The 72,089-nt window shown below is 35.7% G+C and overlaps 6 protein-coding genes across 7 annotated transcripts; 4 read left to right on the top strand and 2 right to left on the bottom strand.

Moving 5' to 3' along the window:
- Positions 1-20,814: 20,814 nt before the first annotated feature.
- On the top strand, positions 20,815-26,569 carry LOC127085992 (histone acetyltransferase of the MYST family 2). Its single transcript, XM_051026605.1, has 9 exons — positions 20,815-21,170; positions 21,939-22,027; positions 22,305-22,367; positions 22,852-23,061; positions 23,723-23,791; positions 25,069-25,230; positions 25,550-25,643; positions 25,731-25,873; positions 26,086-26,569. The coding sequence occupies exons 1-9, from the start codon at positions 20,882-20,884 to the stop codon at positions 26,287-26,289; spliced, it is 1,323 nt and encodes a 440-aa protein (XP_050882562.1). The 5' UTR covers positions 20,815-20,881; the 3' UTR covers positions 26,290-26,569.
- A 9,215-nt stretch (positions 26,570-35,784) lies between these two features.
- LOC127085991 (60S ribosomal protein L11) lies at positions 35,785-39,077 on the top strand. The gene is made up of 5 exons (XM_051026604.1): positions 35,785-36,041; positions 36,136-36,243; positions 36,793-36,835; positions 37,676-37,871; positions 38,722-39,077. The coding sequence occupies exons 1-5, from the start codon at positions 36,039-36,041 to the stop codon at positions 38,912-38,914; spliced, it is 543 nt and encodes a 180-aa protein (XP_050882561.1). The 5' UTR covers positions 35,785-36,038; the 3' UTR covers positions 38,915-39,077.
- Positions 39,078-45,129: 6,052 nt separating this feature from the next.
- LOC127085989 (inactive protein RESTRICTED TEV MOVEMENT 2) lies at positions 45,130-46,126 on the bottom strand. Its single transcript, XM_051026601.1, has 2 exons — positions 45,910-46,126; positions 45,130-45,750 (listed from the first exon to the last, which is right to left on the bottom strand). The coding sequence occupies exons 1-2, from the start codon at positions 46,010-46,012 to the stop codon at positions 45,230-45,232; spliced, it is 624 nt and encodes a 207-aa protein (XP_050882558.1). The 5' UTR covers positions 46,013-46,126; the 3' UTR covers positions 45,130-45,229.
- Positions 46,127-56,141: 10,015 nt separating this feature from the next.
- LOC127085988 (uncharacterized) lies at positions 56,142-59,755 on the top strand. 2 transcript variants are annotated; one of them, XM_051026600.1, is made up of 2 exons: positions 56,142-57,194; positions 58,586-59,755. In XM_051026600.1, exons 1-2 carry the CDS (start codon positions 57,188-57,190, stop codon positions 59,608-59,610), a joined length of 1,032 nt encoding a protein of 343 aa, XP_050882557.1. In that variant the 5' UTR covers positions 56,142-57,187; the 3' UTR covers positions 59,611-59,755. The 2 variants fall into 2 exon arrangements, with proteins under 2 accessions (XP_050882557.1, XP_050882556.1); XM_051026599.1 differs by lacking the exon at positions 56,142-57,194 and adding an exon at positions 57,739-58,509.
- Positions 59,756-60,102: 347 nt separating this feature from the next.
- Positions 60,103-62,457, bottom strand: LOC127081757 (uncharacterized). Its single transcript, XM_051021977.1, has 2 exons — positions 61,039-62,457; positions 60,103-60,765 (listed from the first exon to the last, which is right to left on the bottom strand). Exons 1-2 carry the CDS (start codon positions 62,455-62,457, stop codon positions 60,103-60,105), a joined length of 2,082 nt encoding a protein of 693 aa, XP_050877934.1.
- A 6,059-nt stretch (positions 62,458-68,516) lies between these two features.
- LOC127085990 (60S ribosomal protein L11) lies at positions 68,517-70,780 on the top strand. The gene is made up of 5 exons (XM_051026603.1): positions 68,517-68,683; positions 69,354-69,461; positions 69,540-69,582; positions 70,063-70,258; positions 70,429-70,780. Exons 1-5 carry the CDS (start codon positions 68,681-68,683, stop codon positions 70,619-70,621), a joined length of 543 nt encoding a protein of 180 aa, XP_050882560.1. The 5' UTR covers positions 68,517-68,680; the 3' UTR covers positions 70,622-70,780.
- The last annotated feature ends 1,309 nt before the right edge of the window (positions 70,781-72,089 follow it).

Genomic DNA, 72,089 nt, shown 5'->3' with positions numbered 1-72,089 from the left:
AACTAAACCTAACTTGCACAGGAAGCAAGTCAAACAAACACACAAGCACAAGTAGCACACACTATATGCAAACAATGGGCTCAATCAAGGTTAGGTTTTAGTTGAGGGGTCATATCAACCTCAACAAACAAACCTCTGTAACTGGGTTAATGGTGCTCTTAACCTTGACATTGAGAGCCAAGGTGAAGCAGATGAAAGGATATGAGGGGTGTGCCTCATTGCTCTTATCCCTGGTCAGGGAGAGCATTTGAATATCAGAAGGTGTGGGAGTTCAGAAAGTAGGAACTCTCTCCACAGATTATTGACTCGATAGATCTTGGGTTAGGATCTCAATGCTACAACCATGTCATGGGAGCAAGGAGAAGACTCACAGAATAGTGGGAGATAGACTACATATCTCTTATATCCACCAATTGCCTTATTTAAAGGACTTTTCCTGCTTGGGACAAATGTAAACACACACAAGCATTGCCTCTTAAGGAGGACTTCAGACAGTTGCCTGGCCAAGTAACAGGCCAGGTCTTCCAGACTACATGGAGTAAGGAATTATACCTCAATGCAAATTGCTTATCAAGCAAAGCAAAGCAAAGTTCACAAGGAACTAAAAGCAACTAAAGTACCTGAAATCAGTCAAGCACAGTTAGTATATCAGACACAAAGTTAGAACAAACAACATAAACCAAACAGATAATACAGTCAATCAGTTGTGCAAAGCACAAGCTCAAAGCAAGTGAGCTAAACAACCTACAAAACACACAAGTTAGTCCATGATAAAACATCAAACTCAAGCAACTGGTATTAATCTCTTTGAAGCATTTGTTGCTTAACCTGAAACAACAAGCTTAAACATGAGCAACAAGACCACTAGGACAAGCCTAGGGTCAAAAAGAGATAAGAAAGTCAAAACAGCAAGTGGCAAGTGCCCAAAATCAAGTTCAAACAATCAAGAAACAAACTCAATTGGTTTCACAATCATATCATTCATCATCATCATTTTATAAGCAAAAGAAGTCAAAGCATGGCATATGGAAGCTCATAGAAGTCAGCAGCAATACTCAACTCAAAACCAATCATAAACAATTCCAAAAATCATCAAATAATTCATGCTCAAACATAATCCATAACATGATATGCATATCAAATTTCATCTCATTTGGATCAAAGGAAGGTGGTCAATGAAAATCAGAAAGGCAAGGCAAGTTCAAGCATACTCAAAGAAGTCAACCAAACATGCACCAACTTGAATAATTCATAAAACAGTGATAGCATATGAGAAATGAATGGGATCAAAACCATGGCAAATCTTAAGATGTCTACTAATCACATATCAAATTTCATGTCCATCTAATAAAGTATGAGGATTTCACAAATGAAATGGGAGCATGTGTCACAAACAGTCAACATATGACTAAACAGGGGAGAAAATCCCAAACAATTAGGAAATGCCACAAATAATTCCAAGAAAAATCACATGTAAACTAGACATACTCAAGTGCATTCATGCAAAAATTCAAAGCAATTTGAGGTCAAGAAGCATGGTAAAGAAAATCGTGAAGTTGCACATCAATGGTGTGACACAAATTGTCACACCCTGCTTCAAAAAATCATAACTCACAATCCAGATAAGATAAATTCATAAAATCTACATCAAAATCACCATGAATGTGTCTAGTTTATGCACAAAAAATTTCAAGGGCAAAGGATAAAGCACCAACATTTCACAAATGATTTGGTAAAAGGTACAAAATATGGTCACATGAACAAAACCCTAATACCAACTAAAATCCAATTATCAAAAAAAATCAGGAAAAATCATGACAAATAAGTAGAGGTCCAGATGAACACAATGCAAAAATTCCCATGAATTTTGGATTAAACATGAATGAGATATGATTTTTGCAAATTGGTGAATCAAAGATGAAATAAAATTGAAAACAACATGAGTTTAATAGGACAAATGGCACGGCCGATGGCAATTTTGTAAATACCAGGGCCACTTATCAAAACGCAACGTACAGGCCATTGGAACGAAATAACGTGATTGGTTGATGGTGAATGGAACAGTGATACGCCCATGCAATGCACGTGAAGAATCTGGGCAGCAGCATGAAACTAGGGTTTTGTGGTAACAGTACATGCGTTCATCTTCATCATCCAACTCAAAAAATTTTGTGCCCAGAAAATGCAATTAAACACATCAATCGATTCAGCAAGCATCACACAACACGAATCCATCATTCATTTACACTAAATCAACTTAAATAACATGAATCGAGCAAGAAACTCATTTCAACATCAAACTTTAAAACAGCATAACTTTCCAAATACACAACCATTTCATGTGATTTAAAGCTCATAATACTCATGGCAAGGAGATCTTTAAGAAGCATATCATGGTTTTGGAAAAGGTTGAAGTCGAAAACTCACCTAATTTGCAGAACAGTTGTGTTGTAGTTGTTGTTTGGCTTGGTTTGCTCGAAACAGGTGCTCAACAAACTTCCACAAGGTGAATGGTGAAAGAAGCTTGGCTCAGGAAAGCTTGAAATGGTCCAGAACTTGAACTGCCATTGATGAGTGCTTGGATGAAACAGTAATGGAAGGGCTTTACAGTTGAGAAAGAGTGCTCAAAAATGCTTCCAAATGGTTGCAAGATGATGAAACAAGCAAGCAAGACTCGAGTTCTTTGGTGTTTTTAGCAGAAATTCCAAATGAAGAAAAGTAGGGTTTTAGAGAAAATGGTTTTTCTGTTTTGTGTCTGAGGCTGCTAGGGTTCTCTTCTCGCAGAAAAAGTGATATATATTGGCTGTTTAAGGTTGGCTAATGGAATGCTAAACATAATTAACTTAAATGAAGTAAATTTTGTCATTTGCTAAAATTCAACCAAGTTGGTAATGGGGTGTAAGTCTGCACGAAATGGGCTTTGTAACAAGTTTCAAATATCATTTCAGACCTTATTCAAATGGCAAAGTGGATTGGAAATGGTTATTTGGAAAATTCACTTTTGTACCACACTTGAAATTAATTTATGCAAGTTCAAAAATGCCATTTTGATTGGTGAAGTTTTGATGAATGATGATGACATTTTTGGAAAGAGGGGATCAAATGTGACTTGTTGCAAAAAACCCCACCCAATTTGGCCAAATGGTTTGAGAGATATGGCCTTTTGAAGTTCAAAAATTTCTGAAAATGATTTGATCATAACTTGCCAACCATACATGGTAATTGAGTGTTCTTGGACTTTTTGGAAATGGGAAAACAAGATCTTCAACTTTCATGTTGGGCAAAAATTCATTTGAAGCTTGTATCATGATGTAAGTTTGAGGATCAAGACTTTCCATTTTTGGCAAATTCCAATTACAGGTCAACTTTCTATTTTTGGAAATTTCTTGTCTGGCTTCAAATTCTTCCATGATGGTGTTTGACATGTTATATGAGGCCTATATGGACATGAATGAGACCTCTCAAACCAATTCCCACCTTCAAATCCCTGATCAAATGCACAGTTGACCAACAGTTGACTTTTTAGGGTTTCTGGTGAACTGAGCCATGACTGATGACTTCTGAGCAATCAAACCTTGACCAAAACACTTCAAAAGGACCCCTAGGTCATGTGAACATGTTGGACCAACCCTAGGGCCTTGGCTCAATGAAAATTGCACTTGCTTGCTTGATTGACTGATCTCCTGACCAGTTTGACCTAACTTGTCAGCTGAACTTGCACTTGGGCAAATGGACAATGCAATGTTATGCAGTGGACTATATTATGTTAATGAACTAATGATGAAAATGTATGTACAAAATGTAGGTGCAAATTTGAGGTGCTACAGGTCTAGGTTGATGATGAGAAGGACTAGGATAGCCATACAACTTAAAGCAGAATGGTTTTATGTGGCCAAATTTTCCACAGTAATGACACCTCCATCTTTGATGTTTTCCTTTATGATGTTGTGACACATGATGTGACTTGTTTAGTTTGCTACCAGTGTGACTACACTCAAGTTTGGATTCATTGAACCCAAGGCCAGACTTCCAACTTTGGTGTTTTCCTTTATGTTGTCTTTCCTTATGATGTTGTGACACATGATGTGACATCTTTGGTTTGCTACCAGTGAAACTACACTCAGGTTTGGATTCATTGAACTCAAGGCCAGACTTGTCTCCTGCCATTTTTCCAGTCTGGAGAATTTCGTCTAAGGTTTCAGATCCATTCTTTAGCATTCTGACATACTTTGTCATCTCATCCAGTTTGGAGTTCAAGAACATTGCTTCAGTCTTCAACTTAGAGATGGTTTCCAAGTGTTCTATCTTCTCATCCTCCAGTTGTGCTATCAATTTCTTCTGACTTTCCACTTGTTGACACACTTTTTCACTTTTGTGACACAACTTTCTGTAGGTAGTGGCAAACTCATCAAAGGTTACTTCATCATCACTTGAGTCTTTATCAGAACCCCATCTTCCAGTCAAGGCAGTCACAAGATTTGCAGACTCTCCTTCTATTTCACTTTCATCAGACCAAGTAACAACAAGACTCTTCTTCTGTTTCTTGAGGTAGGTCCCACATTCAGCTCTGATGTGTCCATATCCATCACATTCATGGCACTGAACTCCTTTTCCTTATTTGGACTTTTCATTAGACATGGTTCTTCTTCCAGCATCATTGGACCTACTGATGTCAGATGAGATGTTCTTGACATTAGACTTAGACCTCACATCCATCTTTTTCAGAAGTTTTTTGAACTGTCTCCCTAGTAATGCTACATCATTTGCCAGATCTTCATCAGTATCTTGACCACTTTCTTCCTCTTTCTCTTCAGTGTTTGACATGAAGGCTATGCTTTTGACTTTCTTTTCAGATCCATCACACATTCCCAACTCAAATGTTTGGAGGGATCCAATTAGCTCATCCACTCTCATATTGCAAATGTCTTGAGATTCTTCTATGGCTGTCACTTTCATGGCAAATCTCTTGGGAAGTGACCTGAGTATTTTCCTCACTAGTTTTTTATCTGACATCTTCTCACCCAGGGCTCCTGAGGCATTAGCAATTTCAAGGATATTCATATGAAAGTCATGAATATTTTCATCTTCTTTCATCCTTAAATTTTCAAACTTGGTAGTGAGCAGCTGCAATATAGACATCTTCACTCTAGAGGTGCCTTCATGAGTGGTTTTAAGAATATTCCAAGCATCTTTAGCCACCTCACAATTGTTCACCAGTCTGAAGATGTTCTTATCAACCCCATTGAATATAGCATTCAATGCTTTAGAGTTTCCAAGGGCTAGTTCATCCTCTTCCTTGGTCCATTGTTCCTCAGCCTTCTTATCAGTTGTAACTTCTCCTTCCTTAGTAATAACTGGATGTTCCCAGCCTGTTAGAATAACCTTCCAAGCCTTATTATCCAAAGATTTCAGGAAGGCTACCATTCTAGGTTTCCAGTAGTCATAGTTAGATCCATCCAGAATTGGTGGTCTGTGAACAGATGCTCCATTTCTATCCATAGTACCAGAAAGTAAGTCCCTAGATCTCACCCAGAACCAGAGCAGGATGCCTGCTCTGATACCAATTAAAATTCTGGTATTAGATATGAGATGTCGAAGGTAATGTCACGACACTAATATCTGAATAATATAAACATGATAAAAGATAAAGAATAATAATGCAAGTGACACAAGTAATTGTTAACCCAGTTCGGCGCAAACTCACCTACGTCTGGGGGCTACCAAGCCAGGAAGGAAATCCACTAAACAAAATTAGTTCAAAGACTCTCAGTAAACAACTTCAAGTTACAGTCTTTTCACCTAATCTCTACCCGTGTGACTTCTATCTAAGAACTCTTAGATATGAGATCCTACTCACCCCCCCCCCCCCCTCAATCACAGCAGTGATGTAAAACAAATATTACAATGAAAAGAAGACACTCTTCAAGAATACATACTTAATCTTGCTTAAAAGCTTCAACTAAGTAGACACACACTCATGCTTCAAAGTTTAGAGTGGACAGATTACAACTCAAAAGTCAGTCCAATTCAATCATCTATGGATGAATGAATGGCTCATAATACACACAGCCACACAAGACTAAAACCCTTATTCTCTCTCAATATTTCGTTCGTTATTTCTTGTGTATTAAAACCAGGTTTTCCATGCCCTTTATATAGAAGTGTTTGGCTGGGCTTGGACATCATAAAACCCTAAAACTATTTTCTATTCATATCTTCTCATGACAACTGATTATATCTCGTTGGAAAATAAGTCAATCTGGTTGTAATTACTGATTGAATGACGCGTTCAATCATCACATCAATCACACAGAGATTAACATAAAAAGCGCAATCACACAATACATAACATTCAGACTGAATATTCTGTATATAGATGTCATGACATCGGGTCTGACATCTCAGTAAAATCCTGCACATTCACATTTTAAACACCCTGCAGGAACCTGTTATCTTATGTCAAGACAACACCTGTGATAACTTGTGAACACTCTAGGTTTTACCAAAATTGATGCCAACACATAGAACCAACATAAGATGCTAGACCATTGGCTACTGCATTTTCATAGGTGACTCCCTCATTTCTTGTAAGTCCAAGAAATAGCCAACGGTTTCAAAGTCATCCGCCGAAGTCGAATGTCGCCCAATAGCCACTATAGTTTTTGAAATTTAATGGCTCACTTACTGTTTTCAAGATTTCAAATTAGATTTCATTTCCCCTGATCAACTTTAAGGTATGTCAATCTGCCCTCCATATAACTACTGACACGACATTCCACGAAAGGACAAATTAGAGCTTAAATGTCATACTTTCGCAAAAAAAAATGGAGGAGAATTTATTCCACCTCCTATTTGTTTCTTCACATCAACAATTGACTGATCTTCTTATAAAGCCACTTGATCCTTTAACTCTTTCTACTTATGTATCCAAGCTGGGTCTAAAGGACATTTATACACCAGCTTGAGAGGGGACTATTAGTATATAAAGAAAAGCCTTGTTTTATTTTTATTTATTAGGCCTTGTATACTATAAGCCCATTTCTCCTTTTATTTAAAGGGGGTTTCTTAATGTACCATATAGGTTACTTACACATCATACAAAAATACTAAAATGCCCCAATATTCCAGAGATGCATATATGGACGCATCAAATTCTGATTGAACGTTAAAATATTCCGGAGATATATTTCCGTTTATTTTATGGAGTTACATTTTCGTAACGTCTCATAACATAATGTTTCATGTTATGTTTTGATTACGTGAAATAATATGAAGATTTATAAGTATTACATACCAACTTATGTGACGAGATTTAAACCATTCAATCGATATACAAAAAATGACGTACATAAATTCAGATGGTCCAAAAATATCATATATAAATAAAATGCCAATAAATGTCAAAAAAGTCGAGAACAACGATAAAGTAGCATGATGTCAAAATAAAATACAATCCATGGTACTAATACTATATACTAATGCATTATTGTGTATGTCGGACTAAATCTTCTCTATATCCTCTAGCCCATCTGCCTCATCGGGCTCTTCAGCAATCAATCACCCCCGCCCTCCAGCACTATCTCTGATACATATATGCCCCCCGTGCCTCCATCATGATGGCATATAGGACCTGCCTCACATCAGACCCATCGGGGAAGATACCGTTGTCAATGCTTGCCTGTGTAATCTCCATTATGTGATGATATCTAGGAAAGACATCATCATCATGGTCTAATTATGTATGTTCCTCCTCTAGTATCTCTTGATGATATGACCTCGGCGGATCTACTAGATGAGCATGCACCATGTACGGATGTGACATCCTGAAGAACCGTCTGATATACCCGTTGACATAGCTCCAGTAGCTCACAGTTATGGTACTGTGTGCCTCCTCCGGTACCAAATGACGCTCATAATCATCAAACATGACATCCATTTGTCTATGTGCCAAAGCAGGAGGAGCAGAGACAATAGGGTGTCTGGTAATGATCTAAATGTAGCCGAACTTCCGCATGTCGCGCTTGGGAAGATGAGGAGCAGTTAGGCGTGATTTATAAGTCATTCATCCAGAGTATAACATTATCTCGTCAAATGGCCGCTTCTTATGGTGATCGACATAGTTGATGAAGTGCATGTCCTCGGAAACTAAGTGGTAAAGATATACTTTGAACGACTCAGTCATATGGTTCCCTTTGAGAGGAGCAAATGCAGTAGCGCGCGACATATCCTTAGTGCAAGTCAGTACACTCGCCCATTCAGAGATGCGCGAGAAGTGCTGAAGGATCCAAGCTTGAAAATTTTGGAACACATGAATCATAAGTAATGGCATTGTAAAGATGAAATGAAAATGACACATAAAAATTAAAAGACCAATAAATATTACTGTCGGTAGTGTGATATTGCATGTGGCATGCTTCGTCTTCCACCTACAATCCTTTGATAAATTTGAGTACAGGTAGACCAACACAAGTGATCCCCTGGTTGTACTCATGAATCCTCTCGAAGTACCATGGGTAGATGACATTTGTATAAGTGTCACTCTTGTCCATAAAAATCGCAAGGCCAACCAAATATAGCAGGTATGCTCTCATAACATGCGTTATATGGGGCTCACCTGCTTGTCATCACTTACAGCATGGTGTGCTTTCTGAATATCATATGTATATATCTGCTTCAGGTATTCAAACCTAGCATGAGCCCCCTTGGTCTTATCCAGCTCCTCATTTGCCTTCGCTGGGTCACCCCCAGATAGCCAACCATTATCACGAGGGCCTCATCTTTGGTAATCCTCCCAGGACCTATAAGTCTCCCCAATGATCGAAAGATGTAGCAAATATGACATATCTTTGAGTGTGATAGACGTCTCACTAAGTCGGGGGTGAAATGACGAGGTCTCAAAGTGTCATCTCTCCATGAATGCATTAAGCATATCGTGGTTGATTCTAGTATAATCGACCATGCATAAGTCCTTCAGGCTAGATAAGGACAAAGTAGCCTAAAAACATTCCTCATTCGGCTGGGGCAAGCCAGTAATCTTCTGCATGTGGTTAATTAAAATAATGAAAACAACTAATGATATCTCTGTCCTAGATATGTCTAGCAGTATGGTCTGGGTACAAAGGCAGTAGTAACAAATCTACAAGGCCTCCTCCAAATTCCTCTGGCTCAGCATCCGTAGCAACCTCACCCTCTAGAGGTAGCACTAGTATAGAAGCATCTACAATATCAATAGTAGGAGGTGACAGTGGTGTCTCCAGTACCATTGGTGACTTGGGTACCTCAAGCGCCTGAATAGGTGAAACCTGGCGCCTGCGGAAGGATGAAGGGAGTGATGTGACTGTAAGTGAAACCCTTCTCCTAAGGGAATAAGAAGATGGAGAAGCATGAGGAGAATCACGATCCCCAAAAGTAGATGGCTCTGCATGGCCAGAGGGACCAGGACCCTACAAAATCTGTTGACTCCTCTCTCGCTGCACTGATGTGTATTGTACAACCCTCTTGTGCCTCAGTCTATAGTGTATATCAACCATCATGCCTACAAGTTAAAGTAAATCAGACAATTAATAGAAGCAAAAAAACACAAAGAAAATTCCAGAGATGCATCTCCGGTTGCTGGGAAAGTAAAACGTTGAAAAAATCCGGAGATGCATCTCCGAATTTTTTTGCAACTCAGACTTGCGTTAATGGAGGCAATGCAGACATGGAAACCAAAAAATATTGCATTGATCGTCATTTTCATCCAACTATCATATTTTACATTATGTATAAACTATCGATCATCCAATTTCTACTCATTTTGTACCTTAATAATCAATTTCTACTCATTTACATAAAAACTCAAAAACTATTCAAAACATAAAAAAAACTTACAGTTACTTATATGACTTAATTGTTGGATTATGTTTCTGGTGTTGATCGAAGTTCCTTTGACCTTGGTTGCTTGATTTTGGACTTGGTGGTGAAAAACAAATTGAGAGAGATTGGAGAAGTTTTGAGAAATATGAGAAATGAGGAAGGAGAAGGATTCAGGCACAATATAAGCTCCAAAATAAGTGTGAAGATGCATCTCTGAAATATTTTAACATTAACTGAAAATTGGGTGCGTCCTCAGACGTATTTCCATAATTTGGGGGCATTTAAGTATTTTTTGCATGGTGCATAAGTAACATATAGGGTGCATTAAGAAATCCCCTTATTGTAAACTTATCATACCAATCCTTATATATAGGCCTATAATTAATATTGTGAAAGAGAATGATAATAATTGAGGATTTCTTAATGCACCCCACAAGTTTCTTAGCCACCATGCAAAAATACATAAATGCCCCCAGATTTCGGAGATACGTCTCCTGACACACCAAAAGGTCATTTAACGTTAAAATATTTTGGAGATGCATCTCCAGAATATTTTAGAGGTTAAATCGCGTCATACCCTTCAATCAACATCTTTAACATCAAATTCAACATCAGAAACATCAATCTCTTATAAGTTTTTTGAGTTTTTGATTAAAAAATTATTTTCTGTGTAAATGAGTAGAAATCGATGATTAAGGTTAGAAATGAGTAGAAATAACATTTAAGATAGTTTATACATAGTGTATTAGACGTTTGTTGGCTGAAAAGGATGATCAAAGCATGTTTTTTTGGGATTGCATGGGGTACATTCACACCATTGGCGCATCTTCTGAGTTGCAAAAAATTCTAGAAATGCATTTTTTTTGGAATTTTTCAACATTTTAGTTTCCCAGATTCTGGAGATGCATCTCAGGAATTTTCTTAGTATGTTTTTTTTCATTTTCTTACTTGTGGTGTTGTTTTCCTGCATTAATTGACTACTTTACTTGAACTTACAGGCATAATGGCTGATAGACATGATAGACTGAGGCATGAGAGGGTTGCTCAACATGCATCAGTGCGGTAGGAAAAGAGTCAACAGGCTCTAGAGGCTCATGGTCCCTCTGGTCATGCATATCCATCTACTTATGAGGCTCGTGCTTCTCCTCATGCTACTCCATCTTCTTCTTATTCCCGCAGGAGATGAGATTCACCATCTGACGCATCACTTCATCCATCCTCTCGTAGGCGTCAGGTTTCCCCTATTTAGGCGCATGAGGTGTCCGATTCACCAGTGTAACCTCTTGTTATATATGCTTCTGAGTATGTGCCACCTCCTAATATTTATGATGTTGATCTAGTGCCATCTCCAGAGGATGAAGCTGTTGTGGATGGTGAGCCAAATGCATTTAGAGGAGGCACGTTGATTTGTGATTACTGCCTCTGTATACAAACCATACTGCCATACATATTTGGGACAGAGAAGTAACATTAGTTGGATTTATTATTTTTTTATTTACATTAATTTTAAGTTACAAATTTCTTACATTGATTATTACTTTTTTAGGAGCGTGATCTGCAAAATTTTATTAACCACGGGCGGAAGATTACTGGTTTGCCTCAACTGAATTAGGATTAGTTCCAGGCAGTTTTTCCTTTATCTGGCTTGAAAGACTAATGCATGATCGGTTATACTAAGGTCAACCACATGATGCTTAATGCATTCATGGAGATATGACACTCAGAGACCTCGTCATTTCATCTCCCACTTGGTGAGATGTCTATCACACTCGACGATGTCTTGTGTTTGCTATATCTTCTGATCAGGGTAGACTCCTAGATAATGGGAGGATTACCAAAGACGAGACACTCAAGATAATGGTAGACTATATGAGGGTTGACCCATGAGATATGAAAGAGGAGTTGGACATGACCAAGGGTGCTCATTCTAGGTTTGAATACCTAAAAAAGATGTATACAAATGAGCTACAAAGAGCACATCATGCCATAGGTGATGATGAGCATGTAGGACTCCATATAGCACATGTTATGAGAGCATACATGTTAAATTTGGTTTACACTATCATTTTTATGGACAAGAGTCCCACTTATATAGATGTCGTCTACCTATGGTACTTCCTGGATTTCAAGCGGATCCATTAGTACAACTGGGGGGCCCTTGTTTGGTCTACCTATACTTGAAGTTAAGAAAGAGTTGTATGTGGAAGACAAAGCAGGTCACAGGCAACGTCACACTATTGACTGTAATAATTTTTAGTCTTTTAATGTTTCTTTATTATTTGTATTTCATCTTTGCAAAGCCATTACTGATAATTCGTGTGACCCAAACTTTTCATTTCAGGCTTGGATCCTCCAATACTTCTTGCGCATCTCCGGTTGTGCGAGTGTTGAGACTTACATTGAGGATATGCCACATGCTATTGCTTTTTCCCTATTTACAGGGAACCAAGCAACTGGTCCTTTCAGAGTGTATCTTGACCGTTTGGTTACCGAGGTCATGCACTTCAACAATTATGCCGATCACCGTTAGACGTGGCCATTTGAAGAGATAATGTTATACTCTAAATGGTTGGCATGCAGATCACATTTCACTACTCCTCATCTTCCCGAGCGCGTCATGCGGAAGTTTGGCTACTCTCAGACCATTCTTGGACACCCTGTTGTCTCTGATCCTCCTGTTTTGACATGTAGATAGATAGATGACATGTTTGATGATTATGAGAGTCATTTGGTACCAGAGGAGGTATGGAGTATCATAGCCATGAACGACTAGAGCTACGTCGAAGGGAACATCAAATGGATCTTCAGGGTTACGTGGTGCATACTACTCTAGGAGACCCACCTAGTCAAACTCATAAGGAGATACTAGAGAAAGAGTAGGTATAGTTAGATCATGTTGAGGATGTCTTGCCTAGATGTCGTCACATTGTGAAGATTCCGTAGACAGGCATTAACAGAGGTATCTTCTCTGATGGGTTTGATGTGAGGCATGTCCTAGATGACATCATGACAGAGGAACGAGGGGCATTATGTATCGGAGACAGTGCCAAAGGACATGGGGGATTAATAGCAGATGAGGCAGAAGAGGCATGAGAGGTAGTCAAATATTCATAATAGTATATTAATATATAGCGATAGTACTATGATATGTATTTTATTTTGACATCATGCTACTTTATTGGTCTCGGTTGTATGGCATTTTTTACATTTATTGGTATTTTATACATATGTGGAATTTTTGGACCATCTAGATTTATGTACGTCTATTTTTTATTTTCGATTGTATGATATGATTTATATCTGCATCTAAATACACGTAAACTAACATAACATGAGAACTTCTGTTATGATTCATTACAGAGATGTATCTCCGAAATATTCACGGAGATGTATCTTCGATCAAATTTACGTGTATAATAACTTCTAAGTGTGATTTATAGTATGTTTTAAATTATTACGAAGATACATCTCCAAAATATTTCAACATTCATTCAGAATTTGGTACGTTCAGAGATATGTCTCTGAAATCTAAGAACATTTAAGTAATTATGTATGGTGGCTAAGAAACATAAACGATGCATTAAAAATTTTTATAATAATTTCTTTTTGAATCCATTTTGTTTCGTTTGCGTTGAGCAATGAAATATTATATAAGATAATTTCATTATAGAGAATGGGTATCAAATTTTGTAGTTGCATAGTTGCTTATGCATTGTTTTATTTGTATTGATATACAAAAGTGATTAGGATTTTTGCAACGACATTCTATTACTAATCAAAAGATGTTTTTGAAAATTATTAATTTTTTATAAAAATGAAGTAAAAGGAATCATTATAACTAAATGATATTTAAACCATATTGGCAAGAAAATTATTGAGTTGGTGAATGTAAGAAATGGAGGTTGAATTGTGTTGACATTTAAAACTTTTTTTATTTGTTTAAAATAAAATCAAGTCAATCACAAATGTTAAATATAAAGAGATAAAATAAAAAAAGATTTACTAAGAAATTTATCTTAAGTCACTCCACAACTTGGAATTATGTCCATTACCTTCACACTTTCACATTTGAGAGATTTTAATTACAGTTCAATTATATATAAATTAACTAAGGTATCACCTAATCCAACTGACATATACATTTAATTTCTCAAACACATAGAACTAAGTCCAACTCTTTTTCTTAAAGAAAATGACCATAACTTAACCCTTTGAAAATGCACAATCAAATAATAGATACTTGATTGTATTTTGAAATATGAATCAACAAAGAATATACATAATATTTAGAACAAATATAAGTGTTTAAGCTTTCAATACAATGTTTATACATTGAAATCACTCATTTTTGTAGTTGATTCTTTCTTTCTTTGAGTAGAAATTTTTCTCTAAATATTTGTTCTTGAAAGCTTTTTTATTTTCTTAAATTAATTTTTAAAAGATCATTCGGATATTGAAAGCATTGATTAATGAAGTGAGTAAAACAATGAGAAGTTAAAAAATATATTACCTTTAGTTAACCATTGCTTGAGGTTGGAAAATAAATCGTTGTACTGTTTTCACTATTTAGTGTTGGCTAATTCGACAATCTTATACTCACAACAAAAATTATTGTAATATCTTGTACCATATTTTTGTGCATACTTTTTACATTTTGTACTAATTGTTAGAGGTATTTAAATTTGAATTATTTATTTTGAAAGAAAAATCATCAAATTTATTATTTTAAAAAAAATCTAAATCTTTGTTGATGATCACCGGAGAATTATACTCAGCAAAGAATGACAATATGATCTTCTAATAGAGGATCAAAGTATTGACTTATAACAATAAGTTTAACGTATGAATATGATGATAATTGTACTAACTCTTATTTAGAAGGTATCATTGAAAGCATTTATTAGAAGGGAACATAACAAAGTCTTCAATGTGTTTAATCAAAGTATTTAATGATCAATATGTCATATGATATTTTATATATTTATTTTGTGTTCGGATGATCATTGAGTAGAAGAAGATTTTTTTTACTCTTTTCAGATGATATATTAGTTATAATCTATTTAATTTTTTTACACATGTGATGGGTTTTTGACAAATGAATAAAAGAGTTGTCAAATAATATTTTCAAATGATTTGTCTCCATATAAATTATATTAATTCCTAAAAGGAAATGATAAAGTTACTTGATTTAACAAAAATGTGATGGATAAAGAATTGGGGGTACACGCAACATGTAAGTAGAGAACAACGAGTAAAATTGATGGCTTAAAAATATATATATTGATTAGGATAATTAGGCCCATTTCTAATCTTTTGCCTACCATGTTTGGTAATCTAGTATAGACATATAATTGCTTTCTTAATTATCATGATTTAGTAACAAAATAGTTACACCTAGTTTTTTTTTGCGTAATCATCTTCTTCAATTGCAACTCCATAATGTCTTAGGTGAGTTTGCAATCGATGAAGATTTGATCGGTAGTTAATTATTTCACCATAAATAACTAATACTCTATTTCTAGTAGAAAAATAAAGGTTGAACAATGAAGTGAGATTTGTGAGTGCAACGTATGTTAAATGTATTTTACATGATGTCAAAACTAGAATATTTTATTGTTAATGTATATTGGATGGTATCCTCTTATGCTCTATGTGCATTTTCACATTAGAAAACATAAAAACATTTGAAAACAAGTTGGAGAATGTCTCATGCATCAAAATGCATGAAAATTTATGAAAAATTGCATTATAGGTGGACACATACGACTACATATCGACATATCGGGAAAAAAATCCTGCTATAGGTCGACACATCTATTCCACAGGTCGACAACCATGCTACATTATTAAAGCATGTAGGTTCCGTTCCATGTGTCGCCTCTTTAGGTTGACACATAAACAGCACATGACCTTCACAGGTCGACACATGACCTTATACAAGTCGGCCTATGCGTCGAACAGGTTGGCACATGACTTTTATAGGTCAATCTATGCAATAAAAAATTCTAAAATTTCACAAATTTTCAAATCTTTTGCATTCCTTTTACCTCCAAACATGCATGCATATAAATACTTCATACATGCATCATTGACTAGTAAGGTTTCTAGTGAATAAAACCTATACGAAACCAGGATTTTAAAGCATTCTCATCATCTTCAACCTTTCTTCTATGTATACTCATAATCAAACTACACATAATCATTTTTTGATTGGGTGTCATCTAGATTAGGTTTGATAACATCCAATTTAGGTTTGTTGTGCCGTATATTGGGTTGAGAGCTTTGAGGGTTTCAAATCAGAAAGTCAATGTGGGGTATTCCTTCAAGATCTTTTAGGGTTTAAAGATTTTGAACAAGATTATTCAATTTGGATCCGACCGAGTGAAGTTTTTGAAGAACGAGAGGTTCTTGGCAAGAGAGTAACGTGAGACGATGAATCGCTAGTAAATCTTGGGTTTCAACAACTGTGTGCTTGGAATTAATTCGACCGAGTGAAAGCTTTGAAGAACAAGGGATTTCGTACAAAGAAGTAGCGTGAGGCAGTGAATTGAAGCGACATTGTTGGTTACTTGATCAATCTTTGATCAAGGTAAGAGAAGGTGGTAGAATCAATATCAAGCATATGGTTTGTAGGGTTAGATTGCTAAATCTCTCTTGTATTCATTCATTTACAAAGTAAGATATATTATACCATCTCAATTTGCATTCAAATTGAGGGCAGACGTACCTATAACGTGGTTGATTGGGGAACTACCTAAACAGATATGTGTGTTCTCTCTCTTTCTCTCTCTCTCTCTCTCTCTCTCTCTCTCTCTCTCTCTCTCTCTATATATATATATATATATATATATATTATATATATATATATATATATATATATATATATATATATATATATATATATATATATATATATATATATATATATAATATATAATATATATATATATATATATATAATATATATATATATATATATATATATATATATATATATATCTTTATTTTCGATTTGCAAATTGTCGATTACATTAGTCGTTTGATCAATTATGTTTGGATCATATTTTTGAAAACATTTTGAATTGGTGTTGTTGTGTAGATCACAAACCATTTGATTGTGATTGGATTTTTAGAACAACAATACCACATAGAATTCCAAAAATTATTAATCACACACTAAGTGTTCGATAAATTGCTTCACTTGATTTTTTTTTTTGTGAATTTTAATTGGAGATATATTTTCCCTATTACTATGCATTCAATTAGTTGTTATTAGTTGTTGTTGATCAATTTGTGAATCATTATCATATTGTTTTTGTTAATACACATATCATAGCTTTTTGATAGCGAGTTCGGTTAGACGATTTTTGATCTGGAATATTTGTAATTTGCTTTCGTGCCATAAAATTTTCAAACTATTTTTTTGTCAAATTTTTTTTAACTCGGGATTTATTCAGCCCTATGGATTTAGGCCTATCATCTAACAAAATTCAATAATGTAAGATAAAGTTAGTATTAGTGCACAATTTGGGATCAATATACTCACTTGTCAATGAATAAGTGCATTAGACATAATCTTAATTGAAGGATAAAAAGTAGCACAATTATATAGAAAAGTACTCAATAAATTACATCGATCAAACAAGTTCAAGACAAATTTTGCTAAAAGGGTCTAACCTAACATGTTGCAAATATTCATAATAAAAAAATTAAGAAAGAAGAGAGATCACATTACAATCAAAGAAATTGACTCTGAAGTTGATGGATCATCAACCTTAGACCTCTAGCGCCTTGCAACAACTTTCTTCACTCAAAATCTAAAACTCTAGCCTTTGGAATCATTTCACATTATAAAGAAAACATTATGAATTACATGAATTACGTTGCATCATTAGCATTGTGCGACGCGATCCATAAGTTACGTTGATGCGACAAGCACATCAAAACTCGACGCATGTTGCGATATTCTCACATTACGCCTTCAAAAACCTTAGGTGAAATTATTGATTTCTTCATAATTCTTATTTTATTCAATTTTTTTGTTTAAGTCTCACTCTACTTCTTGACACTATAACTTCCACCATGAAAATATCATAGAATTTGTCAAGATATAATGTTTTTCAATCCAAATGAGATTTTTCGTAATATCCCAAATCTCTTTTTTCCCTCAATTTCATACAAAATTAACTAAAAATTAAATTAAAATATTATGAAATATAGTATGACTTGACCTCATCCTAATCTTAAACTTGAACTATTATTTGTGGATCTATGTGCTTGCAGGTACAACATGCAACATAGAGATGACCTTGGTGATTTTGATGATGACAAAACCTAATGTCAAATGGAATTCGATGAAGTCACTAATGATTTATGTTATATAAACTTTTAATGATGACGTTTATCAAATAAGTTATATCAAGTCTCATTATTAGAAGAATCGAGTTTCAAATGAAGTGTTAAATTAATGATGAATTAAGCAAATGAACATGAAACTTCAAAGTTGTGTGTGTAAGAGAGAGAGAGAGAGAGAGAGAGAGAGAGAGAGAAGAGAGGAGAGAGAGAGAGAGAGAGAGAGAGAGAGAGAGAGAGAGAGAGAGAGAGAGAGAGAGAGAGAGAGAGAGAGAGAGAGAGAGAGAGAGAGAGAGAGAGAGAGAGAGAGAGAGAGGAGAGAGAGAGGAGAGAGAGGAGAGAGAGAGGAGAGAGAGAGAGAGAGAGAGAGAGAGCTCGTCTATTTCTTTGTTTGAGTAATAAGTTAAAAGTAAATGTATAAGAGTAACTCTCAATATACTAAGGCAACTCACATACATACACATAAAAATTTATTACAAGTCTCTTTCTTTATAAAACACTTTAAAAAAATTTATGCACGTACCTAGGTAATTACTTGAAATGGCTAAGCTTTTTGGAAACTCTAATTTTAAAGAAAACATTTTTTGAACATAAAACCTTTATTCAAGATAATAAAAGATTGGTTTCTTACACCTTTGGGAAGTTCATCCATGTTCAAGATTAAAATACTAACGGGATTTTAAAGTTGTACCATTATTGTTATTTAAGGAGGAATTCTCCATTCTGAAGACTTGGACCTTGCATAATCAAGCTTGGCGTGTTTGTTTGTTTTGAGGCTTCTTGCAAAGGTATGACCTAACTTTATATGAGAATTTTTCATCACTAGCAAGACTTGAGATAATTAAAATTTTAGGTCCATAAATGCACATAAAGGTTGGTCCATGTATTGTGAAGTCATAATTTTGTAATAAACCACTAAAGGAGGAAATGTATGTGAGTAACCACATGGTTTTGAGCTCAAAGGAAAGGAATGAAAGGTGTATAGGTTGATAAAAGCTTCAAGCATACATCTAGTGCATGAAACAAAATGATTGACATTTTCCTTATTCAACTTGACTTCACCAACTACATATTAGTGTGAAATGTATGTTAAACATACAAATGAAAATGAGTAGTTGATCATTTGTCTATATATTAACAATATTTTATTCACATGCACAAATGAGTCAGAAATGCAACAATTCAATAAAATCATAGGGCATGAGCTTGAAATGTTTGATATTGGAAATCTCTCTAACTTTTTTGGAAAATGAGTTCAAGAACACAAGTAAATGAATTTTCTCTCACTAGAAGAAATATGTAGAATGTGTATTAAAATGGTTCAACGTGATCAATTGTAATGCATGAATGACCCATATTGCAACAAGAGTTAAACTCGGTAAGAAAAAAGATGAAGAGCTTTTAGATGCCATTCGGTTAAAGAAAGTCATAGGATCATTAAAATAAATTTGTAATATTAGATCTAAACTATGTCAAAGTGTTGATATGATTAAAGTAGCCACAACTAAAAATTGTGAGAGAATCCTAAGATTTGTGAAAGACACTACTGATTACAGTATCCTTCTGATGCATAATAATGAAAATCGGTAGTTTTTAGCTATTTTGATTTAGATTGCGGGAAGGTAAAGATGACATAAATAGTATAATTTGATATTTGTTTATGATAGTCAAAGCTCTAAATTCTCGGTGTTCAAAAATCAAAGACTAAGTTGTTAAGAATAATTTAGGTTAAATTTGTTACACTTTTTTTGTTTAAAAATTCTATTAAGCCTATTATGAGAGTTTGTCAAGATTGTTACTAAGTTATTAAGAATAACTTATACCATACATAATCATCTTCTATACGTGTGCACGATTTTTCATTATTCAATAACATACATTGATTCCATCATTTTCCTTTAGTGAATCTATCACATCTTTAATTCTATACTTGATTAGTCTATTATTTTCTTTCAATTATCCTTTCTCTTTATCAATTTATATGTAATTGTTCCAATGTCAACATTAACAATATCAAAAGGTCATTAATCAAAATTAAAATTAAATTAATTAATCATATTTCACTAAAATTCTATAAAAGAAAATTAAAAACTAAAAATTAAAATATAAAATAGATTAACATAATTTAGAAAGAGATGTAAAAAAGATAAAAAATAATACGAAAGACTTTATTCCTATGTCAAGTGATAATGACAATCACCGACACAATAACATTTTTCTTCATTTCCTAATTCTCTTTACTCTTCAATTCCCTATAGTTTCATTAACAATGCGCTTTGAACGGAACTTCAATTAATTATATATTCTTTCTAATGTTCCCGCGCAATTTAGTAAAGAGTATTCGGTTATTTAATCAAAAATTAAAAGTGTAGTGATTTTTAAAAAAGATAGAATCTTACCGTTAAATTCGTTATTTCATTAATATATATACCAAACATTAAAACACATAATACACGTAATGATGAGATTAAACTATAAAAAAGATTAAAACAGTTATGCACCTCTAAAATATATTTAAACTGCTCTACAAATTGCATAATATAAGTTTAAATAATTTTAAAATAAATTAAACATTTATAGAGTTTTTCATTTTCAAATTCTTAACAAAAATCTAAAATCAATCCTAAACCTAATAAAAAAAACCGGCTCAACGAAATATCAAACAAAATTGTTCATGGGTTCTCTCGATACACCAATCAGCGCGGAAAACGGTTCCGCACACGCCTCCGGCCACGGCAAATCTCCGTTGACTGATGGCGGTGCACGCGCCGCGCCGGCAGATTCGGTGCCGGAGTTTGAACCGTCGAAGCGGAGGAGATCGTCTATGCTTCCCTTGGAGGTTGGGACGCGCGTGATGTGCCGTTGGAGGGACGGGAAGTACCATCCTGTCAAAGTCATAGAACGCCGCAGAGTCCATGGCTGTGGACCCAACGATTATGAGTATTACGTTCACTACACTGAGTGTATGGACCTAATTTTAACTTTTTTTGTTCGATTTCTGAAATTTCAATTGTTAGGGTTTTGAATTGTGAAGTGTATGTTTGAGAATTGGAATTGTTAGTATTTATTAGAATGCCAATTGAATTGATTTTTGTAAAATGTTTTGTTGTTATTTTTTGTTGGTAAGTTTCAAGATACATGGGCTAACACCCCTGCTGAACAAGCCCAGTTGCTTGAAGGAAATCTGACCCTATCACCGCAGTTGAAAAACCTTTCTCAAAAGTTCCCATAAGTTAGGATGCAAAATGTTATGTTGCGAAATCTGTTTCTGTTTATTTGAATAAAGTGTAGTATACTATCACAAATAGTGTGAGCCTTTTATTAGATTTTTTTGTTTGTTTTGGGGTAACCGTGCTATTTGTGCGAAGTATCTATCAGCTTTATTAATGCCTAAAATATGTTGGTAAACATGAATGAACACCTCAGCAGGGTCTCCCCTAAGCCAAGTTCTAACAAGAGACCTTATTCCACTAGAACGAGCATGATGTTTGTTCTGTTATTAGAACTTGTGACTTATTATTTGTGAACATTGCAGAATCAATTTATGGATAACATGTTTTTGGACAGAATGTATGGATTATGTTTTTAGGCTTTGTTTATGTTTTGAATATTCATAACTCCTTCCAATATATTTCTAGTTGCCTTTTGTTATGTTTATTTCTTTGCTGTGTGCAGGGAGGGATGCTAAGATGCTAATTGTTTTTGTTTTTTTTAAATGTATATTTTGGCAGTCAATAGGAGGCTTGATGAGTGGGTGAAGCTTGACCAGCTTGATCTTGATTCTGTGGAGGCAGTTGTTGATGAGAAAGTGGAGGAGAAGGTAATGGTTATACCTTCAAATGGCTTGCTTGCATTTATTTTGGACTTTCTCTATTATTTTTCAAATGGCATTGAAAACTTTAGCCAAGTTTTAGAATATTTCTTTTACGGTGCTTTGAAATTAAATATGGACAAGTAGTCATTAGTCACTTGCACCGACAGTTATTCATTTTAATACCACGAGCAGTGTTTGCTTTTTCTTCTATATCTGTCTTATTTCAAAACATGCGTTCTTTGTGAATAAACTCATTTTGAAAGCTGGACTTGTAATTTTCCAGGGGGCATCAGGTTTGAAGATGACACGCCACCAAAAGAGAAAGATCGATGAGACACATGTAGAGGTATTGAATGGTTGCTTTTCAATTATAACTAGAACATAGGCTGTTAGACAGAAATAAACACAAAAGAACACTTGCTAGATTTCAAATGTTTTAGTCTTTCTTTCTACATGTGCGTCAAGTGTGAGTTGTTTCTATTTGAACCTGAGGTAATCTGTAGTTAAGTTGAGGTAAGCAAGTATTTATTCACAGTGCTCTGACTGCATAACTTGTCAGTATTTAAGTGATACTTTAAAATGATGCATCAAGACATCTCATGCTTAGTAACTGCCAAAACAGTACACCAGTCTTCATACTAGCAGCTTTACTAATCATGAAATTGAAGTCACGTGAAACAAGTAATTGTGATATTATTTAGTTGGAGATTGATGCTTGTGATTGCTTTCTTGAATGTGAAACCTGCGTACTCTTTGGACTGATCTTTCTTTTTCAAACTGCATTTTATCCCTTATATTTTTAATTTACATTCTTACTGTTAAATTTATAGGGCCATGAGGAGCTTGATGCTGCAAGTTTGCGAGAACATGAAGAGTTCACAAAAGTGAAAAATATAGCTACTATTGAACTTGGAAGATATGAGATTGAGACGTGGTACTTCTCCCCGTTCCCATCAGAATACAATGACTGTTTGAAGCTGTTCTTTTGTGAGTTTTGCCTTAATTTCATGAAGCGCAAAGAGCAGCTTCAGAGGCATATGGTGAGTGGTGCTTGAAATAATCTCTTTTCATCTTCATTTCCCTTTATTTTGGAAGTGTCTATTTTCTGATGTGCTATCCTTGTTTGTAGATGATTTACATTTGTCTAATGTTTTCAGTATTTTGTTTGCAACACCCTTATCTTTTTTCTTCAGTAATTGTCAGCAATCCTTGGTATTGCTAATAAGGATTGTAGTTTTTTTTTTTTAATCTGATTATTTTATGATACAATGTTATCGTGTATTTTTATCGATGCAGCTGACTCCACTTAGTAAGATAAAGCTTAGTTGTTATTTTTTTGTATTATCATTTCAAAACAATAAGATAGTAAACTTGTATTTGGAGAAAATTTGTTTTTTCTTTAGGTTTTTTCCATTATCAATTTTACTGCAGTTGTCCTCCTTATGATCCCTGTATGACTGACTCAGGCTCTGAGTTATTATTTATCATATAACATGCTCCTGTCATGCTCATATTTTGTTGCAGTTCTATCTGCTGTATCTTTCTATATTTATTGTTATTGGTGTTTCTTCCATCCTCCCCCCAGGGCTTAAAAGATTTTCTCAAGAAATTTTTTTGAAGAAAAATGTCATGGTTTTATATATTGAATACCGAAACACCACTTATCCCCCTTTTACCAACACCGCCTTCATGTTCTTGCAGAAAAAATGTGATCTTAAGCATCCCCCTGGCGATGAGATATACAGAAGTGGTACACTGTCAATGTTTGAGGTACAAATTTAACTAATGTGTTTTTCACTAATACAGGTTTCTCCTTTATTTTATTTTTCTTTTTCTATCTTGTCAGATGCCACTCTCTTTCATTATTTTTCTTATTCTATCATTTATCATGAATGCCTGGTTTGTGTAAATTAAATAATATTTCTCTTTATCTTGTTCTTTTTTTTTTGTGATTCAAGCCTAAGCCCAAAAAAAGGAAAAATTACATTCTAACTAACCTACTAAAAGAAATCCCTGTAAGGTCATCTAAGTAAATATCGTATATGTCTTGAGGGCACTCCTCATAGTAAAGAAATCCTTCACTATGATTCATTCCTATCTTTGCAAGCGCGTCTGTACACCTGTTTGCTTCACGGAATCACGGTAAATATGTGATACATGAATTTCCCATTCTTGATTTGCTAAGCTTTTAATTCTTTGAAGGAGGCTCAGACATGTACCCATGTTATTCTTAGTTATTGCATCAAAACCTGCTTGCTATCAACTTGAACCTCCACCTTACTGTAGTCTTTTTCTTGAGCAACTTTTATTCCTTCCAACACTCCCCACAATTCCGCAATAATGGTAGTGCTTCTTCTTACATTCTTCAAATATCCTCCTAGCCAATTACCATTTTTATCCCTGAGAACTCCACCACACCTGGCCCTTCCTTCGAATATCTTTATCTTGTTTATTGATGCATGTAATGGACATACTATATATATTTTCATCGTGCTGTTGCAAATGAGATGTTTTTCCTTCTCCAAATGCTCATCATCTCATCATCTCTACATTCATATTTGCTATCTTTAAAAACTTAATACCCATCTTCCAGATTTAAATGGTTAAATCTTCTAGTATCCTGTTTTGAAAGTTTTTTTTTTTTTAAATCTTAACGAAATGAGTTTTGAAATAGCTGGGTTATTTGGCAGGCAGTTGTGAATTGCAAAAGGGTCAGTGTGCAGTTTGAATTGGCTATTGTTTTTAATTATTACTGTGTCTGAAAACAGGTTGAATAACGGACTTAATATATCTTGTTTATTGATGCATGTAATGGACATACTGTATCTTTTCATTGTTCAGCTATCAACTTTTTATTTATTTTGGTATTGGCCTAGTGACCAACACATACATGAACACACACAGGGAGGGGAAAATGTGGTGACACGGATTCGAATCCGAGATTCCACATAAAATGTCTTCTCAGACAAACCATTAAACTGTAACAGTGAGGGCTGTCTCAGTTACGATTTGCTATTGTTTTTAATTATTACTATGTCTGAAAACAGGTTGATGGCAAGAAGAACAAGGTTTATGGGCAGAATCTTTGTTATTTGGCCAAGTTATTTCTTGATCACAAGACCCTCTATTATGATGTTGACCTGTTTCTTTTCTATGTTTTGTGTGAATGTGATGAACGGGGATGCCACATGGTTGGATATTTTTCCAAGGTAACAATGTTTTTTTATCATCTTTCTTTGCTATTAGATATTTGTAAAAGCACATTGAACTATGTACTAGTACACTGCCTTTGAAGTAGCAGGGCCAGTTATCTTGTTCTATTACTATAATTTTATTTATTATGAACTGTCTACTTTATGAGCTAAGTTCTTTACAGTCATTACTGATAGTTATATGAAAAATGAACTTTGTTCGAACATTAAATATCTTCAACTTCGGTAATCCTACTGGTTACTGTAATAGTTTAATCATTATTTGTTTGACATTGTGGACAACCTTATTGATATTGATTGCTTTTTTATCATAAAGGAAAAACATTCCGAGGAATCTTACAATTTGGCATGTATCCTCACCCTTCCACCTTACCAAAGGAAAGGCTATGGAAAATTTCTAATTGCTTTCTGTAAGTCCTCCTTCTGAAAAATATGCCTCTTCATATTTATATGTGAAAATGTTAGCAAAATTATTTACGATTTCAAACATATAACAGCATATGAACTTTCGAAGAAGGAAGGTAAAGTCGGCACTCCTGAAAGACCCCTTTCAGACCTTGGACTGCTAAGTTACAGAGGATATTGGACCAGGGTTCTTCTAGACATTCTGAAAAAGCACAAGGGAAACATTTCTATCAAGGTAAGCCTCTTCCATTTAACTCCTTTAATGTTTGGCAATGGCAAATTGGACTTTATATGCATACAAGTTAAGTTTATAATATTTTGCTTGCTGGGATATATGACATGTTTGGATAAATGGCTTAATTAAGCGCTTATCATACGAGTGTTATGTTGCGTTCATGTATTAGTTAGCTCTTTCTACTTGTCAATGTTGAAGGTGTTGTTTTGCAGGAGCTGAGTGATATGACTGCCATTAAAGCTGAAGATATATTGACAACTCTTCAGAGCCTAGAACTGATTCAATACAGGAAAGGACAGCATGTCATTTGTGCAGATCCAAAAGTTTTGGATCGCCATCTTAAAGCAGCTGGCAGAGGAGGTCTCGACGTTGATGTTTGCAAATTGATCTGGACACCTTACAAAGAACAAAGTTGATCCATCAGAGGACTACTATGGTGTAACTTCTGCATGTGTATAGAGTGTAGGATAGGTTTACTAGTTTGTAACATTACCCCTTTGATGTAATGTGTATTAACATCTTAGATTAGATGACAATAGGAATGCAAAAGTGATTGATTTATATGCAGTGTTTGGTGTCTGTCTGTACTAATCTGTATCTTCTATTCGACAGTTGCGACATCTTATTATGTGCTAACTTTTAACATTTTTTTACAAGTATAAAAATGAAAATAAGGATGAACAAATTTTGTATCAATTAGGGTGTGCTTGTTTTCAAGTTTAATATAGACATTTCTGAGAAATTGAAGTTTAACCTAAACATTTCCGAGAATGTAACAGTTTCATGTTTGTTAGATTTATAAAAACGGTTCTCTATGTGAACGATTGGAATTATATTTTTCATGATAGAAAAGTTGATCTTGTTTGGGTTTGAGACAAGATAAGTTGTTCTATATATTTATCTGTTCATCACATACTATCTGATATAGAAAAATTGTCTCATGTGTTTCAATTATGTTTCCTGCATACAACAAGTTATAAGTTTAATTTAAAACAGGTTATGTGTCTCAATACTTCAGATTAACCATTTGTGTTAGCAATGTAGTATAGAAAATCTAGGCAGAGTGGATTTTTGGGTTTTTTGAGGAATGACCATGTTGACCTTCTTGCAATTTATCACGGCCTTAATTTGGTTGAGTATCGGACAAGGAACATTCTGTGTGTGTGTGTGTGTATATTTAGGTTTATCTAGCAAGTTATTAGTAAGTTTCTCTTATAATATGTTCTCAATTAAAATGGATAATTGGAATTAACACTTAGAACACAATACATAAAAAGATGATGATATTCTTGAAGAATAAATAAGTTATACAAAGGACCATGTAGAAGTAGACTTAATGAACTAATATGGATTCAAGAAAGATTACAAAAATATTTCATTAATTGTTATGAGACGTTTTAAATAAAGGAAATTGTTTTAATAAATGTGGTTTAAAATGTCCTCCAAATATATTAAACAAGGAGATCCTAGTCCTACACATTTCAAAGTTCAATTTCGCTTGAAATACTTATCTCAAAAGTCCAGTCTCGATTGACGCACATCTCAAAAGTTCAATCTCGCTTGACACATATCGAAGTCCAACTTCACTAGGCGTGCACCTCTCAAAAGCTTAACCTCGCCTGACCCTTTTCAACAAAAGAAAACTAAGCCTTGCTTGACATACTTACCTCGAAGTCCAATTTCCATTGGCGCATATTCATTAACTCATTACATGCATTGATCAATCATTACATTTCATGCATCAGTTCATCCGTATCATATTCACATATGTGGTGTATTGCGTCGGGTAACCAAAAATATGTCTTGCACCAGCCTCTCATGCATCAAGCAGAGCAGAACATGACCAATCATATAACATAACTTAAACCTTGTCCAGTTCAAGCTTATCCAAAGCCCTATTACTTTAGACATCTATCACACGATTGTCAAATCCCTAGTAGATTGTCTAAGTTAATCCCCTGCAGAGTCAATAATTATGTGTCGATCTACCTTCGACGAAAATGACTGAATTAGATCATCTAATATGGATGTTGAAAGTAAATACTGACTCCCGAGTTGGCGCTAACCTTTCATAACCCCAATAAGTCTCCTTGAATTTTCCATTCTTCTACGAGTCTCCTATCTATCTTGATCTAAGCATCGACCTTCGGGTTGACGAGGATCAATTTTGTCTTGATCTAAGCATCAACCTTTGAGTTGACGATGATCAGCTTTGTTTGATCTAAGCATCGACCTTCAGGTTAACGACAATCCGTCTTGTTTTAATCTAAGCATCGACCTTCAGGTTAACGATAATCTGTTTGTCTTGATTTAAGCATCGACCTTCAGGTTGACGATATTCAGTCTATTTGATCTAAGCACCAACCTTTGGGTTGACGATGATCAATGTTGTCTTGACATAAGTATCAACCTTTGGGTTGATGATGATCTGTTTCTTGATCTAAGCACCAACTTATGAGTGGACGATGATCAATGTTGTTTTGATCTACGCTTCAACCTTTGGGTTGACGACGATCTGTTTCTTGATCTAAGCATCAACCTTTGGGTTGACGATGATCAATATTGTTTTAATCTAAGCATCAACCTTTTAGTTGACGATGATCTGTGTTGTTTTGATCTAAGCATCAACCTTTGAGTTGACGACAGTCAATTTTATCATTAATCTAAGCATCAACCTTTGGGTTGACGACGATCAGTTTGCCTTAATCTAAGCATCAACTCTTGAGTTGACGACAATCTATTTCACCTTGATCTAAGCATCAATTCTTGAGTTGACAATGATATATTTTCACCTCGATATTAGCATCAACTCAGTTGATGATGTTCTTTGTTTTATCTTTTGATCTAAGCATCAACTCTCGAGTTGAAGACAATATTGTCTAATCTTTTTTATCTAAGTGTTAACTCTCGAGTTGACGACGATCTTGTCTTATATTTTTTATCTAAGTTTTAACTCTCGATTTAACGACGATCTTGTCTTATATTTGGATATAAGCATCAATTCTTGAGTTGAAGACGATTTTGTCGTATCTTTTTTATCTAAGTATCAACTCTCAAGTTGACGATGATCTTGTTTAGTTTGATCTAAGCATCAACCTCTGGGTTGACGACGATCAATCTATCTTGATATAAGCATCAACCTTCGGGTTGACAATGATCAATCTATCTTGATCTAAGCATCAACTCTCGAGTTGACGAAGATATTGTTTATACTTAATTACCTTTCACAAAGATTATATGAATACTTTGATCATTCATATTCTCTAAGTAAGAGATAATTAAGTAGAGGTAACTGTCATACCCTAAATTTTACCTCTGTGTCATATAGTCATTTGCATCACCATATGCATTGAATCCCCTTAGATCACAAATCAACCAAAAGTCAACCTTTTGAATTGCTCAAAGTTGAATCCTCATTCATCTCACATTTCTTTCATTATCCATTTTTCATATGCATTGGCCATGTTAATTTAGATGGTTTTGGCCATTTTTTGTTTTCTTGCATTAGAAGTCATCTCGTAGAAAGTCAAACAAAAGTCAAAAGGTTTAACTTGTCATTCAAAATTCAAGTTTTCATTTACCATGCCTAAGTTTTTATCCATCATATTTCATCATATATCAGTATAACATTAATCGTCACCATACATCATGTTATCACATTTGAAAATCATAAAAGGACTGTTTGCATTGTTGTTACTATATGTCATTCACATTTTTATTTTTTATTTTCTTAATATTATCTACATTTACTTTTTCACCAAGATCTAATTTTGGAACTAAACATAAGTTCAAAATATCCTTTATGATAATATCACACACATGGTCATCTTATGACTTTATGCCATTTTTATACCATATCACTACATTGGCCACCTTTTATTATTCACTAAGTCACCACAAAAATCATAAACCAAAAATGATTTTTTTTTATAAAATAATCACTATTTTCAAATTAAATACCCAAATAATCATATTTTCAAACTATTTACCAAACTAACCATTTTTCAAACAAAAAAATTACACGACAAGAGCAGACGTCAATGCCCGTGGGGCATGCATTGCTTATTTGCACTAAGGTGTCATTGCTCATGGCGCATGCAAAAGGCTAATATTGCATGCATGTGCCACTTCTCATGGCGCCACTGCCTATTGCTTTTTACCAATATTGCGTGCATGTGCCACTCATCATGGCGCATGTTCAATAGTCTTTTGCATGCATACGCCACTCCTCATGACGTCTCCCCTTAGTACATGCATAATATATTTTTTAAATAAAAATAAAATAAAATAAAACATGCGCCACTGATAGTCGTGCCTGCTCTTATTGCATCATGTGCATGCATGCGCCACTAGGGTTGGCGCCTTAGTGCAAAAAAGCATGCATGCGCCACAGACAATGGCGTCTGCTTTTGTCGTGTAATTTTTGTTTGTTTGAAAAGTGGTTAGTTTGGTAAATAGTTTGAAAATGTGGTTATTTTGGTATTTAATTTGAAAATAGCTGTTATTTTAAAAAAAATCACCAAAAATACACAAAAGACAAAAAAAAATGAATAAAAATAAAATACCTTACATAATCCAATCGGATTCACATCATCATCATTCATGTAGAATTACACATATACATACACCATGCATATTTTTACATCAAAAGGGAAAGTTCACGTGGACTACTATTGATGACCTTACAATTTTCACGTATTACTATCAAATGCATACATACACATACACATCCATATTTCCCCATGTGAATTACAACAATTCAATAACAAACTTTTCAATTAATATCACACGATTTACACCTTCTTTTGCACATGAGAGTCCCACAAAATTACACTACAAATTTCACTAACAACTCACACATTCTCTACCCTCAAACTCACACGTTTTTTTTCAATTCTCACTCACAATTCACACACTTCTAATCCTCACACGCTCACCAAGTTTAACCTAATTGATCACTACAAATCCTAAATGAAATTACACTACTCAGCAACCAACAACTCTCTAATTCAGAGCTCCAAATTCCAAGCTTCACCTCACAAAATCCATAGCCATGAGTTAGAGAAATTATGAGCATTTGTAGTTGAGTTGTGAATTTCTTCTTGTTGATGAAGAAACTCTAATTATAGCTTTGTGTCTCAGCAAGTCACTCCTTCCATTATCTCACTTTAAAAAACCAAAAATAAAGTCGTGAATTAAAGGATGTTTAAGGCACGGTTCTAAGAAGATTTGAAGGAAAAGAAGGCCAGAAGAAGAAAGAGAAGAAGGAAACAAGAAGAAAGAGTGGAAAAAGCAAAAAAAAAAAGAGTAAAACAAATGATACTAACCAAATTTTGGATTTCTTCATCGAAAAAATCATATTGCCTCCGTGAACTTCAACCAGAATATGGAAATCTCCAGTTTCCGATAAAGTAGTTTCTTCATTTTCAGCATTTTATTGACATGATCTTATTGTTGCACTTGCGTTGAGTTATTACCATATGCTTATTTGACCCAATTCTTGCTATGTGGCGTTTAATTTAAGAATTAGGGTTTCTTGTTCCTTGTGTTCATAACAGATTACTTCAAAAATCATGATGTGTTTGAACTTATAACTTGCCTACCATGCTTGATTAAGGATCGATAAGTTGTGTTAATAGTAATTTCATGCTAACCATGATGATGTTGACGTTGCTGTTTGTGAGAGTGAGGAAAGAACGAGAGAATGAGAGGAAAATTTGGGTTTTCCATGTGGATTCTCAATCGTTGGATGTAATATGATTGATCCTTCCTTTTATTTGTTTTTGCTTTTTTTTAAGTAGACTTTCCACGTGTCGTCTCCTAATTGGTTTGTTTTAGATATTTGGAAGGGGATCCTGTACAAATTAGAAGTTTGAGCCCTAACCACTTGATCTTGTTTGACTGTCTAGTAGTCAGATCTGAGGGTCATGGTTGTGTTTGATCTTAGCTCAATGTAAGCCATCTGAACAATCCAAGGGCTATGAGTGAGTCAACTTCCATTCCCGCTGACTCCTCTGTCTTGAATCTTACAGTGTTGGACCTTGCCCATTTTTGTTTTCACCATGCACCTTTTCCCTCCTCACACCCCTTGATGTTGTGAGGGAAGGCTTTTGAGCCTCTCATGCTGGGCTCAAGCACTCATTTTGGGTGCCACCTTCCTGGGTCTATTTTACACCCCCTCTAATTTTTTTATTATATTCTTTAATGTTGGGCCTTAAGCCCATATAGTGTTTTATAATTTGGGCTCTAAACCCATTGCTCTTTTTCCCACCTTTGTATTGATAGCGTACGCCTTCCTTTTATTTTAATTTTTATGCTTTTTATTGTTTTTATTAGTTATCTATTTAATTGATAGTTGTTACTTCAAAAATATAAAAGGTCAAATAAAATCATTTTTTTCCAAGATAAACTCAAACACTTGATCAACATAAAGTTATTTTCAAAGAAATAAAACACTTCACAAATCCTTTACCATTTCACAATCAAACCATTCCAAACCAAATGTGAATCAAACACTTGGTCAACATCAAGTTCTTTTTCAAACTCAATCAAAAGTGCTTCAAAATCTTCTCATAATAAAATTAGGATTGAAAAGGACAATTGGATGCACACCCTTTTGATTCCCGAATAATAGGACCCGAGGCGCATGCCATGGTCCAACCGATCATTCGTCTTCCGCAAGTAATTTTTATAAATAATTGGATTAAAAAGGACAATTGGGTGCACACACTTTTGAAACCCCGAATAATCGGCCTCGGGGAGCACGCCTTGGTCTAAGCGAGCATTCATTTTCCAGCTAAAATAAACTCAACAATCAAACTCATTTTCCGCCCTAGCGTGATCGCAAACTTTTTCACAAATGAATGACGTTTTATCCATTCTACCATGATACAAACAAACACTTAATCCCCCCACGCACAAGCATAAAAACAATGTTTAACCGCTAGAATATGATCTAAACATCATTCAATAAAATCAACTAACAAACACTTATTTGCTACCCAGAACTATGTAACTTTGAATTCCTCATCGCACTAGAGGATACGTAGGAGCGAGATTCAACGTCTAGTCAAGCACTATAATAAAAAATCCAAAAATATATTTTTTTGCTAAAAACTACGTAGCTTTGAATTCCTTATCGAACCATATGTAGGAGCAAGACTCGCAATCTTGTCAAGCAACCTAATAAAAAATTTATTTTTAGTCTTTTTTTTCTTTCTTTCAAACTTTTAATAACTAGAAGAAAACAAATTAATGAAAGCTAACACTTTTATTCTCAAAACTAACTAAATGGTTCCCATTGAATACAACTGATGTGAGGGGTGTTAATATCTTCCCCTCGCATAACCGACTCATGAACCCAATTTTGGTTGCGGCAACCATTTTTTTTTTTTTGGGTTTTATCGATATTTTCCCTTTCCTTTTGGAATAAATGAAGTTCGGTAGAGACTCTGTTATTATTTCAAGTATTAATTATACTCTGGTATTTTTTCGCACCGCGATAGGGGCAGGCGCTGTCGGGATATTATTTAAGTGGAGCCCCTCACGCCAAATATATTATCAGCTGGTGTTCAAGGGCGTGAAACTCTCTGTCGCCTTTCCTGCCCTTTTGAACATGGATTTATCCTTCACGGGCGAGGTGTAGATACGCTTCTTCGAGGGATGAGAGCTTTCGAAGCTGATGACCCGCTCTTTGGCATCGCAGGCATTCTTTTCGACATTGCTTTCCTCATCTTTTATGTAGCATTCCACCCTGGAGACTACTTCGGCCAGCGAGAGCACCAACTTTTGGATGAAGGACTCATTGAAGTGTCCCGTCTTGAGTCCGTTTTGGAAATCCCCAACGAACATCTCTTGGTTCAAAGGGACTACCCTGATTGTGGCTTCGTTGAAGCAGGCACGATAGTCCCTTAGCGACTCTAATGGGCCATGGCGAATGTTGAACAGGATGGTTATGGACATCTTCTTGTGACGACTGACAACGAATTGGTGTACCAAATTTCTCATCAATTCTTGGTAGTTGTTAATAGAGGCCAGGGGGAGGCCCATATACCACCAAAGGACGACTTCCCTGAATGTGCTTGAAAATATCTTACACTTTTAAGAGAATCTGATGCTCCTATGATGGCCATCTGGGTGTTGACGGAGGCGACATACTCGTAGGGGTCACTACATCCATCAAATTTGGTCAGTGGTGGAGGTTTGAAGCGTTCAGGAACTGAGGCCCCCCATATTTCGCCAGAGAGAGGCTGATGGCCTAATAGTTTTGTCTATTCCAGGGGATTGACCTCCTGTTGGCATTTTGGATGTCATCCTCCAACATCCGGTTGTGGCAGCATAATTCGTCCATGGCGGCTCGCATCTCCGTCAAGACCTCGACATCTCCTATACCATTAGTACCCTCAGGATTAATGGATGAAGCTCTTTTGTTGACCATGTATGATAATGGAGAAATGGGAGTTAAGGGTACGACAAAGACGCTGATGGTTTTTTAGAGAGAGGTGTGACCCAGGTTAGTTTTACTAGGCCCTACGGTGGACGTCACTGTACTGTCTAAAAAAGTACAAGGTGTGTGCGTGTTTCCCCTACAAGGGCATGAAGACTCAGATGCCCTAGTAGTATATTACACGAGTGGGTGAGGGCTAGCCCACTGCGGCGATTAATGGATAAAGCTCTTATGTTGACCATGTATGATAATGGAAAAATGGGAGTTAAGGGTACAACAAGGACGATGATGGTTTTTTAGAGAGAGGTGTGACCCGGGTTAGTTTTACTAGGCCCTACGGTGTACGTCACTGTACTGTCTAAAAAAGTAAAAGGTGTGTGCGTGTTTCCCCTACAAGGACATGAAGACTCAGAGGCCATAGTAGTATATTACACGAGTGGATGAAGGCTAGCTCACTGCGGCGAGTAGTCATGAGTGGTGGTTGTTGAGGTTGTTTAAGGGACCAACTCACATGAGGTGAGAGACTCTATTAACGGTCGGTGTCAATGGATTGTAAGTAGGCAGTTAAGTTATCAGTGTTAGGGCTGCTGGGAGCGAAATACCCTCCAAGCAATATTGGGTGGTATTAAGTGCATATGAATTGATCCTTTATCCTTTTGAGGGACCGTCTATTTATAGGAAATTTCCATGGCTTGGGTTTATGAACTCCCTACGTGGTCTCGTCCGTTTCCCCTTTTTTTTAGAGAAGTCGTTGATCAGCTATATCTCAGAAGTCAACAAAAACTTTTTCTTTCTCAACTATACGTTGAACAGACCGCGTTGGCGGCTCCACTATACTACGTATGAACGACTTACTTATAGGTGATAAACGCTCTCATCTAGAACTTTGCCAAATGAAACCTTACATATTATAATTGAAAAGTTTATTGGATTTTCGCTTAATCTTTTTTTTCTATTTTCCGAAGTTCTCTCCTTATTTTTCTTCTTCTCCAAATTCTCAAGCGTAAGAGAATTATGAATTATATTTAATAATATATTTGGTTTGCATATATTTCCTAATAGATTAGGAATGTTGCTTTTAATTTCCTATGGGGTGTTTGTTTCGTGGATACAAATATTATTCCCGGGAATATGACATTGGAATTCACATATTCTCTTGTTTGTTTCAAGTTTTGATAGTTTATGCCTGGGTACTTTTTATTCCCAGAAATATGTTTTGTTCATAAATTTCTCCATTTTTATTCCCATGTCAAATGATGGGAATCTTATATTCCCATGGGAATATAAAATAACCAACCATAACTTCTCACTCTCATGTTATTTTAACACATTTATTTTTAATTTTTTAATTTTTAAAATTTAATTAAATAAAACTTAAAAATATTCATAGGAACTTTATTGATTTTGCCAAACACATTGATGGTAATAAAGTTCCTGGCAATACTATTCCTAGAAATGATATTCCCGGGATTATAATTTTAATCGATCAAACAAACACACCCCTAGTTATTTTTAGGCGAGTCCCTGTTCTCGACACCTACCACAAAAAGGGGTAAACCGAGAGGGGATATAGTTGTAATTTAACTCCATGAGAGCTTAAAACCCTAGCAAGTGGTTACCACCCCACTTCAATCCATCGTGATTGTCACCGCCTCTCTCTTCCACCAGCGCCGCCGTTCTCTTCCGTGTCTTCCCGCAGATTTCCATACCTATTTCCAAATGGTAAAAATCCAAACTATATCTTCCTTCTTTTCCAATTTTATTGCATTGTATACAAATGCAAAAATATGTTAGTAAATTTTTTTCATAATGTTAGGCTTCGGAGAAGAAGCTATCGAATCCAATGAGAGAAATCAAAGTACAGAAACTCGTTCTCAATATCTCCGTCGGTGAAAGTGGAGATCGTTTAACCAGAGCCGCCAAGGTATTTACTTTCTCATTCTTATCAAAATTCGCAAATATTTTTAATGTTTTCGATGGTTAACACATTGTTAATTAGGTTTAATAGATAGTTAATGACTTAGCATTGTGTCTGTTTCACTAATAAGCATGATTAACTATCTAAATTAGGTTGAATTTTGGTGTGAAATTTTGTGTGTAGATCATATCATTTCTCATTTTATATCTAAGCGTGTGTTAGGTTCTCTGGTGAAAAGAATTGATTTTGAATAAACTGATTCTGTAAAATTGATTTTAGTTTAAAGTGATTTGAAGGTAAAGTGATTTATGTTTGGATAAACTTATATAAAAGTTAGTTGAACAGGAAATTTCAAAGTAAAAATCACTTTTAAACTCAGAAGCTACAAATTCTAGCTTCAAGTAGAATCAATTACGGATGAAGAATCAATTCTATTTTAGATGAACCAAGCACCTCAAAATCACTCAAAATCAGTTCTATACATTTAAAATTGCTTTTGTCTCTTTCAAAAGTTAAAACAAGCATACACTAACTTGTTTTCTCTCTTTCTCATAGGTTCTTGAACAACTTAGTGGCCAAACCCCTGTTTTCTCCAAAGGTACTTTCTAACATTTCATTTTTATATTCCCTTCTCCAAAGGTATGTTTTTTGAGTTTAATTGCGTTACATGATTTTACAATGTAAGAAAATCACAACCAACTAACCATATGTGTGGCTTAATAAGTGGTTATCAATAATGGAAAATGTGATTAATGATCTAACAGTTATGATCATCAAAGACAAATGCGATTAACTATCCAATTGTTAGGATTGGTTGACCATATGTTTTTTTGCTGTTGAATTATTTATGTTCTTATCTGTTTTGTTAATGAAGGCAGAATAATTGGTAGTTGCAGAGTGTGAAAAAAATAATGATTCTGTAGCAAGGGTTGCTTAAGTTATTATTATAGATTAGTTTTTAGGTTTTAACCAATTGCACAATTGAAAAGTTATGTAAGCTTATTTTGAGTTAGTTTTGTTATCTCTGAATTTGGGAAAGAAAGTTCTTTCATGGTATCTCTTACATCTCTTCAAGTACTAGAAGACAAAATAAATGAGAATCTAAGCATAATTTGGAGTTTTTTTAAACTAAAAGTTCTCATGTACTCTGAAATTAGGTTCTCCATTTCTGTTTTTTTGGAGAATTTCTCATTTGACTGTTCTATAAACACTTAACAGTTATGGCCGATTTTTGATAAATTGGTGTGTCATAGCATTTTTTTAGCCTTCTGCGATTCCAAGACTCTAAGCCCATTTGCATCATTTAGGACTAGTTTTCTAGTTTAACTACTATGGCAATCACCAATACATGACATAGTTTACATGTTTATTGGATATTTAGGTTGGTGTTGGGTTGCGCTCTGATTGGTTCTTCTTTCACTGTTGTGCTTATTGACAGCTAGGTACACCGTACGATCCTTCGGTATTAGAAGGAATGAAAAAATTGCATGCTATGTCACTGTTAGAGGCGACAAGGCAATGCAACTTCTAGAAAGCGGGTTGAAAGTCAAGGAATATGAGTTGTTGAGGAGAAACTTCAGTGATACTGGATGTTTTGGCTTTGGTATTCAAGAACATATTGATTTGGGAATCAAGTAAGGCAAAAAATTTAATATTTATGCTGAAATAGAGTTCTTATTTGTTATACTTATTTGATAATATGTTTAGTTTGTTTATTTTGATATTATGATGAAATGTCCTTGTCGGCTCTTTCTTTTTGGTACTAATTTGTGTGTTGAGGTGATTGTGGCTGTTATCTGGTCTGGTCATTTTAGTCTGTGGTGACAGCTGCAGCTGAGATATTGTTGCTACATTGCATGATGTGTGAAATTTTGAACCATGTTCTGATCCACAAAAGGAAGTACCAAGTCTAATTAGTTTAAGTTTTGTCACGCCTTATTTCAAATGGTCACGTCCTCCTCGTGAGGAATAGATTGATACATTGTATCAACAGAGTTGTTTATACTAGTCATTATATTAATAAGTTTCATTGTTGATTAACTCGTAGTTTGTCGTAGCTTTTCAATTGCAATAAGCATTGGTTTCTTACTCTTGGAAAAACTATTACAAATTTTTAGGCATCCAAGGAGAAGTTGAGCTTCTAACAAAATTGAGACACAGATTTATTTTTTGAATTCGAGGAGCAGAAATTAATTTCAACTTAAATGAAAAGTTCTTACTATTAGTTACACAATATTCATGGTCATTACAATGTCATTTCTTTCAACTTTTATGAATTATGTCTGATTTTTCCTCTTTGAATCATCTCTAACATGTTTGATTATATGGTTCAGCTTAATTAGACCTTTAATTTGATTATATAAGTAAATCAATCAGAGGTTGTCTGTATCAATTCCTTTTCCTCTATATGTTTATTTGTTTGTAGTTTTCTCATGTCCCAAAGGATATTTTTCTATCATGTTGATATTTTAAATTATGCTTCAGGTATGATCCATCCACTGGCATTTATGGAATGGATTTCTTTGTGGTGTTGGAGCGCCCTGGTTACCGTGTGGGACGTCGTCGCCGGTGCAAGGCACGCGTTGGAATCCAGCACCGAGTTACGAAGGATGATGCCATGAAATGGTTCCAAGTTAAATATGAAGGTGTTATCCTAAACAAATCCCAGGCAATTTAGTCAGATCAGGCCATTCTTGAGTATGAGTTCTAGATTTTGTTGTGTGAAGTTTGATGTTTCTTTAACCGGTAGCTTATATTTCGGTATTGGTATGCATATTACTTTTTTGACCAGATATGTAAGGTGTTTTCTTACTCTAAATATAATCAAATTTTGACACCAATAGTAATACTTTTTCAAAGAATTTATTGTTATTCTGAATGCATGTTGGTGAAAGCGATTATCTCAAATGAAAAAAATTGAAAGAAATGACATTTATGATGAATGGATTGAGAGTAGGGTAAATGGAAGAAAGAGGAATGAGTTGTTGAGAGAGGAACGAAGGAACAAGGAGGTTTAAAATGCTTAAGGCGCTTAATTACACTAAAAGGGAGTACTAAACTGGTAATGTGCTCATATTTAAGTATGTTAATTGGATTAGAGTTAGAGAAATTGTATAACGATAATAATTTTTTGATTTATACTGTGGATATCTATAAGGATAAAGCTTAGATATAATTTTTTATAGGGGAGGTTTATTCTGTTTTTCAATGAAAATATGACAAGGGAATAATTTTTTCTTATACGAATTCAATTTCCTTATATTTTTATTTCCTAAATGATATTTAACTACACACTTGTCATCTTTTTTGTTTTGAGAAATATGATAATTCACACTTAAAGAATTATGTATAAGTTTTCTTCTACCTATAAATACTTATGATTACATCAAAATAGGTTCAGGTTACTCTCTTCATCCTTATCCTATATATATATATATATATATATATATATATATATATATATATATATATATATATATATATATATATATATATATATATATATATATATAATCTTTGAAAATTCATAAATGTTTTTAATATGTCGGGAGATACATCTTCAAACGTGTTGGAAATTCATTAATTTTCCTTTCAGAAATTTATCAAATCTTATAGAGAATTGCGAACTAAATCTTGATGAACAAAAATCAGTCTTTCTGATTGATTATTTCTTTTGTTCTTCATTCTTCAGTCGATTGAATCAATCAATCTTGATTGCAAGATTTTGGTGCAAAATGGTAATGAAAAGAAACAAATTTGAATTGAGGAATTCTTTTAAACTGAGAATTCTTATTCAAGTATGCATCTGTACTATAATCAATAAGAGTTACTTCTTATTTATAGAGTTGAATTTGCTTGCTCCTTAATCAAAGTTCAAAAATACTTAATTCTACTAACATTACAAAATTGAACCTAAGTAAAAATCCACGTTGAGACTAACTTCTCAACATTTTGACACTTTGACGTTTCGACAACAACATGCTTCGATACCATGAATTACATTCTCAAAAGAACGCATCCAAATATTAACTAAAAAATATCTTTTAATTTTTAATTTATATTTATTTATTAACATTTAAACAAGTTGTTGAGAAAAAATATTTGAAATAAACTATATAATTATTTATTAACTACTCTTTATTTATATAATTATTTATTAACTACTCTTTATTTTAATTGAATATTAGATAGTTTAATAGAATATACTTGTATCATTCATAATTTTCGAAATCCAAAATAATATAAATATCATCTATTAAATCTAATGCCAAAATCCTCTTAAGTGGTAAAGAAAAATGGATAGAAATTTTATGGAAAATTACTAACCTATAATAACGCTATTAACAAGAAAGATTCTCTATGGGAATAACTAAACAATGGAGTTTAAATTAATAATTGTTTCAGTTGATCCTCTAGACTTCCAATCAAGACTTAATTAAAAAATTTGTCTAAAGATGCATTTTCAGACGGACATTCAATTTTTCGCAAAATAAAGATGACTCGATAATTTGTATTGAAATGTGTAAAAAAGGTGTGTCTGGAGATGTATCTCTGGACACATCTAAATTTTCTTAAAGTGAAGATGCATTCAGAGATTCATCTCTGAACATATAAGACATTTGAAACTTTTTGCGATGGCGGGGGAGAACATATAAGGGTGGAAAGAGTAAATCTCAAATCTGTTAAGCATTTGTCTAACATATATCCATATAGATATGTGGTGAATATGAATATTCTTTTTAAAAAAAAATCTAAATACCCATATAGATATGTGGTGAACATGAATATCCTTTTTATCTAACGAGAGAAAGATGTCCAACATGCCGTCAAACGTAGAGACCTATGAAGACAACAACAACAAAATGGATGATATACAACCAGACCTAGAGAATTAAAAAATTAAGTACAAGCAAGAGATCAATCACAACAACACGAACATGAAAGATGACAAAGTGAATAAAAGGAAGTATCAACTTAAAGAGATATATCATAAAGATGATAAAAGCTTGAATTGTAGTCAATGAGTGACCATTACCAATCATTACATTAAACTAATTGGTTTATTGAACTGGTAATTGTAATGATTGAGCAATATTGAGTTGGTTTCTTTTTTATAAAAAACTTTTGACTTTTAAATTCATTTATTAATTGGTGTATCTGATATATATATATATATATATATATATATATATATATATATATATATATATATATATATATATATATATATATATATATATATATATATATATATATATATATATATATATATATATATATATATATATATATATATATATATATATATATATATATATATATATATATATATATATATATATATATATATATATATATATATATATATATATATATATATATATATATATATATATATATATATATATATATATATATATATATCATTTATAGAGTGAATCTAAAAGTTAAAATTTACTTATAAAAGAAAATAAAGGGAGTAAGAAATTATCCGAGCTTTCACTGTCTAAAAGCACAACCACTACAATTCCTTGAATGTGACATTGAAAATGTATTGTATCCATCCCATGAGAGTCGTTTAAAGCATTCAAAGATAAACGGTGTTCCGAATCTCCAAATGGAGGTGGTTCATACAAGGTGTTCTCAAGTGGTTCCGATGGTGGATCGTGGTCATCATCTTGCATTTGAAGTAAGAAGTAATGGTAGTTAAGGCATTTTTGGGCAATGGAAAATTTCTTGTTGCAAAAATAACATAGCCCATTCTCACAAAGTAACTTCAATCCAGCGTGTCTAATATTTCTGATAGGTGGCTTTTGGATGGTGGGTTGTTAGGTTTAGTGTTAGGTACATATGGTAGTTGTGGAGTATTTTGAGGGATATTGTTTGAAACTGGAAAATGGTAGGGTTTGGTTGAGGCGGAATTGCAGTTCAGTGGTTGGAGATGGAAGATATTTGTCATAAAAAAGTTGGACAAGAGCGTACGCCCGAGACAAAGAGGTTGGTGTATGGGCTTTCAAATCTCGTTTGATATTAGGTTGGAGACCACTGATGAAGCAATCCAAGGTAGCTTCGTGGCTCAAATTTTGTGATCTGTTGACTAAGAAAGTGAAAGAAGTGTAATAATCAACAACAATCGAATTTTGGGTAAGTTTGAACAAGGTGGATCGTGGGGACTTATAGGGAGATGACCCAAACTCCTTTTCTAAGGCCTATGTGAACATAGCCCAAGAATGAAATGGTTGATCACGAAAAATCATTTGAAATCATGCCATAATGTCATTCTTCATATGCACAACGATTATGGTAAGACGTTGGTTTTTCGACATCGCATGATAATCGAATACTTACTCGACCTTGAAGATTCAATTCAACCCTTCAGAACCATCAAAAAGAGGGAAATTTAGCTTAATATTTCACACTTGAAATGGTGTAGTGGTCGGTTATGGTGAAGTTATAGAGCTTTTGCTGGCACCGTGTGACACATGAATGGTACCGAGCTACTTTTCAACACGATCAAGGAGAGCTTGATCCAAGTGACGGTGTTGGGAATACTTGTTATGAAGCCGATCTTCATATTCCAAAAAACTTGTGTAAGGTTTTGTAGTTGAGTTCTCCATGCTCTTCTTCCCCGTGTTCTCATCCATGGTGTAACTAAATGAAAACACCAAATGTTACGAATTAGTAAACATAACACAAGTATGATGCAAAATAAATGCACCGTGTACTTAACAACAATGAAACAATTCAAATTTGATTCACAATGAGGTATTCATAATGATAGTTAAACCAAAAACATTGATTATTACAGGACACTTAGGAAAGGATCTAGAAACGCATAAGCTTCAGAGAGAGAATAGTCAGGTTTCCACCATTAAATTCAATGCCAACTATTGTCCATCCTCATGCTATTTAATGAAATCTTCCATGTAATTTATGTAATATCCCATATCCCCGTAAATACTTTATTCGTTAGTGGAGACCAATTAGGGTTTATGTATTTTTCTATGATCATGGAAATTGGTGTTGATACATGTTCTACTTGTTGCTTGCATGCTTGTTTATGATAATCCATGTTATTTTGGTATAACAAGGTGTTATATGTTATGCGGTTGCTTCTTTTTTTCCTTCCTGTTAACTTTTACCACTGGTTTTGACATGTCATCCTCGCCAGGAAAAAGAATGTATCGTCAGGCGAGAGTTCATGTACTGAGGTGTGATGTTCTGTCATCCTCGCCAGACGAGAGTTCTCGACAAACGAAGTAGTGAATTTTTGTGAAGGGAGACTTCCTGTTTAGTCTCACTGGAAGCTCACTTGAGGCTCTCCAGGCGAGAATGCCCTGTTTTGTCGAAAATGTTTTGAATCCCCTTTTCCACCATAAAACAGGAGTCGTGATTCTGATTGATATGAGACTCGAAGCATTAGGAAGCTAATCCAATATTCTATTCTTTTATGAAGTAAATCATGCATATATGTTGTTAATGTTTAATGAGTAATGATGAACTTTTGTGCTTATGTTATGAACTAACTATGGTGTAAAAGGAGGAAAATCTAGGTTGTAACTAGGGGAATGAATAAGAGGGATAATTTAGGTTATGAAAATAACTTAGATGGTGATGCTTGGACACGAAGGTACCTCAGTGTGTACCGTGGACGAATAGTCACTAGAATGATAGCTTAGTCACGAACCAATAGGCCTTGTATGGAACATGAGGTGATAATATGAGTTTGGGTGAGTGTGATCACCTAATTATTGATGAGTACAATCATGTTGCGATTGATGAACTAGTCATGTATTCAGAAAGAACCCCATTCTCGTGTATGTCCCAAATTGTGATACTTATTAAAAGTAAGAATTGAGATACATGCACTATTGCTTCACATCAACCAAATGGATTAAAGTTCCATAGTTCAACCAAATGGGTTATAGTACCATATAAGATGTGGACCTCAAGGTGGGTTAGAGTTCCATATGAGGAAAATGCTCGAAATGAATTTGCGTCCCATATGGAGCGACGATTCTTGAAGTGGGTTCGAGTCCAATGGATAATCCAAAATCCACAAGGAAGTCGGAGCATGATACAAGGATCCATGACCCGTGTCGATAATCCTAGACACAAGATTGATTGGGGAAAGATGTCTTGGTACGATTTCCGATTAGTGACTGATTTGAGTTGAATGAGCTCAAGTTTACATGTTTCCACACAATGCAGAAATCCCTTAGAAACTCAAGTCTTTCTCTATTGTATAAGTTTACACATGTTTGTTTTTGAGAAACTTAAGTTGAGTAATTGATTAGAAACACGGTAGAACCTAGCGGACCCATAAGATAGGGAATTCACTGAGATTATTATCTCACTCCACTATTGTTGTTTTTCAAGTAGTTCTTTGCAGGTGAAAGGCAAGAGCAAGCTTGTTTCATGACCCTTGGTGGCTTGGTGTTTTGGATGACGTTCTTCCACTGTGTAGATAGATATTTTGAGATCATACTTATGAGATCTAGATCTTAGTAGTTTTAATTTAGACACATTTTATATATTGTGCCATAGTTATATATCATTCTTTTAAGGGCATGTACATGTATAATGTTGTGTATAACTCTTATGTGTATCTAATTATATTATGTATAATATATTTTTTTAGATATGTATTATTCGTAGGTGTTACACTTTCTATTAGGAATTTTAACCCCCTTTCCACGTCTTTGCTCTTGAATGTAAGGTTCCTGTGTCACGTGTGCACTCCCATGTGAATTAGTTGTTGTAGTAACTTCTCTGTGCTTATTCATAGGATATACCTATTTGGAGAATAGATGAATTATAAATGACAGGTAGCCATAGAAGGTAACGTTGTTTCGACCCTTCATTTACTTGACGGATTGCGCAATTACAAAGTAAGCTCACAATATAAATTTTGATTTCTTTGTCAAGTATGATACAAATATGATAGATACTATAGGTAGTAAAAATTAAATCTTATAGACATGCAATTTGTTTATGATCTACGCGATGAACGATACTTGTAAGAAGCGTAAACACCGAGCGCTACGACAAGAATTGTTGCACCAGTGTAAATTAGCTTTTGTCTATCTTCTTCATGGAACCTCTTTGCATAATTAGTTACAGCTTGAGTTGTAGACAAAGCCATGTCTTTGATTCTTGTTTTTGTTGATTCACCAAAGCTCTTTTTATCACTCTTCTTTTCATCATCTTCGTTACCATCACCGAGTTTATCGATGATCATTGAGTATGTTTTCTTAGGATCTTGATGACAAGTGTTTTCTTCAATTGGTTTTTGTTCTTGTTGAGGAACTTTACCTGGAATATTTGGCATTGTAATAGTGACAGTTTTTCCATCAAACTTGCCTCTAATATTGCCAATATCACAATGTGATGGAACTTGATACTTTTCATTGAAACGCATCTTTTTATTTGGTCCAATTGATCTTTCACCAAAAATTCTCACCCTTCCAAAATCATACTCAATTTTAGCACCGAAATCTCCTTTTGTGAAACCTATAAGATACATTCAATAATTTGCAAAAAATAAAGGAATAAAATCATGTTATTTAGCATTTCAAATAATGAAAATAACAATAAAAAAACACACTAACTATTGTTGATAAAACATTAAAAGAGACATTTTATCGAGGATAATCATTATCGAGACAATACCATCAGGAATGTGAACAATGAAAAGGTGTGATTCTTGAGTATTCTGTGTTTCAATTTTTGGATCCAAATCTTCATAGACATATGATTGCAAAGTAGACACCATTTCTAATAGTTGCTCTTGTTTGCTTTAAAGTTTCAAAGAACTACGGCAATGTTATAATGGAACTTGAACAAATTAGATTTGTTGATTCATATATTTATAATGTGAACCTTTTCAATGAAATGATTGAGTTTTCTTGGAAATGAAAGCAATCTTAAGGTGATATAGCTTCATGAATTTCCTCGAGTCATATGTGAGGTATAACTTGTTCAATGGAAGTTCTTTGTTTAGTTCATACATTTAAAGTTTCCATCAAGAGAAGGTAAGGTAAAATCTATATATATATATATATATATATATATATATATATATATATATATATATATATATATTATCCCAATTTCTCTAAACATGCTTCTTATCTATAAATTGATTAACAGTGATAAGTTTGGGATTAGAAGACTTGGTTAGTCTAAGGTGGCGTGATTAGGATTTCCATTAAGGTTGAAACGGAAAATGATTTTTAGACATGGAGAGTTTATAAGTCAAAAAGAGGAAGGGAAACCTCATTCTTGTCATGTTTTCCTCTTTCTAAATTCACATTTTGAGAGCTAGTAGAGGGAAGAGAATGAGGAGGCGAGTGAGAGAAAGGGAGAACTCTCCAACCATCTCATGAGGAATTCATCAAGGTAAATCCTCCACCTCATCTCATATTCCATTATGATTAGTAGGAATTCTTCCTCATCCATTATTATCATTTTTCTTGGAGTAAGGATAAATTTAGGAAAAGGAAGTTTTAGTAGAACTTGAAGAAATTGGTGTTGTAATGAGCATGCATGTGGCTATGGAGGAAGGAATGTATCATCTTCTGCATCATCAATCCATGTAGAATTGGTTAGTCTAAGGTGGGTTCCTAGGGAGGAACTTGAGGTAGAATTGTTAGGATAATGGGGTTTAGGGTTTTGGGAGCTTTGATTTCATGTTATGTGAGTTGATGAATTGTATAATTCCATTGCCCTAAAAATTTGTTTACATGAATGTTGGATTGTTAGTAAATGCTTATATGTCATGATATATTGTGTTTATGAGTTTCTTTTGTTGTATATGTTAGGCTATGTTGAATGTTTGCTGGAAATCTTGATGGAATTACAAGTACAAGATGAACATTTATGGAAAATCGGATTTTTAGGCTCTGTTACGAGCACCCGTAACATCTCTCTGAGTGTTTATGGGGAGAGGGCTCTTCCCCGCTACGTCGTAATAGCTATTACAAACACCCGTAGCGGCCCTATAACTCATCCATCTTGTATAGTCTAAACCCTAACTTGAGTTCCGTAATTTTGTTTGGGGCACGGTCAGTTGCGTTGAAAAGCTAACATAAATAGCTTTAACATAATGGAACTTTTATAGCCCTTTTATACTCCTAATAATAGTGGTAAGTTTAGAAAATAAACACTTAGGTTAAAGAATAAACCATAATATGTGTGAGTTTATCTCAAAGAGGATACCGATAAGTAAACACTTAAGTTAAAGAATAAACTATAATGTGTGTGAGTTTACCTAAAAGACTGTACCCGTAAGAAATCCAATCTAAGTGATCCATCTTGGTATGCACTCCATGTTTTGGCCTATGGTGAATGAAGTGAACTTATTCACCCGAAATCACTCGAAAATAGTTAGAACAGACCTTGAAGTTTATGTGGCTTATGCTATGGAGATTAAGGTAGTTTCCCTTTTGAGAAGTCGCTTGAACAATGTCATGGTCCTAATAGCTATGAGTGTAAAGCTGACTAATGAATGAAGCATGAAAAGTTAGAATGGCTAAGACCGTTAGACCTAATACGTCTTCCCAAAATTTTATAAACCTCGATTGAGTAAGTCCCAGATGTAGGATGAATTTAAGGGTTATGCCTCAAAAGTATGATGTACACAGGGAACCCAATAATTGTCCTTGAGAGAGTTATGAAACAAAAGTAGGATGAACATATGAACTGAGATAATCCTTGAGAGGGTTATGCCTTAAAAGTAGGATGGACGCGGAAAAGCCCAATAACAGTCCTTAAGGGTAATGCATAAAGGTTTATTTAATCATGTTACACTCCTGAAGCTATGAAGCTTTCGTCGTTAGATTGTCTAATTACATGAGGACGTAGTGATAATGTAAGGAATACAAGCAGTCCACCTTGTAGAGCCGAGAGGACCCATAAGATAGGGGAACCTGGTGAGATTTAGTAATCTCATCCAATCATGTTGTAGTTTTTCATGTAAGCTTTAGGAGTTGTATTATCATATTTAGTTCTTTCAAACATCTAATGTATTATTTTCATGTACTATGTATTGGATGTAATACAGTTTAAAGTTCATTTAAATGATGTTGTTTTAGTACCAAAATTTTAATGTCTTACTGTTATGATAACAAATCTTCTAAAAGTAATTGTGCCCTAGTCTGATGACACACTTCCTATGAATACAAATATGCTAAAAGTAAATGTGCAACAAGTACCTATGAAAATTTGCTAAACTTTGTTAATAGTAACAATATAAAACCTGGTTGGTGCATTCCCATTGTAAATCAACAATGTCTAGACTAGATCTAGACAAACAGGTCAGGTTGAGCAGATTCAGACCCAAAATCTCCAACCAACCCAAACTACGGTAACAATAACAAACATATTTTTGCTTAATTTTAGAATTAGTTTAGACGGGTTCAGATTAAATGGATTTAAATTATTACTGACGAGTATTTCAGATTAATGGATTTTGATCCAATATTTAGACCCACAATATTTAAACTGATTTAATACATAACCCAAAAAAATATTTAAATGGAATAGTTCAACTATATTCTCGGGTTTACCACAACCCAACGTTTAACTTTCTCCACTCTGCTCTTATCATCATTTTGCAGACATGGTTGAAGAACATCTTTTTTCCTATTCTTTTTTGATAGCCGATCAACTGCCTTTTTCTCTGAAGCCAATAACTTTATGTAGGTGCTTTACAGCTCTAGCTAATTTTACATTCATTGAAGTTGTAGTTCTATATACCATATTTTCTTCGGCTACAATAGATAATATTAAAGCACATAATGATTAAGAGTCTCACAATTACTTATATTGCAAAAAAATATTCATGAAAGTCCATTATCATTATCATGTTCCAATATAAACAATGCTAAAGTCATTACAAACAAACAATATTTGAATTCTTGCATATTAGATTGAAGATGATACTAGGTCGATTGATAGATAAATATTTTAAAAAAAGAATTTCTCCTACAAGAAAATCCTCATTTTAAATATTTTCCAAAAATTTACACGCTCTTTCATGATTTTGTAACCATTACTAAATCTTCCTATTCACTAAACCCGTCTCTCTTAGTTAGATGAATAAAGTATGTTACCCTTTATCATAATACTTTGAATAGAACCAAATAAGATTGGTACAATTGTTACCCGTCATAGAAAAAGCTATCATTAATCACAAGGTACGGCTGTTCAAGGAAGAAACACAAACAATTAATTTGTTAAAGTACAAAAATATTTTGGATCAAGTAAACTCGAGAAAGATTAAAAAAACTCTCCACTTCTAACTATGTATATATTCAAAATAATGTATATTTTTAATGAATGCATATTTGGAAACTCAATCCTTCAAATTTCATTTCAAACTGATAAAAAAGAAAAGGGAAAAGTATTTAAGCAAACCATTTATGCTTAACAGAAACATTCAAAGATGGTGAAGTTGAAGGTTGAACACTTTGTCTTGTATATTTATTATGTTTCTTTTGACTCCATTATTCTTATACACATACATAATTTCTCGTTCTCATTTGCAGCGGCCTACTTTCAAAGAGGGTGTGTTTCAAATAATATCCTTAAAGAAACTCGTACAATTAAGCCGATTTTTTTGTAGGGATTCGATTACATAAACATGAATTTATACTCGTGACGTACTTAATAACCCGGTAAATAAGTGGTAGTACCTACTTAATGATTAATTGAGGATATTAGTCCCTAATGAGATGGTTAGTAATCTTAATTCATGAATTATTTAAGAGTGGCATGCACTAGTAAATTGAATTTAGTGGGCAAAGGCATTGTGGTAATTGTTTGGTCACACTATATAAAATCAATTGCACCAAAGTTCATCAGTATTCAGATTGCCTTCTCTCTTGGAGGCTGAGTGTTGAAGTGTAAAGTGGAGAAAGCGAGAAGGTAGTCGATTTTCGAAGAGGAATGAGAAGATTTTGATCAAGCGTCACTATTCTTCAAGTGCATGTGTGAAGTTCTTTGATATTTTGGAAAGGAAGGCTCAAGGAAAGGTTTTGATCATCATTTCAGCTTCTTCGTCACATTCAAGTCAGAATTTCACATCCAAGCAAGGGAATGAAAGCAAGGTTGAAACAAGCTTGAAGAATTTTGTATTGCCCAAAAAAGTACATGTGTGGGTGAGTCCCCCATAGAAAGGCAGGGAGACTCAGAGGCCCTAATAGATATATCAAACAAAAGTGATTATGTTAAAATAGTTTTGTCCTTCAATACCAAAATCAATAGCCATTATTTAAGATAAAGTGTTGAAGCTTTTATTACTTGTTATAATGACAAAAAAATTGTGGTTTCCATTAAAGTGAGTATCTAGCTACCTCTTCTTACCACTGATTTTTAGAAAGCTTATACATCACAGACAAAGGCATTATGGAAAGAAATAGAAGTTCAAATTGTTGTTCCTAGTATGAGCATGTGTAGAAGAAATAGTGAGAGAGATTGAAACCAAAAGAAAGTTGAGAGAGAGAGGGATGGATGGATGGATGGAGGGAGGAGAGAGAGAGAGAGAGAGAGAGAGAGAGAGAGAGAGAGAGAGAGAGAGAGAGAGAGAGATGTCAACGGAGATCGGTGGAGAACGCCAGATTCGTAAAGGGTGAGAGAGATGTGACGCCATTCTCAATGAGAGAGACTCGAAGGATTTGTAGAGCGATGACTCATGTGGTGAAATTATGGTTATGTCTAAAATTGGAATTTTGAAATTATTATGAGGGAAAATTTGTCAATTCATTCCTAAAATCCCCCAATATGGGGGAACTCGAAAGTTGGGTCAAATGAGGGTTTCAAAGGGTTTAAAAAAATCCCCAAAACCTTTCTCTCTTTTTTTAAAACTCCAAAACAGGGGTTTATCATCCCGCAAGCCTCCCCTTCCCCTCCAAAATCCAACTCCCAAACATATCCTTATAGATTAGAGGAAGAAGAGTTAAGGTAGAAGGTCTCATGATATGTTTCTCGATGTTAAATTTGTGTCCAAATTCAAATTTTACTTGGAAATGATATAATTGGGTGAACAATTTTGTATTGTTTTGTTCCTAATTTAAAAGATCTTTTAGTCTCATTAATTTTGTATACTAACTAATATAAATTTAGGGGATTTCTAGATGCACCCTATAAATTTCTATTGCACCCTAGTGAAAAATCGAAAAATATTCTCAGTTTTTGGAGATGCATTTCCGGATGCACTTAAAGATCACAAATCACAATCAATTTTAACAGACGCCCTAAATCACAGTTTGCATTTATTTTGGAGATGCATCTCTAGAATATACTGAAGCACGTATTCAACTACACAAAAGCAAATTGATGCATGTTGAACTTAAAATTAAAATTGATAACTTAAAAGATGAAACATTACATAAATAATCAGACATTAGATAGATGACACATATCAACGTCGATGTGGACGTTGCAACATCCTAACCATATCTTCGACAAACCTCGCTATTTTCGCATCCATCTTAATCGTAAATTTACTTCCGTAATAGAAAAAATACTCCACATTTCCCTTACACCTTTAACAGTCTTGAGTTTGAAGTTGTTGTACTTAATGTTCCTTTCGTTGTCAGTTGAGGATGAACGGTACTCGAGCTTTATAATTTTTCGATTTTTGTTATATGGTAGGAGTTCTTCCAATATGAATTTCAGATCCTCAAGAGTGTTATACTCAGTGAACTTTAATGCAATCGATGGCTTCGTTGCGTTGAAGTATACATATCCGATATTTCAATTGATATTCATTGTGATATAATGTAATGGTGTAAAAAAAGTGAAATGAGAGGGCATATTTATATAACTTCTAGGGCAATAAGAACCACATCATTTCTATCTTGTATCAGGGAAATTTTTGGATATGTATCTCCGGAACTACCTTGTTTGGTTTTTTTGAAACAACTTGGGTGCGTCTGGAGATGCATCTCCGGAACCACCAAACACTACAACAACACATAACAGTGAGAAATAACATAACATGTGTTGGAAAAATAAATATTGAACATTTTGGGAAACTGAAACATGTGTTGATTTCTTTGAAAATGGTCACAATACAATATTATATACAAACACTAAAATAAACCGAAATAATTATTGTCTGCTAAATCTACATCTATTGCTGATAGCACCTTTGACTTTTGTTTATTTGAATTTATCTCAGTCTCGCTCAATTTTGTGAACTCTTGCATCCTTTCCAAAAAATAATCTGGCCATGTATCTGCTTTTATGAATGAATGAGTTGTCTACTCCGATGATGTTAGTGATACAGGGCATTCTGATATTAAATAAACTTGAACAAAGTATCGTGGCTTCGAAATCCACCATATAAATATAATACGGTCATTTGGATTTAGAGGTGGTGCAATGTGCGTTAGATAACATGTATCTGAGAAATCATATCTTGTAAGATTAATACACACTATATCATACACAATTGCTATAAGACGACCATTTCAGGGAAGCACATCCATTTATATTCTAATGTCAGTCCTCTAATGCAAAGAGCAATAGATTTATAAATTGCATCATAATTTTGTTTTGACCCATATAGTCGTGTGTATGTTTCTTTATGCCCCCTTAACTCTTTGATCAGTTATTGACGGACAAGTGTACGATCCTCTTCTTCTTTATCAAGCAAAGCAGAAACAACTCAAAAACCTAGAGAAAAATTATATAAATTATAAAGCAAGATCACTAACCGGAGCCACAGAAACGGACGTAGAAGTGATTTCAGAAAACACAGTCCTCTGAAGTGGAGTCTGAGGAGGAGGTGGTTGATTCTGAGAAGTCACCAGAGCTTCCATCATAGTAGTGAGTCTTTCCAAACTTTCCCTCAAAGTAGTCACTTCTTCACGAAGTTCACGATTCTTTTTCTCTAAACAATCCATATTCTTCTGTTGATTAGCACGAGTGTTGTACTGGTGAGACAACTTGTCTGGACGAAGACCAAGAAAAGGAAGAAATAAGACACCTGGAAAACTTACACAAGGCAAGACCAAGATGCAACATGATGCTTGATATTCAAATGCAAATGCAAAGTTTTCAAGGAACTTCAAGATATAAAGCCAATTACAAACATCATAAAGGAAATAACACATTTTAAAATACTAAAAATCTCATTTTATTAATAATGGAAAATATTACAATCTGAAATACAATCTCAACAATCCTAAAACGTAAGAGGAAAGAAACTAGGTCTATGGAATCATATCCGATGATGACCCAATTCCAAGCTGATACTTCTTGCAAAATCTTTTGATCTCTCTTTCATTGCTTCTCTTCATGACATCCTTCTCCATCATGAGATGACCTACAATGCCTTTCCAAACAGCGAAAATAGGAAGATGAGTAGATGATGAAATGTTAGAGGAAAATAATCCTCTTGGTTCCTTGACCTCTTCATAGCACGTTTCTCAAACAACTCTATCAAGTCATCCTTTTCCTTCAACTACTTCTGCAATTCTATCTTCTCGAGGTTTGAAGCGTGAAACTTGTCTTCCCAAACATCCTTCTCTTACTTCATCCTACATAAATTATTCTTACAAGTAGTATCTTTTCCCATTTATATCCTATCATCTTTAGTAGAATTATATAATGAAGAATTAAGAGATACACCATCCTAGAAATTATATAGAAACATTAAACAATAATTATTACCTTGCTTAACAAAAGCTCTAAAAATTTGCCAAGGGTTGCAAATAAAAAACATCACAACTCAAGATTAAAATATTTTGAAATAACTTTTAAAAATAAAGATCAAGAATATATATCTAATATAATTATAATTTGTAATTATAAATAAAACAATATATTAGAAGATGAAACTTGATAAATTCTAACTAAACATTGTTGGAGAAATTGTATTTCAGAAAGTTTTCATGGCTTGATTAATAATGTTCCTTAAAGAAGAAGAAAAAACATACAAAATCAAACCATAGGAACATAATGTAAAAAAAGAAGTTAAATTCAAATATATGTAAGTCCAAAAATAAAACTTTATTAACCGAAAATATAGAAAAAAGCAATAAAATCTTACAAGTATTAAGATACACTTATTGCAATCAATACTAAATTTACAAGTTGAAGATTTTGTGAATTCCTCTTCCTTATCATATTGATTACTCCACTAAAACAATAGAAAAATTATTTTAACAGACTATTTTTGAAAACTTCCCTGGTCATTAATCTGGAAAATAAATAAATTAATAAAAATACAAAGAAATCAAAATAATAAAAAAGACAGAATATAAATTGTGACGATAAAAAATAAAATTAGTTGACGAATTCAAAATTCAAAATTCTAATCAAACATTTTCTCGAGCTCTCTTCTTCAACCTTCAATTTTACATTTTTATTTTCTTTTTTCAACAGCAATATTTATTTCTTTAACAATTATCCTTGATTATTTAAGAAATCATATCAAAACAAAAACTTAAATACAAGAAATATATTTTAAAAAAACTAAAATAATAAAAAAAATAGCATAAAAAATATACAATATCCTTGTGACTTGAAACCTCTTCATCATACTTGTTCTGAATATTTTAAAGTCATAACAAAGATGACAAATTAAGAAGAAAGCATATTACAAAAAATTTAAAATCCTAATAAGAGCATATTTGATAAATTTACTTCTTCATTTCCTTTTTTTGACATCTCTAAATATTCCAAATACTTGTTGTTTTTGTTCATACCATCGGCAAGAATTCCCTGATAATTTTATGAGATGTAACCAATTAGGAAGAGAAAGAATTACAAACAAATTAAAATTTTAAAAAGGAAAAAATTGATTTACTTTAACATTTCCTCTTGAAAGATCAACATACTTGTTCTTCATACCACTATCAAAAAGAATTCCTTCAAAAAATTATAAATCATAGCAAAACAAAAAAATTAAGAAGAAAACAAATTAAAAAATAAATAAAATCTCATTTGTTTTGAAAGCGATGCCATAAATAATAGAGCATGATCGATTTCTTTATCAACATGAAAGCCACAAAGTAAAGAAAAAGAGAGAAGAAAAAAAATACAATTCAAAGTGGTATAAAACTCTTGGATTCTTGATTCAATTATACATTTGAGAAACAATGTTTATAATTGAATCCCAACCACACCATTTTCTCTTTCTATTAGGATTATTAGGGATTGATAGAGAAGTGATAACTAGTATGTTATTTATAAGAAAACTAAACCCTAACTTTCAACTAACATGCAAAATAATTGACCCAACAAACCGATCCAATTCAACATGCTAACTTAAACAACAAGCTAACTTAGACATCTGTGTGATAGAATAAACTTTGACTACGGAATGCACATCTTCGACTGTTGTCGAACCATGAAGTTATCCCTGTCGAGGCTAGAGTTTGGTCCAAATACCACAAATTTCCATCTTGGAGCAAACTCTACACCAACAAGGAAACAACCTAGCTTTCATCATACAACTTTATCAACTGCATATAGTGGAAGAACTTGCTACTTGGCAATGTCTTGGTGATTATATTAGCAGCATTGTCATTAGTCGAAACCTTCAACAACCTCTCCATGCTCAATTATCTCTCTAACAAAATGCAACCTCACACGTGCTTGGTTCGCTCATGATAGGCTGAATTCTTTGAAAGGTGCATTGCACTTTGACCATCACATTTAATAGTGATTGATTGACCTTGAAGTTTCATCTCCTTAGTAAAACCTTCAAGCCACAATGCTTCTTTCACAGCCTCAGTGGGGACAATATATTTTGCTTCAGTGGTTGATAAGGCAATAACCTTCTTGATCTTACCTGATCAGGAGGGCCTTCCAAGGTCTTGGTGAATGGGCCGGAGAATGAAATGAGAGGGGGGTGTACCTGCAAGGTGCTCCAATGCTCAAGTCAGAAAAGGTACAGAATGAGGTTATCAGAGTGTGAGTTAGAATACCTGCCCCTTTGCCATGAAAGGGGTATTTATATTGAGCCCCCAGCGCTGGGCCAAGGCTCCTAATGGGCTGGATTAGCTAGGCCCAAGGAGGAGCTGCCAGGGGACGCGTAAGAAGCGTTAAGACCTAGACCAAGGTCTGCCCCCTGGTCCAACTGCCCCTATCCCTAAGGAGACAATATAGGGGAGTTGGGTGACGTGGTGAGTGAGATGCCGTTATGGCTCTGCCCGACACAACTTAGGTGTCCGCGGCGTGGGTTGACGATGAGTGGATGGAGATCGTATGGGGAGGACCCGCTCGTTGTCCGACACGTATTTAAGGGGCCGGGGAGACGTTCTTCGGGCGGACGGTCGTTCACCTGACGTGTCCTCGTGGTCGTTTGGACATGGTCGTTTGGACGTGGGCTTGGCGAGCATTGGGCCGTGCCGTGCCTAGTGTCATGGCCCAGTCCAGAACAGGAGCCCCCCAAGTCGAGTCTCTGAGCCAGAGAGATGACTTATGTTTCAACTAAGGGTTCCCCGAGACGATGGGGAAGCTTGATCGTTAGACAGGTGAGGTCGTAACAGACCTGTTCATGACCGACCCTTTCTCCGGGAATGTCGGGGATGGAGGTGATCGGTTGGTCTGCACCTTCCTTGTGGTAAACGTGGGTATGACGCGGGGAGGTGGCGTCTTGGTGAGTCGAGGAGACGGATAGGTGCTCGGGTCGTTTCAGTTTCTTATCTTTGATAGACGTGTCTCAGAATTAGTGGGGTCGCTTCGTTTCGTGTGCAAAGACGGCGTAGGCAGGCTAGGCAATGATGACCTAGCGTGTTGGTCCACGTGCCAAGCCCTATAAAAAAGGGGTTGAGTAACTTCATTTCCACTTTTTTCGCTCACACGTTCACCGGAGTTCTCCACATTCTCCCTCGTTTGCTCGCTCTACCGTCTGGACCGCCGTCTCCGCCCGTCCTCCTATCTGAACCACCGTCTTCTGCTCGGGCACCACCGTACCCCTTTCAACTTAACTATGTCAGGTATGATTTTCCACTGTGATCCACTGTTTTTCCTTGTTGTTTTCTGTCAAACGCATGCTATTTTTGTAGAAATGTGGTTAGGTTTAACTTAGGAATAGTGTAGTGGACTGTAGGTGTATATTAGATGGTAGAAAATAGGGTTGGGATCATGCTGTACCGGGCATAAATTTCATATGCCGGGCAATACTTGCATAGGCTGTATGAAGTTTATGCCCGGTCTCCATAGAATGCGCGCGTCACCGAGTTGAGCACGGTTAGTGTCCGTCGCCGCTACGCCCTTTCACTTGACCTGCGGTGGAAGGGTGGATTTGATACGACGTCGAATTCACTCTTTCTGTCTGCGTTTCAGGTGCTACCGGGCGCTTACGACCGAGGAGGGAAGATTCTGGGTCCTCCACCGAAGACGCGACAATCGCTCGTCTCCCTGTCGGGGATGGGAGTGTCCGAGATGGTACCGAACACGCCTCCTCTTCCGGGCAGGTCGACTTCTCATGGGTTGCGGACGAGCCCTTGGAGGAGGAATCAGACTTCTGTGATGAGGCCATCATTGCTTACGCTATGGTCGAGACCATAAGCCGGGAGGATCCACCAAACTGGTATTGCTGCGCCCCCAAGGAAGAAGACCGCATTTGCCATCATTTCCCGGGGAAGCAGTTCACCATGTATGAATTTGCTTTCCGTGAGGCGGGGATTAGACTGCCCTTCAACTCCTTCCAGATGTCGGTCTTCAAGTGGCTCCGGCTGGCGCCGTCCCAACTACATCCTAATGCTCTCGCATTTATGCGGGCATTCGAGTTAGTTTGCCAGTTCCTCGGCATTGGTTGCACCCGGGCTCTCTTCTTCCACGTTTTCCATCTCCAGAGGTCCGGTTCCCGTGGTCGCCACAGTTGGGTTTCTTTCAAGCAGCCCGTGCGTCTGTTCAAGACGTACGAGGATTCTGTTCGCCATTTCAAAAACCGGTGGTACGTGGTGATGCCGATTACCCGGGCTGCCCTTCACTCTCTATACTACTATCAGCGGAAACCCAATGGGGAGGAGACGCTGATGTCGAAGATACCGCTGAGGTGGCAGCGTGATCATTTCGATCTCTCCACGGCGCATTACCGAGTCAAGTATGCGATGCTCGGCGAGGAGGATAGGCTCGCGTACAAGAAGCTGGTCGATTACGTGCAGAGCTTCAGCTTGGGGTTCTGGGCGAATCGACAGGGCGTGCCCTACCTGGATGAGGCCGGGGAACTAATCACCGAGGCGCGTTATATCAATACGAAGGCTCTGCTCGAGTGTGATACCGAGGAGGAAGCTCTGGCGTTATTGAGTAGGCAGACTTTGTTTAGCTTTTTATTTCTGTTTATGACTTCGCTCGCTAATGTTGGTGTGTAATTTATTTGCAGGTGCCATGCCCAATGCTCGTGATCGGGTGCTGAAGCTAGCGAATCAGGTCGGCGCTCCTGACCGGGTGCCCAAGAAGAAGAAGAAAACTGTGGCCCGTCCCTTGGAGACTGCTGGCGATGCCGGGGCTAGTCCCTCGCAGGCGGCGAGCGTGATTCCTTCCTCTCCTCCTCGATCTAACCCGATCAACATTCCTGATAGCAGTCCGTCGCCAGCGGCTTCTCCCCTCCATAAACGGAAGCGTCCGGCTGGGGCCCTTACCAGGTCGTCTCCAGGAAGTTCGAATGGACCGGGCAGCTATCTTCTACCTCCCTGCTATGTGGAACGGTCGTTCTTCAAGGCCGAGGAGTCGATTGCTGTGCCTGCGCCTGAGGCCAAGGCTATTCTGGACCAGGATGTTGCTGCCCGGAGGAAAGATCTGGCCAGGGATATTGCTGCTGTCATCCGGGTGATGGAGACGGCCATGGTTTTGACCGACACTTCGGTCTCCACCGCCTCGCTGGAGGATGCCCTTTTGCAGGTTCGGACGGAGAAGGAAAGACTATCTAAAGATCTGTCGGACTACAAAGAAGAGCATCAGCTGCAGGAAGGGCTGAGCCAGAAGCTGGAGGAGGTGGAAAAGGAGAGGGACCAGTTGAAGGCTGCTAAGGCGAGCTTGGAAGAGCAGGTGGTCGACCATCAGAAGCTGACCGAGGACAACGCTGGCCTACGGGCTCAGGTTGAGTCTCTCGAGGGAAAGGTCCGTCCTCTGGCAGATGAGACCGAGGAGGAACGCGCCCTTGGTTCGCGCGGTGAGCTGCTAGGGCATATTCGGACTCTCAACCAAGATCTCGTGGCCTGCTTCAAAGAGGGTTTCGACAATGCTGTCGAGCAGCTCGGGCTTCTGAACCCTGAGTTGGTGACAGTAGGGTCGGCCTATAACTGCTGCGTCCGGGATGGTGAGATTATCTGCCCGTTTGAAGCGGAGGAGGAGCTGGGGGGAGAAGAAGAAGAAGAGGATGAAGAGGTGCTCCAAGCGGAGTCTTAGTTTATTTGTTTTTCTTTGATTTTAGTTATCATGGCCTGCGTGCCTTATGTATTTGGCCTTCGGGCGTTGTAATATGGCCTTCGGGCGTACTTGGCTTCGGCCGCTCTTATCGTTTTTAATGTATGAATATTTACGTTATCATTCATTGTGCTCGTTTGTGTTTGATACTTGTTTGTATGAGTTCGTACTCTGCTCGACTTTGTTAATCTCCTCGGTTTAGGGAACCGACGAAGTGTCGGGCTTTGTGCCCGTGGGTATCGAGGCCCGGGTCCGTTGTTCGAACCCTGGTCCCGAGGCTTGGGCCCTCCCATCGCGAGCTGGGTGCCCTGCCAGTCCTGGTACTTCGACGTTGAGTCTTGGTCAAGATCCCAACCGTCGGGGAGGGTTGTGTTTGTCATGTGACCCCGGATCGTTCCCGGGTCTCGTGGTTCCTCCCTGGGGTTTTGGGGACGAAGAGCGTGGTCGTACCTGCCACGTCTCCCCGTGGTGTATTTAGCTGTAATATTGTCTAAGTTTTTCTGCGTTCCATGGTCGAGCGAGTTGTTCTCCTTGTAGGTTTTCCAGGTAATAGGCCCCGTTGCTCGTTTTGTCGCGGACGCGGTAAGGGCCTTCCCAGTTGGCCGCCAGTTTGCCCTCTCTCGGGTTTTTCTGGTTTCTTCTGAGGACCAGGGTGCCGACCTGGAACTCTCTTTTTATGACTTTCGCGTCATGGCGTAGTGCTATTTTTTGTTTGAGGGTTGTTTCCCTGAGAGCTGCTTCGGAACGTATCTCCTCGACTAGGTCGAGCTCGGCTCTAAGGGTTTCATCGTTCATTTCCTCGTCTAGGGGCTCCTCCGTCCTCCTCGTTGGCGCCCGTATCTCCACCGGGATGACTGCCTCGGTGCCGTAAGTTAGTCGGAACGGGGTTTCCCCGGTGGTAGAATGTGGAGTCGTGCGGTAGGCCCATAGCACGCTATGTAGCTCCTCGACCCATGCCCTCTTTGCCTCACCGAGTCTGCGTTTGAGGCCACGTAAGATTACCCTATTGGCCGCCTCTGCTTGCCCGTTCGTCTGCGGATGCTCGACAGACGTGAAATGCTGTGTGGTGCCCAGGCTGGCGATGAAGTCCTGGAATCCTCCGTCCGTGAATTGTGTCCCGTTGTCTGTGACAAGTGCCTGGGGTATACCGAACCGAGCGAGGATGTTGCGTTTGAAGAACCGGAGAATGTTCTGCGCGGTTATTTTAGCCAGTGCCTCCGCCTCGATCCATTTGGTGAAGTAATCCACCCCGACGATGAGGTATTTATTCTGATATGATCCGGTGACGAAGGGTCCGAGGATGTCCATGCCCCACCACGCGAAGGGCCATGGGGAAGACAGTGATTTGAGGTCGTTCGGGGGTGCGAGGTGCATGTCGGCATGTCGTTGGCATTTGTCACATCTTTTGACGTGCTCTTTCGAATCGTTTTGCATGGTCGGCCAGTAGTAGCCTGCTCGAAGGGCTTTTCGTGCGAGCGATCGTCCGCCGAGGTGTTGAGCGTTAATTCCCCGGTGTATCTCTCCAAGTATGTCGGGGACTTTCTCTTCCTCGACGCATTTGAGTAGTGGGATGGAGAATCCTCTCCGGTAGAGTTTGCCTTCGAGGAGTACGTACGAGCATGCGCGTCGTTTGACAGTGGTCGCCTCTTTCGGGTCAGCCGGGAGTTCGTCTCGTGTGAGGTAATTGTAGATGGGTGTCATCCAACAGCGGGCATCTCCAATAGCGTTGACCTCGAGTGGAGGCGGTAGTTTGTCGATGCTGGGCCGAGGGAGAATTTCTTGGATTACTGATTTATTCCCACCCTTTTTCCTCGTGCTGGCTAGTTTCGAGAGAACGTCTGCCCGTGTGTTGTGCTCGCGGGGTATGTGTTGAACTTCCCATTTTTCAAATCTATCAAGTTTTTCTTTGACGAGGGACAAGTACTCGAGGAGGTTGTCGTTCTTGGCTCGGTATTCTCCTCGCACTTGTGAGGCCACGAGCTGGGAGTCGGTGGATATTTTTACCTCTTTTGCTCCCAGGTCCTCGGCTAACCTCAGGCCTGCGAGGAAGGCTTCGTATTCGGCTTGGTTGTTTGATGTTGGGAACGCTAGCGCTAATGATACCTCTATCAGGATCCCTTCTTCATTTTCGAGGATGATCCCGGCCCCGCTGCCTGATGTGTTAGAGGCGCCATCGACGAAGATCGTCCATTTGTGGGCGCTTTCTGCTGGAGTCGGGCAGTGGGTCATCTCCGCGACGAAGTCGGCCAGTGCCTGAGCTTTCAAGGCTTTCCTACTCTCGTATTGTATGTCGAATTCGGAGAGTTCCAGTGACCATTTGAGCATCCTCCCGGCCATATCCGGGCGCCCGAGCAGCTGTTTGATTGGCTGGTCGGTCCTCACCTTTATCGTGTGTGCGAGGAAGTAATATCGTAGTCTCCTCGCTGTGTTGATGAGGGCCAGGGCGACCTTTTCGATTTGCTGATATCGGAGCTCGGGGCCTTGGAGTGCTTTACTCGTAAAATAGATGGGTTTTTGTCCTTCGTCGGTTTCTCTTATTAGAACGGCGCTGACGGCCTCGGTTGCCACGGATAGGTATAAGTATAGGGTTTCCTGTTCTGATGGCCGTGATAAGACCGGGGTTGGGACAGAACCTTCTTTAGATGGAGTAACGCTTGCTCGCATTCGTCGGTCCAGTCGAAGGTAGCCTCTTTGCGAAGGAGTCTGAAGAATGGCAATGCGTGCTGGGCGGACTTGGCGATGAAACGGGAGAGTGAGGCGAGCACTCCATTGAGTGACTGGATCGATTTTTTGGTTTTCGGGGTCGGAAACTCCGAGAATGCCCGGCATTTGTCGGGGTTGGCCTCTATCCCTCTTTCGGTGAGATAGAAACCGAGGAACTTGCCTGCCCGGACTCCGAACGTGCATTTTTCGGGGTTGAACCTCATTTTACACTGTCTCGCCTGCTCGAATACCTTCGCGAGGTGTCGAGCATGGGTTGTCTCCTCGTGTGATTTGACGATCATGTCGTCCATGTATACTTCGAGCATGTCCCCTATTTCGTCCTTGAAGACTTTGTTCATCATGCGTTGGTATGTAGCGCCAGCGTTCTTGAGCCCGAACGGCATCACGTTGTAATAGTAATTGCCCGTTGGGGTCATGAACGCTGTGTGTTTCTTGTCTGTGGGCGACATAGGGATCTGGTTGTATCCACTATATGCGTCCATGAAGGACAAGAGTTTAAAACCTGCAGGAGGGCCTTCCAAGGTCTTGGTGAATGGGCCGGAGAATGAAATGAGAGGGGGGTGTACCTGCAAGGTGCTCCAATGCTCAAGTCAGAAAAGGTACAGAATGAGGTTATCAGAGTGTGAGTTAGAATACCTGCCCCTTTGCCATGAAAGGGGTATTTATATTGAGCCCCCAGCGCTGGGCCAAGGCTCCTAATGGGCTGGATTAGCTAGGCCCAAGGAGGAGCTGCCAGGGGACGCGTAAGAAGCGTTAAGACCTAGACCAAGGTCTGCCCCCTGGTCCAACTGCCCCTATCCCTAAGGAGACAATATAGGGGAGTTGGGTGACGTGGTGAGTGAGATGCCGTTATGGCTCTGCCCGACACAACTTAGGTGTCCGCGGCGTGGGTTGACGATGAGTGGATGGAGATCGTATGGGGAGGACCCGCTCGTTGTCCGACACGTATTTAAGGGGCCGGGGAGACGTTCTTCGGGCGGACGGTCGTTCACCTGACGTGTCCTCGTGGTCGTTTGGACATGGTCGTTTGGACGTGGGCTTGGCGAGCATTGGGCCGTGCCGTGCCTAGTGTCATGGCCCAGTCCAGAACACTTCTAAAGTGTTGCTTTAAAACTAATTGTTGTGCCAAATATAGTGAACACATATCCAAAAATAGATTTTTTGGAATCCATACAACCTACGTAATCAGAGTAGATAAATCCTTTGATTTCTAATTTGCTATCATTGCCATTGGCTCCAACATAAATCAGGACTCTGCTCAGAGACCCATTTATGTACCTTAGAATCCACTTTAATGCTTTTCAGTGCGCCTTTCCAGAATTGGCCATGTACTTGCTTACAAGGCTCACTACACATGTTATGTCTGACATAGTATATATCATAGCATACTCAAAGAATCTACTATGTTATCATATAATATGCTTTTCATATAGGCTCTTTTGACCTCATAACTGGGACTCTGAGTTACACTCAGCTTGAATTAAGGATTTGTCGGAGTCACCACAAGCTTTGAATTCGACATACCAAATTTTTCGAGAATCTTCTTTGGGTATGTCTCTTAAGATAAGCATAACTTTAACTGCTTTCTATCTCTTTGGATGTCAATCCCATGAATTATGGAGGCATCTCCTAAATCTTTCATGTCGAACTTCTTATGGAGTTCAACCTTCACCTTCAAAACATCTTCAACATTGTTGCTTTATATGAGGATGTCATCCATATAAAGCAACAAAATAACATGTGAACTTCCAGGTCAAAATCTAAGGTAAACACAGTGGTTAAACTAGCTCCTAGTAAAACCTATGTATGCCATGAACCTATTGAATGTCTTATTCCATTGTCGAGAAAATTGTTTCAGACCATTAACGACCTATTCGACTTGCTAACATAATATTTCTTTCCTTTTTCTGCATACCCATCGGGTTGTCTCATCTGGATTGTTTCATCTAGATCACCATACAGGAAGGTTATTTTTACATCCATTTGTTCAAGTTCTAATTTGAACTTTGCCATCATGGCTAACAACATCTAATGGTCAAGGGATGGATCAAGTCATCATCAAGATTAATCATCCATTTAGGTGGATTATGGTTTTCATCTTATCAACGCCCAAGTTCCATTGATATTGATGAGACTTGATCGAATCAACCGAGAATCAAAGGGTTTGTTGCGAGTCACGAGCATGGAGTTAGGTTAAGAACCATCCCAAAGGAGTGTACTAAGGGTAAAAACCTGCAGATCATGTTCTAAAACAGTTCTCAAAGTCTTAATCCCATATATCAGATATTACAGGTTAGGATGGCTGACTCATCAACCCATAATATTCTCAAGAGAAATTCATCTGAGTGTATTATCGCGTAACAACTGTTATCAAGTCTACACTTGAACAGTCTCCGCACTACGTCCTAAATATGCCAAGTTGGGTTAAATGTTCTACGGTTCTCAGCTTCTCGGACCCCCAATCAGAGAAAGTAATGCCTATCCACAAATTACTTGTGTGACATCAGTAACTCTAAAGAGGTCTCCACTGAGTAGATGGATCTCAAGCCAACTTGTTAAGTACTACTCCACAGAAGTTGAACATGACTATACCATCCTCCTATCTTAATTGCACTCAAGTTCGGGTTAGAACTTATCTCACCACACATAGATCGCCAAGCACAACAGACAACTTATATCACACAAACAACATATACAAACATCAAATATACAAATATATACACATAAAAAGTAGGCTAAACCCACTGAGGACTAGTCCCCAGTAGAATCGCCACTTAATTTCTATAGCGGTAAATTCGTGACCATCAAACTATGGATAAACTTGACGTTAATAAAACCAGAGTCGTCACCGCGCTTTTATTGTTTCCAAAGGAAATGGGCAAAACTACAACAAAACCCAAAGATAAGAAGTTCTTCAAACCAAAACTAATAAAATGCTAGAGATTACATGTAAGGGGGTTGGTTACACCGAGGGAATGTGTTAGCATCCAAAGTGTCCTAGGTACTCCTAGGGAGCCCTTTTTTGTATGCATATTTTTTTGGATATAAATGATGTTTAATAAAATAAATAGTGTGAGGATGAGAAAAGAATTCACTGATTATATTTTTTTGTGTTTGACAAGATCTTCGGTCTTATGCCTACGTACCAACATAAAAATGAGGGATCAAAACTCTGTAGTTCATGGTAAAAATTTCAAATAAGTTGATGAATTGATTTTAACAAAAAATTTAAGTAAAAGGGCATAAAACTCCAAAGATTTGAATGATGTTGTTAGTTCTTTTTGTCTTTTGAAACTTAAGTCAATATGCTTAAGTATATTTACAAGTTTGATTTAAGAAAAAGAAGTTTAAAAATTCAATGGCATAAGGCCAAAGTTTCTAATCATTAAAACATGTCTAAGTTTGAAATCACAAGCAAATAAAGTTTTTGAAAAGAGAGAGAGGTTTGAAATTTAAGAAGTGGGAAGAGATGAATAGACTATCCTAAGCAAAAGTTTAAAAGTTAAGAGTTGAAAAGATCTGACCAATGGGATGCAATCTAATAGACAAGAATGTCATATAGAAACCCATTTTCCTTTGGACTTTAATCAAGCAACAATCAATAAGAAATGAGTAATATCAGACATCAATGAAGATCAAGACATCAAATAAAGACAACCATATCCAAGCAAGCACTCCAATAGCTAGCAGTCTTCAGTGTCTTCCAATGTATCAGATGAAATATTCCTTGATCAACTCAGAATAAAACATCAGACATATGCAATAACAAAATAACAATTAATTACAAAGACAGAGTATCAGATGAATCAAGGAGATCCAAGGTCTTGCATCAGATGAGGGCACAAGCAAAGATAACCCAGTCTCAGATGTTGGCATCGACCAAGTCCTTTAGCATAGGGAATGATGCTTAGTCATAAATCCAAAAGTTCAGATCAAGTCCCAACAGTCCAACAAATATTTTTTAGGGTTTTTATTGTCATTGTGTATTTTAAGGTCCTAACACCACAAACAAAATCAAAACACACAAACAAATATATACAAACACAAGATATGACTCAAATGAGCAAAGTGAAAAGGACTGAAACATAAACAAGTTGCATGAAATGTAAATGGCAATGAATGATAAATGACTGAAATTTAAATTGCATAAAGTAAATGACTTGAAAGTAAAAGCATAATGAATAAGAATTAGTCAATGGTTGGTCAAATGTTTGAGTTTTTGCTCACTTTATTTACATCGTCAAAGTATATATCTAATTCATTCTTTCCAAGAACAAACCTAATCTCAATCGAGTTCCATGTTTTAAAATCCTGCGATATATATAAATAGTTAGGATATATTTTACTCCCAATATTTACAGAAACAACATAACATAATTTTAAATTAAAGTGATGGTAATCGAAACAGGTTTGCCTCTGAAAGGTTCTGATAAGGAGACGAATGTTACTCCCAATAATGAACAAACATATTATATCAATATGATAAGACATGTTATCAATGAAACCCAAAGAAGAACTAGATATCTACAAATGTATATAGCTAAATATCATTCAATAGGTTCAATGCAAAACATACTTATACTTATACGATAAACCACTACAAGCAAGATCTTAACCTAAATGAATTGAAATCATGCTATGATTTAACTTTACATTCTAAACAACGAAAATTAAAAAAAGATAAGAATGGAAGAGAGTATACATAGATATATAATAGTTTGACAACCGACCTCGCTATGTCTAATCCACTCATCAATGGTTTGAAAAACCATCGGGAAAAAAATCACCTCTTACACTATTCTCAAGAGTTAATATACAAGTATTTTGATACAACTATCTATCATACATCCGAATGCTAATAACCATATTGTATTAGCCTACACATGAATCTAATAACAATTCCTTATGTTGATGTAGATACTCAACTGCTACACAACAAGATCCTCAACGATCTTTATCCAATAATATTGTTATCCACAATAACCTACTCCAAGCTTCCTTTATGTAGCATTATTCCCGCGAATCTGACTAAGACTTGTCTGAGCAATTGCCATTAGTCTCGATTAATTGGATGACTCCCAATTTTGTTCTACGACAACCTTCACATGATTTCACCAAAGTTTTCAATGGAGTATAGAAACAATCTTCTCTCTTTGTGAACAACACACCCAAAATCCATATCCAAGAAGTGATTTTTCCACCCGATACACAAAAACACAACTTCAAAGAAAAAACATTAGATTTCCTAATGTACCTTTTATCTACCTCACAAACCGATAAAAACAAAACTGTAGTGAAGTTGCAAGATCACGTGAATCAACATATGCGAGACATATTAGGTATTGGGAAGAAGAAGCTAGGAAGTCGACATGATTTATTTTGTAACAATATTATATCACTTTTGTATTATATGTATGTGTTTTATTTGGTATAATTTCTTTAAAATGTAAAAAAAAAGTTTTTCCATAATTTCTTATAGCCTACCAAAATTTTTAAAATATTTGCAAATTTTTGGTGTGTATCGGATATTTCAAAAAATACGATAGACTTTATATGTTATCGGTTCTTTTCAAATATCCGATAATTTTGTCTTGGATGTTTTAAATTCTTGGTATTTCTTCATCATTTTTCAGAAATCTTTGAATTTTTGCTAGCAATTTACAAAATATTAAGTATTTTTGCTCGGTACACTTGAAAACAATCAAAAAAATTCTTCATCCAAAAGATGAAAAATATAAAAAAAAATTGATATCTGCATCAAAAATTCAATATTCATAAAAAAAATAAAATAAAGAGAAAAACGTAACTGCAATTTCTTTGTGGAGGTGTCAGATAAAAATGGGGAATGATCGAAAAAACCCTCATCTAAAACATCTATGTACCTTCTAAATATCTTTCAAACAAATTTTGGATATCATGCTACTCATCATCGTGAACAGTTGATTACCCTTCCGATTAGTATACTTTTACCGAACAAAATAAATGTCACCATTTAGAAAAATATTAAGATTTGTTTACTTACTTTAGAAATACATTTTGTAATTTTTTTTTGAATAATAGAGAATATTTTTACACGCAAAATAACATTACTATTTTATGCTCTTTATAATTTCTTTTATAAAATTTTGATGAAAGATTAAATAAAAAAAAGGGAGGCAGAGGGTATAATTGTCATTTCATTCCGTTGAAAGCTAAAAAAACCCTAGTATCCATCTCCAATCAAACCTTTGATATCAGTGAGCGAGTGTTACCGCCTCACTCTTCCACCACTCGCGCCGTTCCCAATTCTTCCATCTCTCTCACAAGAATTCCAATTTCCATATTCCAAATGGTAAAATCAAATCCGCTGTTTTGTATTCTACTGAATTGTTTTCAATTCAATTCAATTTAATCTAATATATGCACTAACATAGTTTTCTAGGGTTTGAAAATTGTTTCTGTGATCCATTGTGTGAGTAAATTTGATTCATGTTTTCTTGAATTGAGAATAACATAGTTACATTGTTACAGTTTTGGATCTTAGATATATATGTATAATCTGTTTTTAGCTTATTTCAGTAAGCTCTCTAAGAAAGTTTATTAAAACAGCTTATAGTTTATATAACAATACTTGGACTTTATTTCATCTTTTGGTATAGGAATAGCTTATGTATAAGCACTTAAATAAGTTGTTTATCCAAAAAAGCTGATATCAAGAAGTAGCTAATCTTGATTTGTATTTATTATGTTCATTAATATTTATACCAATATCATTGTCTAAGATAATTTTGATGTTTGAATATGTAAGTCCATATGAAACAATGACTGAAATGAATTTTGATGGTTATTTTTAACATGTTATTGTTTATGATATCATCCATATGAAAAAATGCAAATTTAAATTTGTTTGTTTAGAAGATAAAAAGCAACAATATAAATCCGGCATAACAAAATTCTGTTTGTCATATTGGTTTAATATTTTACTAGAACAAAGCAAAGTTTACTAATAGTGATTATGTCAGGCTGCGGAGAAGAAGCTGTCGAATCCAATGCGGGATATCAAAGTGCAGAAACTTGTCCTCAACATCTCCGTTGGTGAGAGTGGAGATCGGCTTACCAGAGCTGCTAAGGTATTTTCTCATTGTCATTTTCATGGTTTATCAATTCAATTTTCAATTTCATAACCACTTGGTTTCTCTTTTTCATAGGTTCTTGAACAGCTTAGTGGTCAAACCCCTGTTTTCTCCAAAGGTACTTTTTGTTTATTTCATTTACTTGCTATTTTTATTAAAATCTTTTTCTATTGTGTTTTACATGCACATTGAGTTAAATTTCATATCAGGATTCGGGAAACCAAGATCTTTCATAATAACTTCCCCTTTCTCAAACACTTATTTATGTATCATGGACAGATACTTCAAGGTTGAAAGTGTGTCTAAGACGAGTCGTTGTTCCACACATGTATGACATTGATGCATGTGGTTACACTCAATCATCACAGTTTTCTTAAATTATTTCTAGGGTTTGTGATGGTATCTTGTCTTTGCCAGTGAAAAATGAGAATATAACCATTATTTTGACTTTTCTAAAATTTATTTCTAGTGTTTGCGCTGGGATTCTAGCCTAACGATGGCTATCGCCGAAACATGACATAGTTTACACACGTGTTGGTCATTTGGGTTAGGGTTGTGCCCTGATTGGTTCATCTTTTTCTCGTGTGCTTATTGACAGCTAGGTACACCGTCCGTTCCTTCGGTATTAGAAGGAATGAAAAGATTGCATGCTACGTCACTGTTAGAGGCGACAAGGCAATGCAGCTTTTGGAGAGCGGTTTGAAGGTCAAGGAATATGAACTTTTGAGGAGAAATTTCAGTGATACCGGTTGTTTTGGCTTTGGTATTCAAGAACACATTGACTTGGGAATCAAGTAAGCTGAAAAAACCATTATAATTTGTTCTGAGACAAACTTCTTATTTATTATACATATTTGATGATATGTGCATTGATTCTTTTCCCTGTACATCTCTTTAGTTTGTAGCTCTTTTAACTCGTCAAGTATATTTGTTTATCGCATTGATGTTTAAAATTACGGTTCAGGTATGATCCTTCTACTGGCATTTACGGAATGGATTTCTTCGTTGTGTTGGAGCGCCCTGGTTATCGAGTTGGACGTCGTCGCCGTTGCAAGGCACGTGTTGGAATCCAGCACCGCGTGACAAAGGAGGATTCGATGAAATGGTTTCAAGTGAAATATGAAGGTGTGATCCTTAACAAGTCCCAGGCAATTTAGTCAGTTCATACTATTCTTATGTATGAGTTTTAGATTTTGTTGAGTGTTTTTTGAATTGGTAGCTTAAATGTCTTCATTGGTACGGATACTATTTTTACAAGTTATGTAAGCTTTTTATCTGATTTTTTTCTTCTAAATATCATCTATTTTTGACATCAATATTGATAGCATACTGATGTTAAGGTTTGTTAATTTTTATATGGTCTTATTCAACTCCAAGAATTACAAAAGACGCTTTATTTCATAACAAAAAGTTGTTTAAAGACTAAGCTCTAAATAATCAGAAGACTCTTATGGGCTTTTGGCAGAGGTTGATGTGAGTATTTTATATTTTGTGAAGGGCATTTCTTAATGCACCCAATATATCTTTAGGGCACCTTTTGAAAATGCAAAAATACTCTTAGATTTCGGAGATAGTCTGAAAATGTATGTGAGGTGAGGTGTGAGATGAGGTGCGTTCCACCTTATTTGGTAGGAAAAACAGTTTTTTGCCCAACAATTATGTTCTTTCAACTTTTTCAGAAAATATCTTTTATTTTGTTGCCATTATTTTAATATATTTAGACTAGATTAAAAGGTTGAAAGACTGCAATCTTTAATCTTTTAAACTCACCATCGTTAGCTGTGTTTTTTTAAGTGGCTTAAATGTCTACTTTTTTTACCAAAATGTTCGCAATTTTTGAAAGCAGAACATTTTATTTAAAAAAATTCTATATAATTTTATATTTATATAAGATTGCGTAAAAATTGTATCTGTAAGTTTTAAATTATATCTAAATATTGCAAAATCAATTTCTGGAGATAAAAATTCTCTTAAATTAGGATTTTTTTAGGGTGGCTTAATTTTGATTTCTTTTAATTTAAAATTATTTTAATATAAGATTAAATTATAGTTTTTATCTTCTATTTTTTTAATTTTAAAATTAAATAGTTTTGATCTCTCTCACTTTTTTCAATTGACGAAGTATCCATTTTTTAAATTATATATTTTTATTTATAATGTGTTTTACAAAAAAATTATATATGATGATTTATAAGTTACATAAATAACATATTAAAAATATATAAATCGTCAATTATATATATATATATATATATATATATATATATATATATATATATATATATATATATAATATATATATATATATATATATATATATATATATATATATATATATATATATATATATATATATATATATATATATATATATATATATATATATATATATATATATATATGAAAGAATTAAAACAATTTGATTTTAAATAGAAGCATTAGTTTTATAACTTTGCAAATTGTGGAGGGATTGAGTGATTTTATTCCTATATTAACTTTCTAATTTTCATGTATTTAATTAAATAAATTATTTATTAAGAAAAATAATGATTTAGAGAGAAAAAGCGAGACAAAGTTACACATGTTACCAATATTAAAGTCACTTAAAATATTTCAATTGTTCGA

The sequence above is a fragment of the Lathyrus oleraceus genome, chromosome 5, assembly GCF_024323335.1.
Source record: "Lathyrus oleraceus cultivar Zhongwan6 chromosome 5, CAAS_Psat_ZW6_1.0, whole genome shotgun sequence".
Taxonomy (NCBI): domain Eukaryota; kingdom Viridiplantae; phylum Streptophyta; class Magnoliopsida; order Fabales; family Fabaceae; genus Lathyrus; species Lathyrus oleraceus.
The sequence above is the reverse complement of the archived record's forward strand: the minus strand, read 5'-3'. Positions and strand labels throughout refer to the sequence as shown.

Bases quoted from the DNA above. Each gene is read 5' to 3' on its own strand.
- LOC127085992 (XM_051026605.1), top strand. From the start codon at position 20,882: ATGGGTTCTCTCGATACACCAATCAGCGCGGAAAACGGTTCCGCACAC. The intron at 23,792-25,068 runs GTACAAATTTAA...GTCTGAAAACAG, and splicing joins GTACACTGTCAATGTTTGAG to GTTGATGGCAAGAAGAACAA. The intron at 25,874-26,085 runs GTAAGCCTCTTC...GTTGTTTTGCAG, and splicing joins AGGGAAACATTTCTATCAAG to GAGCTGAGTGATATGACTGC.
- LOC127085991 (XM_051026604.1), top strand. The intron at 36,244-36,792 runs GTATTTACTTTC...TCTTTCTCATAG, and splicing joins GTTTAACCAGAGCCGCCAAG to GTTCTTGAACAACTTAGTGG. The intron at 37,872-38,721 runs GTAAGGCAAAAA...ATTATGCTTCAG, and splicing joins CATATTGATTTGGGAATCAA to GTATGATCCATCCACTGGCA.
- LOC127085989 (XM_051026601.1), bottom strand. From the start codon at position 46,012: ATGGTGTCTACTTTGCAATCATATGTCTATGAAGATTTGGATCCAAAA. The intron at 45,751-45,909 runs GTATTGTCTCGA...TGTATCTTATAG, and splicing joins CATTGTTCACATTCCTGATG to GTTTCACAAAAGGAGATTTC.
- LOC127085988 (XM_051026599.1), top strand. From the start codon at position 57,753: ATGGTCGAGACCATAAGCCGGGAGGATCCACCAAACTGGTATTGCTGC. The intron at 58,510-58,585 runs GTAGGCAGACTT...ATTTATTTGCAG, and splicing joins GGAAGCTCTGGCGTTATTGA to GTGCCATGCCCAATGCTCGT.
- LOC127081757 (XM_051021977.1), bottom strand. From the start codon at position 62,457: ATGCCGGGCATTCTCGGAGTTTCCGACCCCGAAAACCAAAAAATCGAT. The intron at 60,766-61,038 runs GTCAAAAGATGT...GGTATACCCCAG, and splicing joins AAAACGATTCGAAAGAGCAC to GCACTTGTCACAGACAACGG.
- LOC127085990 (XM_051026603.1), top strand. The intron at 69,583-70,062 runs GTACTTTTTGTT...GCTTATTGACAG, and splicing joins AACCCCTGTTTTCTCCAAAG to CTAGGTACACCGTCCGTTCC. The intron at 70,259-70,428 runs GTAAGCTGAAAA...ATTACGGTTCAG, and splicing joins CACATTGACTTGGGAATCAA to GTATGATCCTTCTACTGGCA.